Source organism: Myotis nattereri (genome assembly GCF_964212035.1).
Source record: "Myotis nattereri genome assembly, chromosome: 5".
Lineage (NCBI taxonomy): Eukaryota > Metazoa > Chordata > Mammalia > Chiroptera > Vespertilionidae > Myotis > Myotis nattereri.
Genome location: NC_138080.1, coordinates 104,551,086 through 104,621,574, shown reverse-complemented (window position 1 = coordinate 104,621,574; position 70,489 = coordinate 104,551,086). Strand labels below are relative to the sequence as shown.

General features: G+C 53.8%; 2 protein-coding genes across 2 annotated transcripts in view; both read right to left on the bottom strand.

Moving 5' to 3' along the window:
* Positions 1–15,541: 15,541 nt before the first annotated feature.
* Positions 15,542–47,097, bottom strand: FGF18 (fibroblast growth factor 18). Its single transcript, XM_081093095.1, has 5 exons — positions 46,906–47,097; positions 46,725–46,761; positions 33,151–33,331; positions 22,828–22,934; positions 15,542–16,153 (listed from the first exon to the last, which is right to left on the bottom strand). The coding sequence occupies exons 1-5, from the start codon at positions 46,935–46,937 to the stop codon at positions 15,887–15,889; spliced, it is 624 nt and encodes a 207-aa protein (XP_080949221.1). The 5' UTR covers positions 46,938–47,097; the 3' UTR covers positions 15,542–15,886.
* An 8,459-nt stretch (positions 47,098–55,556) lies between these two features.
* NPM1 (nucleophosmin 1) overlaps positions 55,557–70,489 on the bottom strand; it is a 15,385-nt gene continuing 452 nt past the window's right edge. The window contains exons 2-12 of the mRNA XM_081090980.1: positions 70,004–70,173; positions 68,211–68,290; positions 66,959–67,078; positions 66,574–66,667; positions 66,158–66,264; positions 65,997–66,064; positions 61,624–61,681; positions 61,234–61,317; positions 60,427–60,528; positions 57,870–57,944; positions 55,557–55,914 (exon numbers count right to left, since the gene is read on the bottom strand). Coding sequence (XP_080947106.1) covers positions 55,876–55,914; positions 57,870–57,944; positions 60,427–60,528; positions 61,234–61,317; positions 61,624–61,681; positions 65,997–66,064; positions 66,158–66,264; positions 66,574–66,667; positions 66,959–67,078; positions 68,211–68,290; positions 70,004–70,061 — 885 coding nt within the window. The 5' untranslated portion in view covers positions 70,062–70,173 and the 3' untranslated portion in view covers positions 55,557–55,875. The remainder of the gene's footprint in view (positions 55,915–57,869; positions 57,945–60,426; positions 60,529–61,233; positions 61,318–61,623; positions 61,682–65,996; positions 66,065–66,157; positions 66,265–66,573; positions 66,668–66,958; positions 67,079–68,210; positions 68,291–70,003; positions 70,174–70,489) is intronic.

Genomic DNA, 70,489 nt, shown 5'->3' with positions numbered 1-70,489 from the left:
AGGCCAAGGGAGGGGCTCAGACAGGAAAGGGGACTGAGGCACTCTGGGTGGAGCAACAACAGATAGAGTGGCACCCCAAGGGGGGGGGGGCTGCAGGGTGGGGCTGGGGTTCCCCTCGGGCCTCTGTTCCTAGAGGCAGGTGGAACTGGGGGGAAGCTATAGACCCAGAAACCCAGTTCTTGTGCTGATTCTGCCACTAGGGGAGCAAGTGGCGACCCTCTGAGGTCAGCAGCCTCGTCTGTAAATGAGAAGGAGAACATGAACTCGAATGGCCATGCCCAAGAGTCCGTGTGGGGCAGGCATACACAGCAGGCGCTCAATAAATGGTGACATCCTGGCCATCTGGCCACACCCTGAGCCCCCGTGTTCCCCAGCGGTGTTACCTGCACAGACTGTGAGGGGAACATTTAGTCTGTGTCCCAGCACGTGGCCTGAGTCCCACCCACTTCCCAGTCCTGAAGGCCCCAGGGTGGAGGGGGCGGGGAGAGAGCTCCATCTAGAGCTCCCCAGCCGCGAGGTGCCTTCCTGCCCCCTGCCCCTCCAGGACTTAAAGACCTTCATTTTCACACCATCAGAACTAGAACGAGCCTTACAGCTCATTTGGGCCACATTTAACAGATGGGGAAACTGAGGCCCAGAGAAAGGAAGGGATTTTCCCAAGGCCCCACAGTCCCAGAAACAGGACTAGCAAGTCGGTTTCACCTCCTGTGCTAACTCGTCCATGGGTGGTGACTACCTGAAGGACTATAAGAAGATCTGTGGGGCTTCATTTGGGTTCAGTGGGAAAGAATTCCAGAATTGATTGGCCATGTCTGCCATGGGTGGCGGCTAGAGAGTATGGCCTATGTATTTACATTCACCCGAAAGAATGGGCCTTGCTCACCAGCCTCTACCTTCTCCTCCCTAAGAGCGTCAGCAACATTCTTGCTCACGGGAGATGGTTCCAAAACAAGTCAAAAGGACTCAAGGGAACAAAGTCCTAATGCCAAAAACTGGGAAATTACTTAATAGAAGCTAGATGCAGCCACTATAACTCTTGACCGTCAGCCGACATTAACGACCCTACAATCCGGTAAGTGGCCTGAATTAGACATTTGCTGTTCCTACTTCCCTCTCCCAATGCCCCAGTCCCTCTTGTGAACTGCCGGTTCTCCATTACACAGCCCACTGCATCGGCTCTCACCTGCCCCCAACCCAGCCAAGCCCGGAATTTGAATCAGATGCCTGGAGATGAAGAGACTGGAAATAGCGGGGGCTCATCCCTCCCGCGGTGGCCTGCTGACCAGCTCCTCAGGCTCAGCACAAAGAGGGTGCCCCCTTCCACCCCCTGCATCAAAGATCACTGCCGTGGTCTGTGCCTCCTGCTAGTCAGTAAGTTCCTTAAGGACAGGGACTCTGTCTTATTTACTGATTATTTCCAAAGTCTAGCAAGATCTCTGCAGATACTAGTCACCTGATCATCTCTGTTGTTTTTGAGTGAATGGATGAATACACAAATATAACCAAATGCACAGGTTCTGAATCAGAGGACAAGGTTTGAACATGATCCTTGCGTCTCACTGGCCATGTGACCTTGGGCAGGCCTGTCACCTCTCTGAACCTCTCTTCTCTCATCGGTAAGATGGGTGCAATTCCACACACTTCCCAGGGTTGGTGGCGGGTTTAAATGAGATAAGGGACAGGAGAGCGCGTTATAAGCTGTAAGTGACAGGCAGAGGGCACTTACTCTCTTCACGAGGTAGATGTGAGATGGGAAAGGGTTGGGAATCGGCCCGGAGAATACAAACACAAAGCCCACAAAGATCGTTAGGGTCGTTAGGGTCGGGGGAGGCAGGCGTTGTCTCTGTCCAAAAGCCGTCCGCCATTCATTGTCTACGCCACAGGCGAAGTCGCGGAACACTTACACGTAAGAAGAGTCTGTCAGCTGGAGACACTGGCAGCTTTTTGGCACTAACTTCAGGTAAGGTTCGTTTCCGTTGCTTCAGTTCTGTCACTAAGGATCTAGTTTCTAAGCAGCAAAGACCTAGTGGCCAAACTCTAACTAGTGGCTCAGTTACGGATAACATGGTAAGAGCATAGGACATTTTTGTTGAAAAAAAATATAAACAGAATTGCCCTTACTCCGACATACAGAACAAATAGACTCGCTGCTGGTGCAGGAGTCGGGTCTTTGGTTGCATAAACAGAAACTAACTTGGGCAAAGGGAACTTCTCAGAAGAACTGCTAGGGAGACCGGCGAGTACAGCCTGGCGGTGGACGGGAATCCATGATTGGCAGGGCCCGGCCAGGACGGGCCTTGTAAGCCATCCCAGAGAATCCCAAGGTCAATGCGAAAGCCGGGAGGAATTTCAACAGGAGAGGGACATGTTTCTATGTGCATTTTAGAAAAATCCCTCTGGAAGGATGGACGTGGAGCTGAAGAAGAGCAAGGGCCTGAGAAATGGTACTAAAGGGAAATCGACAGGATGTGGCAAAAAAAAGTCAAGAATTACCCACCGCTGGGGGCACTGGGGGCGGGGGGGGGGGGGGGGGACGCGCAATGGCACCATTCACTGAAATGGGGGAGGTAGAGAGAGGAAGGCTCCACTCCACTGGCCCTCGGGGTGGTGGAGTCGGCGTTATTTGTCCTGCAGCGGCCTACGCCGGGCAGCCTGCCCAGGGAGCCGGCCAGAGAGGGACGGGCTAGAGAAGGATGCCCGGTTTGGTATCGGACGTCAGGGTAATTCCAAACTCTTTTGGGTACAGAGATGGGCCTGCAGAGCCAAGTTCTGGGATGCTCTCTGCCTCTGGCGTCCCGCCACGGGCATCATCTTCAGAGACTATTCAGAGATGTAAACATGATGATTTCATCAAGGTCCGCGTGTCAGGGGACACATGTGCAGCCCATGGCAGCCCATCAAACCGTGGAAATTCTGACCCGGGAGGTTCAGACACAACAATGTGGAGGCCTCCCTCCCCCGCGTCCCCTCTGGCCTGCGCCCAGTGCTCAAACGTTGTTAATTAATGTAATGAATTATAACAAACGTGTATAACGCCTCTGATTTGCTGACAGCTGATACAAACAGAGGCGGTGGCCAAGAATCCCAGTGCGTACATTACACACACACACCACACCACAACTCCACCAAAAATAGCTCGCAACTGGGTTTGTAATTCAGCGACTTTTCCATCTGTACTGGAACATGGCAAGGAATTGTTGCTGCTGCTAAGGGTTGAGGGAAGAGTTGAAAATATGTTGCTCCCTATTTATTTTTTTTATTCCAGAGCCTGCCTTCTCCTCACCACAGTCTCTGCTTATGCTATACATGCCTTGGTGACCTTCAGCCAACCCTGCATTCCATGAAGGAAGGAAGGGACCCTCGTTCACGGAGGACCTACTGTGTGCCAAAGGCTTTACTAGTGTATAGATTAAGTCAGAACTCATTTGGTTGCAGGCAACAGAAAACTCCAATGGAGTCAGCTCAGGGTAAAACAAAAGGAGGTGGAGGTAGAAGCGACCTTGAACTATGTCATATAATCAAACAAAAACTGAATACTCAAACCACCAGAAGGGCAGGAAGCAACTAGAGCCATGACTCAACCCCACCAGAGCTAAGCCAGCGTTCGCTGCCTTTCTCTAATCTGATTTATCCACGGTTGACTCTCATTTCTCACGGGTTCTGTATTTGTGAATTTGCCTGCTTGCTAAAATGGTTTGCCACCCCAAATCAACATCTGTGGCACTCTCACAGCTATCCACGGGCACGCACAGAGTGGTGAAAAGGTTGAGTCACCCAACCCTCACGTTCCCAGCTGATGTCGAGCGAGGCGGCGTTGTGTTACAGCAAAAAGGCAAACGAGTGTCCTTTTTGTAATCTATTTGCTGCCATGCTCTTCTCATTTTCAAGTTTTGTGTTGGTGGTTTTATGTTCAAACGGTCTCCCTCTCCCCCCCGACCCCCGCCGACCCCCACTCCACCCACTCGTGTAGTGCCGAAGTACCTTCTCGTGTTCCTAAGCTCACGGGGGCTGGGATGGGCTTTCATGGAGAACATACGTGTTGGATGACCTTTGTTCAGGCCTGACTTATAGTGCCGCTGGCTGTGCGTTCTCTGTTAACAATCAACCGTGTGTTAAATAAGGCGTCTGGAAACAGGAGCACAGGGAACACAAGATGATGTGTTGATCAGTTGGTGAACATGACCTGACCAGGGGCTCACAGGAACCTAACCCTGTATTTCCCCGAAGAACCGTGGGTTCAGTCGTCACCAGTGAGTGTGTGGCCACTTCACAGAACGTAACTACCATCAAGAAGGAGAATCGGCCGTCTCTCCTGATTCTCCTTCTCTTTGCCTGTCTCCCTCACTTCAGAACCTTGGGAAGGGAAGGAACAAGACGATGGCTCCCAAGCCTCGTGCCTCATAGCGTCTGCCACTGGACAGGGGCCGCTCATGGTTTGAAAAATCCTCAGGGAAAACCTGGGACCGACTGAATATGGTGGGAGTAGGGAAGGTCATGTATGTACACGGCGTTTCCCAGCGAAATCACAAAAAATGCAGAAACAGTCGTTCCTGAAAGAACAGAAACCTGCTCTCATGTGATTGGAAAAAAGACTGGGCACAAACATATCACACACACACACACACACACACACACACACACTGCACAAGTTTTACCAGACTCACATACCACCTATGATATAACCAACTAGTTTTCCTTAAATTAACTCCTTTTTTTCTTTGCTTAAATATACGGAAAAGGAAACTTTATGTTTCTGCCATACAAAGAGATTGACTATCAAAATAAACTCATAACTGCTCAAATAAAAACTAAATCTTAGCTCCTGAATCAAGTGAAATCCTCTCACCTGAGACTGATCTCATGTTTAGAAACCGCGGTTTATGTTTTTGTCCCTGTGCCTGGACTGGGGGCTCTGTTCACAGGGGGACCATATTCTGTGCGTTTCAGCCCCGCGCAGGGCCTGGCACAGATGAATATACTCATCGAACATTTTCTCTCCAGGCTAAGGTTGCGTCTCCCTGACAGGTACATTTGGAGAGGGGACTGGCTAAAGAAGCCCTCAAGAGAATGAAGGGACTGACGGAGGCAGACAGAGAGGGGGGAAGTGGGTGTTGCCTACCCTGGCTGAGCCCCATCTGACCTCACCTCTCAGAACTAGACCGTCCACACACTGACCGTCCTCCCCACCTGTGTACATTTCCTATTTCTCAGCTCCTCTGCCTGGGCTGTATCCCTTCTCTTCGTGACTCATTCATTTCTGCCTCCCTCTGTAACAGTTGGAAAGCTCGTAGCAACACATAACAGAAAAATGAAAATGAAAGAGACTTAAATACAATAAATTGCTGTTACTTCAGACGATGAGAAGTCTCAAATCAGGAAGGCCCCCTTATGGCTTAATTCAGCAGCTGAACAGTGGCATCAAGGACCCAGGTTCCTTCTATCTCTTTGCTCTGCCATCCTCAGTGCAGCAGCTAATTCTCCTCGTGGTTACAAGAGGGCTGCAACAGCTCCTGCCATCACATCCTCACCAAATTCCAGACTCAGAAAAGGGACCATGACTCTCTTGTGTCTATATTTTAAAAGTTAAATAACTACCCTAGAAATATGTCCACCAATCACCAGAGCCCACAGACTTCCGCTTGTAGCTCATTGGCCAGAATAGAGTCACATGCCCCCTCTTAAGCCTATCACTTTGCAGGGGGATGCAATTAGCATGATTGGTTTTGAAGGATCAAAACTCCCTGTCTCAGGATGTGGATGACATAAGGCTTTTCTTAAGTACATGACCCCATAGGGAATCAGGGAACTTGAACCTAATCTGCGTTCTGTAGTGAAAAGTCTGTCACGCTCTCTTAAATAACTACCCTTTCAGGCTACATGGATAAAACCCCTCTTTGGTTCATGGAAGCCTCTTGTCCGATGGTTCAAATGTCTTAGCCTTGCCTCCCCTTCTAGACTCTTCTGCACAAAGACCACTTCACACCATCCGTCTTCTTTGTCTAGACTTATTGAATTACTTTGCACTTATCACACCCAGTATCCTATATAATAAAACCCTAATACACAAATCGACCAAATGACGGAATGACCAATAGCTATGACGTGCACTGACCATCAGGGGGCAGACGCTCAATGCAGGAGCTGCCCCCTGGTGGTCAGTGCACTCCCACAGGGGGAGCACTGCTCAGTGACGGTGGCAGAAGCCTCTCCCACCTCTGCTGCAAGCGGGTGATGGGTCCCAGACTGCGAGAGGGATGTCTGAATGCCCAGGAGGATCGGGCCTAAGCCAGCAGGCAGACATCCCCTGAGGGGTCCTGGACTGCGGGAGGGCGCATGCCAGGCTGAGGACACCCCCGCCCCCCCACCAAAGCACGATTTTCATGCACTGGGCCTCTAATAATTTATAATTTCCTGTTTATAAGTCTGTTTTTGTCACTAGGCTATGAGATCCTTCTGGGATGGGCCAGGATGTACTGGGACCCGAGGGCCTGGCTGCCTAACCAGTGCCCTGTGAGCGCCGGTTACACTGAATTTACTGAATTGAATTGTGAGGGCCAAGGGGAGGGGTAGGAGGAGACAGGAGCAAGGAGGAACATGAGTAGAGGACAAAGCGGTCAATAAAACACAGGCTTTGGTGGCAGACAAAACAGGATGCCTGGAAGAGCCAATTCACTCACTGGGTTGGAGGCCCTATTGTGGGAAGTCGTCATTCGTTAGCTTAAGTAAACCCTTTACCTCAATTACCTGTAATAGAATACAAAGGTATTGACTCAGCCTGGGGGGAAGGCAGAGCGCAAACCCACCACGGCTTCCCCAGCACGCCCTAATTGCCTCGGGGCCTAGGTCAAAGGTGACTGAGGATTAAAACGGACAATGAAAACAAAAGCAAGGCCTCGACTCCTGAATTAACTAATTGCTCCTCTCTCCTGTGGGCTTAACCTGGCTTCTCCCTAATGGACTAGTGCTCTCTTGGCTGGTAGGTCCCTCTGCCCAACAAAGCCGTCCACCCAGCCCTCCCTGGCCAACCTGAACCCTCACTCGCCCAGCCTCTCCCCCTCCCCCCTCCCCCCTCCCCCAGGGCATCTGGCGGTACAGACACCAAGTGTCAGAAAGCACCAGAGCAGCGGTTCTCAACCTGTGGGTCGCGACCCTTTGGGGTCGAACGACCCTTTCACAGGGGTCGCCTAAGACCATCGGAAAACACATATATCATTACATATTGTTTTTGTGATTAATTGCAATGCTTTAATGATGTTCAATTTGTAACAATGACATTGGGGGTCACCACAACAGGAGGAACTGTATTAAAGGGCCACGGCATTAGGAAGGTTGAGAACCGCTGCGCCAGAGGCTGAGGAAAGCAACTGGGAGGAGTTCATTTCTGTTCTCCAAAGTCACGGCAGCATTCAGTGAGCACTTGCTGTGTCCCAGGCCGCATGCTAGGAGCTGCATGTGGATCATCTCTTTTAACCCTCACTCGGCCCTGACATTCTACACCAACATGGACGGGGCTCCGGGACAAAGAGCTGGTCCCAGGTTGGGGGTGGGAACGTCCTGTCACACCAGGAAGCAAAGAAGCCATCAGAACCCTGGGATGCTGACCAGGGCCACCGGAAGGCGTCCTCACTGGCCGAAGATGAAAGGGCTTGACCTTCAAAAAGACTCATTTTTGCTGCCATGGATTGAAAGACATTAAATAAGTTTTTTTAAATTCCCATGATTATACTAAAAAAAAAAAAAAGTATTGGTCTTAGGAGGATGCAGGTTAACTAATTATTCTGAAAATGGGTAAATAAAGAGTCAGGCACTTTTCTGTTCTGTATGAATCCTGTATGCACTGTTTCCGGGGTTAACTGAATAGTTGGTGGGGGGGGTTCCTGGTTTGTAGGAGAGTCTCAGCCAATAAATGCAGAAGGAATGATACAACCAGAAATCAGCAATCAGCCATCCTCCTGAGAGAAGGGATCTAGGCCAAGGTTTTTAAACCTCAGCACAGTTCATGTTTGAGGTCAGGTGCCTCTGTGGCTTGGGGCTGTCCTGTACAGCAAGCATGTCAAACTCGCGGCCCGCAGGCCCCATGTGGCCCACAACGAATATTTTTGCAGCCCAGCCAATATAACGGTATGTAAAAGTCGTTTTAATAAAAATTTCATAGCTTAATTTTTACAATATCCTGTTACACATAATTATTAATAACGAACTACAACGTTCGCTAATGACTGATTACTATAATCGTGTTGCATTCATTTCCCTTACGCACAGGTACACCATTTCTCTCCACTAATACCAGCAGCGAATATTTTAGCAGCCGATGGCCACGTCCTTAGTCTTGGACTGACTTGTTTGATGTGCACAACAGGAACTATTTCGCTTTCGGAGAACAAGAAAAATAGGTTTATTTGTGTTACGCTTATTAATTTGTGCAGTTATTCAGTGTCTGCCTTCGAGTTTGACACGCTTGCTGTACAGTGTAAGTGGTCTGGCAGCATCCGTGGACTAGAAGCCACAGCGGAACCCCAGTTGTGCCAACCAGGAGTATCTCCACCCACCGCCGTGTCCCCAGGGGACAAAATCACCTCGTGGGGAACCGCCCAGGCAGGCCATGATCCTCACTGGCTGCTGAAACCAGGAGGTGAAAGCTGATGAGGACGACTGGAACCACCCCGGACTCCGAAAGCAGCCCCAGCCTCCCTAGCAAAACAGAAACCCAAGTAACATCCGCTCCCCCATTTTTGCCAAACAAGTTGCCGCTCCTCTACTGAAATCAGAAGTCACCCCCTGGCCCCGCTGTTTTTCTGCAGGACATGCGCTCTCCTGGCCAGGTCTTGGCATCTGCTGCTGCTTCTACGTACAGCGCTTCACCCCTTCCCACCTCTGGCTGTTCCTGCTTCCTCCTTCTATCAGGTCTCAGCTTCCATGCCTCTTCCTCCAGGAAGCCCTCTCTGACTCCCCCTTTGTGCAATCCTTGCCCACTGTGCCCCTTAGGACAGGTGATTGTTCACTGTCTGATTCCTCAATCAGACTCACGGGCACAGAGACCGTCAGGTTCATTGCTTTATCCCCAAGGAAGCGGGTATGGAGTGGGCACTCGGCAAATGTTGCAAGTAGGGAGGAAGGGGGCAGAGAGAGGCACGACTTTGTACTATCACTGTGCTGGTGTAGCACTCGGCTGAGCATTGGATGTGACTGTGCGTGTGCATGTGCAGGGCAGGGTGTGTGTGAACATGAATGTCTGTGCACAGTGCACGAGTGCTGTGCCAACATGGGGGCCTGGGAGGCCCACAGCCTTGAGACCACCTCACCTCTCTCCCCTCCCAGCTTCATCTCCCGTCAGTGCACCACCGGCCTCCCGGCTCTGGCTGTGCCATATTTCTGTAAACCCTCCTCTCCACCTTTGCACTTGCTGTTCCTTCTGCCTGCTCTGCCCTTCCCTGCTTTCTCCTTGCAGTTTAAACTCCATTCAGCCTTCCAGGGTCTCCTGGCCCCTCACTCCTCTCCAGCGAGTCCCCTCGCCTTCTGTGCACCCAAAGCTTTTGAGCCTCCGCACTTCTCTCTTGCTGTTCACGGGACTCCACTGTGAGCTTCCCAAGGGCTACCTCTTGGGGTTCCCAAAGGACCAGATGAGGCACCTCCATGCTGGCAGCTGGGGAAGCATGCCAGCAGCCAGAGTCCAGGGGACTGGACGTCTGTGTGGGTGTAGAGCGTACAGATGCATGGATTGGACTAGATTGGGGTCTTCACTCATTTTTTGCTCATGAAACCCCTAACAATTTTTTTGGAAAATTTTACCTTTTCGGTAAAATCCACACCATACGCAATTCAGTTCATCTAAATCCAATAGCTACACGCTGAGAATGAATACGTGAGATAGTGACTCCCAAGTGAAAAATAGGTTTATAGAGCCACTAATCTCTTTGCAGAAGTTAAGTGAGATGGTTCCCCTGCAAGTCTGCATAAATGTGTAAGAAAGTAGAAAACATTCACTTCCCTCTGAGAACGCGATGCTTTCCTCAAAGCTGGCCTGGAGGGAGGAGGTCTGGCGCATTTCCCCTCCTCCACCTCGAAGTCGGGCAAAATCCTCCACAGAGACAAGTGACCAAGAAAGGAGGCAGAGACGCACCCGGCTCGTTCTCGTCGCCACGAATGGTGGCCGCACAGCAGAACGCCCCCGCCCAGGTGGGCACCTCCCAGCATGCCTTTTCCAAATCTTGAATATGGTCATTCGAATAAATTTCCTTATTGGCTTAGGTCAGTTTTCACGTGCATCTGTCCCTTGTCGTCCAAAGAAGCCGGAAGAACACATGAACCGAAGTGGAGGGTCGGGAGGAGTGGCGAGGGAAGATTCCAGAACTCAGCAGACCTCGTTTCAAACCCTGGCTTCACTGGTCAGTACCCGTGTGACTGGGAGCCTGTCACCTTGCCTCGCTGGTCCTGTCCTTGTGGACAACGGGTGGCCCCCAGCTTCCCGGGAGGTGCGGGGCGGCTTTGAGGTGTAAGAGTCACCTGCAGGATTTGGGGAGCCAGACAGATGAACTTGAGCCGGGGACTTCCCTTCTCTGTGCCTCAGTTCCCTCCTTGGTCGGACAGATACACGTAGCTATCTCAGGGGACGATGGCGAGAATTCCATGAGAGAATTGGATAACGTGCCCGCACAAAGCCGGTGCTCAGCAGAGGACAAGGAGCCCCATGGGCCGGGCAAGTGAGACTTCAGTCTGTGACACTTAACATCAGCCGGCACCTCGGACCAGCCCCAGAGGGTGACACGGGCCTGCAGCTGCAGAGTGGTCAGCCGGGGAGGCTGTCACATGGCAGGAGCGGCTCCCTCCACCAGCAGCGGGCTGGGCAGAAACTCTAGCAAGTGCTAATTAGGTCAGGAGCCACCCGAGGGAGGGGAGGAATGCCTGGCTAATTACCGGCCTGCTCTGCAGGGGGCCGCACACCGGCCTACCTGCCGCCTGCCCTCCTCGCCAGAGCGGGGAGCCTCCGCCAGGAAGCCAGGCGGTCCTGGGACCGGACTGCCAGGGTGAGCCGGCCGCCATCTGGTCCCCAACTCCCCGCCTAATGTTTGTAACAGACCTGCTACCTAATTGCATGGTTGGGGAGCAGCCTTCACATCTTTCACACCTAATTCACTATTGTTTCTCTGGAAGCCCAGTCCTGCGGCTGGCTGGCTGGCTGCGGAGGGAGGGTTCTGCCCGTTTATGGGGCTTTCAAGCCGAAAGCCCCGGGCATCCCAGGCCAGCCTTGTTAGGCTCCAGCTGGGCACGCAGCCCGAGGGCACCTCCCTCGCTTCCTGCACAAAGCCTGGCTTTCGGTGCCGTCCCCACAGCTCACCTGCTTGGCAGGAGTACCCCAGACACCGCCTCTCCTCGTTGTCATGTCCTCCCCTCCCACCCAAACCCAAATCTCTCCCTGATGCAGGGGCCGGTCTCCCCATTCTTGCCTGCGGGACCCCTTGAAACGCTAGGGCAAGAGCCCCTCTTTCCTCATTTCTGGCACTCGTTCCCATGGCGTCGCTGTGGGGTCGGGGGCAGAGGATGAGAGTCTGGACACAGGGACCTCAGCCCTCTCCTCCCTGCCCTCCGCTCCTTTGGGTCGGAGACGCAGATTTGGGAAGGATGCTAGGAGGGACCTGGCTGGTCACTGAAGTGGCTCCCTGGCCCTGAGCTCTCTGGAGGAGCCCGACTCGCCTCCTTTTCCACATCCCCTCCTGGTCATATTGCTGTCATCACAAGTCATCGGTCATCTAACGGGCTCTGGCATTAACTCACAGGGCGCCCTGAGCAAGTCACTTCTCTCCTCTGCGTCTTGTTGCTACCTCCCTTGAGGGACGAGGGTGAAGGGAGAAGGAGGGAGAAGACTGAGTGGGTAAAAGCCCGCGTGCGTCCCTTCCAGCTCTGCTGCGCAGGAATAATCCCCAGCTATTTGCTCTGCTGTCTCTCTTGAGCAGCAAAGGCCCCTAAGGCAGACAGTTGGATTGATGAGAAATCCAAGCCGCACAGGGAAGATAGGACGCGTCCGAGGTCACACAGCTGGCGAAGCGGCCAAGCCGAAAACAAATTCAGGGGCCTTAGTCCCAGATCCCCATGCCCTCGCGACACGGACATCCTGGGGAGGACCCCAGGATGGGGAAAGGGCTGTCATTAGGCCCCTGGAAACGGGGACGCCCTGCCTCCTCCCTCTGGTGGCTTGGGAGACGATGGCCACCGAGGCAGGTCCAGGGGACTGAGGGGAAAGAGGCTGAGAGCTCCAAGCATCCCAGCTGAGGGGGAGCCACAGCTCTAGGGACAGACAGACGGGTCCACACCCAGCTCCTCTGTTCCTAGCTGCGTGGCCTCAGGCAAGTGGCTCCCCTGCTCTGAGCTACCTTAGAAAGTGGGGCCCAAAATGCCCGCCCCAACGGCTGGGTGGGAGGATTTGATAAGATTGTGCTTGGCACAAGCTCCCAAAGTGGTGGGTGATGACTGGGGTTACCTCCTCAGCTGGACCGTGGAAACGCTCACTGGCTCCTCCCCCAAGCAAGTGCCCGAAGAAGACATCACCCGTGGCTGGGGAATCCCGCCAGCCCACTGTGCGTATCGCTCACAAGCTGCTCATAGCTCGGGAAATGGCCAGAAAGCTTCGTCTACAGTGAACAGAAGCTGGTCCCACGTCTTCCGAAGCCAGGGAGTGTCCAGAGGGGCAGGAAAAGGAACTACAACGGGCCCCTGTCCCCTGGCGCCTGGTGGGGCAAGGGCAAGGTGTTGGGTGTGGGAGGTGCCGGCAGCCTGTGGGCAGAGAATGGAGGCCGGACGAGGCCAGAAGATGCAAGGGGAAGGGGCAGGCGGTGGGTCCTGGTGAGAGCCCAGGTCTGACCTCACACCAGGTGGCCCCAGGCTGGACGCTGCCCGCCCTTCTCCACACCGTAGCCAGAGCAGTCCCTTTAAGGGGTATCACATGGAGCATCTGATCTCACTCCGATGAAGAGCTCTGGGCATGCCCCGAGACCCTCGAAAGCTCTGTCCCCGCCCCTGTTCACTATGCAGCAGCCCCTCTGGCCCCTCCTTATTCCATGACAGACCACCAGGCTTAGCACTCTCTGTTCCCTCTGCCTGGAATGCTTTTCCCCTCAGTGTTTGCATGGTCCCCCCTCCAGAGGCTTTGCCTGACCACCCTATCTAACATTGGAGCCCCATTATCCTCTATCCCCTCATCCTATTTTATTTTCCTTAGGATTGACTGCCATTTGCCATTAGATTTTATAACTATTTGGTTTATTATTGCTCTTTCCCGAGAAAATGTATGACCACAACGTCAGGGGCTCTGCTCAAGTCACTGCTGTACCTGCAACCCCTGGAATAGCATGTGGCACAGAGTAAACTCAACACATTTATTGGACGAATGAATGGACGATTGATGGAATTCTGGATCCGCGATTTTCCAACTTAAATTATCTTGGGCAGGTCATGTCACTTCACCAAAACTTCCAAACAGAGCACGCACCCATCTCATAGGGTTACTGTTTAAATGGAATTAGTAGAATGTGAATGGAACTATCACATACTAGGTGCTCAGTAAACAACCACCACAATCACTGTTGTCATCACCAAGGGTCCCAGGCTCAGTCTCCTGCTTACGGAGGCCGTGGCACCGCAATGATCTCTCTGAGCCCGTGTTCATTGGCCAGACATGGAGGCCAGGAGTCCCTGCGTCCCACACAGGGAGGTCTGGTGGGCATCCAGGCTTGCACGTGAGGCACCCAGCAGGGGGCTGACACCCAGGAGGCACTGACCAAGTGGTACCTCCTAGAGTCCTGAGAGTCTAGGATTTGGATACCGGCCCCATCACGTTCTCATTCTGTCGTCTTGGGAAAGCGACTTAACGTTTCTGAGTTCAGTCCCGTCTATGAAACCGGGATAATGAGAGAACCTTCCTCACAGGCTGTCCTGAGGTCACGAGGAGGTTGTGCACCTGAAGCCCTAAGGAGATGGGCCGGGACAGGCAGAAGCGCGAGCCACGACACGTGGGACGGGCCCGGGGACGAAGAGAGACACTCGGTGCAGAGTCAGGACAGAGCCAGCGGGTGAGCTCCGCCTGTGCTGCGAGGTGGGCGAGGGCTGCAGAGGGAACACAGCTCAGAGGCAGGCAGGCCCCCCACAGCCAGGAACCCCCTGCAGAGAAGGTACTCGTACCCCCTGTCCTGCCCCCTCCTCTCTGCACAGGGCTTCATGGGAGACCTCTCCTGGCCGGGAGGCAGGTGACCCCAGCAGGACCCACCTCAGCCAATCTCCTGCCCAGTCTGCTCACCGGCCTCTCCCTAAGCTCCTGGAGAGCCTGGGAAGACCTGAACAGGCCCTGGGAGTCGACGAGGCCAGACAGACTCCTTGTGCTCCAGCCCGTGAGGGTCCGAGGGAAACACCAGGCCCCCACCGACCTGCCCTCTGACTCCTCCACCACCAGGCGGAGGAGAGCGGGGCCACCCTGCCTTGTTCAGCCGGAGTGGACCCCACAAATGACTCGCTGAGTAATCCCTGCCCTGCAAGCTCCATGAGGCATGATTTTTATTTTTTGTCTGTTTGGGTCTTTGATGAATTCCCAGGACCTAAAAGAGTGCCTGGCACTTACTGAGGACTTAGGAGATACATACTGAGTAAATGAATCCATAGATCAATGAATGAAGCGATGAATTATGATAAGTAAAAGTTCCCTGAGGGCTGGGATTTTTTTCTTGTGTTCTTTGATAAATCCCCAGGGCCTCAAATACAGCCTTGGCACATCAGAGATGCCGAGTAAATGGTGTGAGAGTGTCTGTAGGCGACCGTACAACTGAGTCAATCATCGAACCAATGGCTCATCAGCATGTAATCTCGCTGAAGGCCAGGATTGCCATCGGCTATGTTTAAGGCTGCATTCTCAGTGCCAGGAGCATAGCAGGTGTTGAATAAATCAGTGAATGAATGAATGAGTGAATGAATGAATTGAATGAATGAATGAGCAAGGCCCCAGCTCTCCGTGCAAAGACCACAGACCCAGAAGAACAAAACACAAGAGGGCTGCCCTGCCCTGCCCTGCCCCCCGCCACCAGTCAATGCCTCGTGGTTTGTTTTTTTTAAATAATTTGTCGATTGTTTTTAATGGTTGAGGCAGTAATACTTGGTTCATGAAACTGCAATATACAGAGAGGTGAAATAAATAGCTTATATATATATAATATATATAATATAGCTGGTTTTAAAATATTCCCTTATCATTGGTGTGCTAGGTCACGTGGGTCACGGAAGGTCCATAGCAGCATCCTGCAGGCTGCGAGCAAGGCAGGGTCACCGTGATTGGACGAGGCCGTCTGTCGTCGGAGGTCGAGGCGCCGAGAATTCCGAGGGGCACGCCTTCCCTGCGCGGTGTCTCGGGACAGCTTGCAGCGGACAATAAATAAATGACTGCAAACCAGAGAGCGATTTTTGTTGGAGTTTGGGGCAAGGACAGGAGATTGGAAAAGAGGGGGAGTTCTTTGTGGGGGGCGGGGGGGGGTGACTACTTTTTTTTTTTGCTTTTTTTTCTTTTGCTTTCAGAACCTTTGGGAAAAAGGACTTTGGTTTCTCAGAGTGTCGTTTTCCTCATTCAAGTCCTCCTCCGGGACGCGTTTAGAGCTGTCTGTTCTGAGAGAGACAAGCACCTGTGCGCTGACAACAGTCCCTTTGCGTGACGTGAGTCTTTGTCATCCGTGGGGGGGGGGGGGGGTGCGGGGGGGGGGTTCAAGTCAACAATCCTTATCGTCCCCCCTTCCTCCCCCACCACCACAAGAGTTTTGGTTCAGTTTTTGTCTTCTTTGAAACACAATGTACAAAAATAGAGCTTCTTCCTTCTTTTTCATGTAAAAATATTCCTCTGGTGCAGTCCTCTGTGCCTCTAGCCGGGGTGCGTGGGGCGGATGCGCCGGGACCGCTTGGTCACCGTGGTGTACTTGAAGGGCTTCTGCAGCTCCGCCTGCCCCTTGGGGTAGCGCTTCATGAAGTGCACGTCCTGCTGGTTCTCCCGGGTCTTGGGGCCCTTCCGCGGCCGCCCCTTCTTGGTGAAGCCCACGTACCAGCCGGAGTACTTGGCCGACATCAGGGCTGTGTAGTTGTTCTCCAGGACCTTCTCGATGAACACGCACTCCTTACTGGTGCCGTCGGGCTGCGGGGGGGAGAGAGGAGGAGGGGAGGTGAGAACGGCAGGGCGGGTGCGCGGGGCAGCACAGGAGCGAGGGCCTCCCCCAAGCTTTGGCCTCGGCCATGCCACGCCCTGGATCTGTGAAGCGAACGTGTTGTATTGGCCCCGGTTACAATCATGTAACAGGCTCCCGTGATCATCCGGAAGTCCATCCCGCCCCCACTCTCTACCCTGCAGCCAGGAGCCCCCACCTCCACTCGACTAGAACAAGAAACCCAGACGTAGCCGATCAAAGCATGATTTCCTGGGACTAGTGCAGGGCCGGCCATGGGGTCAGGGCCATCCAATCCGTGTTCCTTGAGACCCCTGCACGAGCCATGGCTAAAAACATAGGCTGCCGTAAACTCGGGGAACACGTAAGGCTGAAGCGAAGGCCACCGTTTGGTCACCACGAGGGGAAATCCTATGGGACAGCAAAGCCAGCATGGAAGAAGCCAAGTCCAGAGGAAGAGAATGGGAGCAACCAAGCCCTGGCCACATCCTTTAGCTTCTGCACCAGGCTGCCCCTGACGCTCCAGTTACCACGGCAACGTGGGCCAGTGTATCCCGTGTCCTCCGAACCACTGAGACTGTGTTCTGGCACCTGCAAGAGGGGGGAGTCCCGGCAGGTGTGCACGAAACCTGACATGAAGTCAGCTACGCGACTGCCGCTCGACGCCACTGTTACCGTTAAAGATCGGTTACATTTAATGTGGCGTGTGCTGCATTTCCATGTTTGGTGTAAACAGCCTCGCAGAATTAGAGCTTTAGCGTGGCCAGACCCCGCAGCCTGTCGCCTGGCTTCAGAGACTCCCGGCTCCCGAGCGGACGCGTGGCCTCCCTGGGAGACCGTCCGGGGCGAGCAGCACGAGATTCGGACTCAGCAGCCGAGTCAATCTGAGGCTTCCTTGTGCGACCTCAGGTTCGTTCATTCCGCTCCAAACCTCGATTCCTGGCCTCACCAAACAGGGACGGGGACCCCTGTGTCATAGAAATGTGAGGAACTGTGCTCATCTGAGCCTGGCGCACAGGAGGGGCCTGCTAAAGTATGGCTGGAGACCAGGTGGTTCGCTGGTCTGGCTGCCCTCCTGGGGCCTGGTCTGGACAGAAGGTGGTGGGTGGCAGGCTCCGAGTCTCCACCCGAGGCAGCCGAGGTGCTCGCAGTGGGAGAGTGGGGAACACAGAGCTGGAAGCCTGAATTAGCAGCCTGGAGTTTCCAGCGAACATCTCCAAATGCGGGCCGGGCCCACTCCTCGTTACGGACGGGTGCCGGGCCAAGTTGGAAGCCGCGCGGCTGGCTGTGTGCGGAGACAGAGGTGGGAGCTCCAGCCTTTTGTTTGAAGTGGAAAACAGGCTGGGGCTTCCAGGAACGTTCACCTTTGAGCGGAGGGCAAGCTTGGGCTCTGCAAAGTGCTGAACTTTGCAGAAAGGGACAGGCAGGGCAAGAAAACATTCTCTGGAGGACGCGATCTTTCGAGGAGGCTGCCGAGCAGGCCGGGGCGGGGCGGGGAGACACACGCAGGACCCAGGAGACAGAAGGGCGGGTTGAGCGGTGAGGGAAGCCAGAGCATATGTGCAAGGGGGTGGGGGGAGATGGGAGTGGTCTCTGGGCTCTGAGTCCCCATGAATAATTCTGGAAGCTGCCTGTCCAACCTGCGTCCAGGTCCCTTGGCCGGTCTCGATGGAACAATCAGAGCAAATGAACAAAAGCCACGCCATGCTGCTTCCCCACCCTAGAAAGCCTGCCTGGAGCATGGCTTTCGTTCTTCAAGGCTCAGTGCAGTAGCTGCCTCCTCGAGGAAGCCTTCCCTGACTGCCACCTCCCTCCCTGGGTATTTCTGCCTCTTCCTTCAAGATTCCACTCACGCATCAAGCTGTATTGGATTCAAATACTCCATCTTCTAGACCAGCCTTGGCACCCATTTCTCCTCCCACCCCCCACCCAACAGAGTGATTCCATATCTGCCTGCCCATCAGCCCAAAAGCGTCAGGAGGGCGGGACTGCTTCTTGGCTATTCTCATGGCTCAGCACAGGCCGTAACCCCAGACGGGGCTGCCCAGAGCTCTCGTGGTTGAATGGATGTGAGTTCTGCTGGGGTAGACATGGTGGGAGCAACACAGGGAAAGGGTTTCCCTCCGAAAGAAAATAGACTCGGCCTCCTGGCTCCCTTGCTAATGTCCCCCAGATAGTCATGAGCTAGGAGAGGCCCATCATGGGGATGTAGGGACAGAGCCAGCAGAGGAATAGAGCTCTGTGCCTGGCCCACTCCATCTCCCTACGCATTCATTCAGCATTTATTCATTGTCAACCATAGGCCAGACAGTTCCACACCCAACACTTCATTTAATCCTCTTAACCCACCGAGTTAGACTCTGCCTGGTGGAAGGAAACAGAGTTCAAAGAGGCAAAAGGGCTTATCCAAGGTCGTGGGGCTTGTAAATGGCAGAGCCGGGATTTGAACCTGCATTTGCCACTGCAGCTCGCTTCTCCTCCCTCCAGTTCCAGACACACCCACAAGGAGAGAAGGCATGGCAGCGTGGGCACTGCCATCAAAACACCTCCCCTCCCCAGGCCCACACAGCCACATCAGCATGAAGCAAGCTCTAGGATGTGCAGAGCCCGGCACAGTGCCTGGCACATGTACTCACACACGCCTGGGTTTGCTTAGAGCAGTGGTTCTCAACCTTCTGGCCCTTTAAATACAGTTCCTCATATTGTGACCCAACCATAAAATTATTTTCGTTGCTACTTCATAACTGTCATGTTGCTACTGTTATGAATCATCATGTAAATAAATATCTGATATGCAGGATGGTCTTAGGCGACCCTTGTGAAAGGGTCGTTCGACCGCCAAAGGGGTCGCGACCCACAGGTTGAGCACCGCTGGCTTAGAGGGTTGGGGAGCTGGGCTTGGGGCTGAAATTCTCAACACCCCAGAGTTTGGGAGCCCCTGGGAGTGGCCATGGGCCTGTGGTGGGCACATGCTCCCCACCAGGAACTCAGACACAGAGGATAAGACGCCCACGCAGCTGCGGGGGCCCCGCCCCTGATGACCTCTGTGGCCCCCTGTTGCCTGCTGAGGTTCAGAGGCCCCTGTGGCTGGGCTCACCCCAGCAATGCTGACTCCACTGGCTCAGACAAGGCCCATCAGCAGGATTTCGGGGATCTGGAATTTGATCGTCTCCCCCACTGCCACCTCCAGCCTCCTTCTGCCCAAACTGGAGTCCCGTCCCTTCCATTTGATGTGAATCCTGATGACGTCATTTGGCCCCTAGACCCAGTCTTATTTGAAACTAGAACAAGCCTCTGGATGTTTTCGGTTGCACAGGCAGAATTTTCCTTTCGTCGCTTAAGGCAGTCTGAATTGGGTTTCGGTCACAACCAAAGCAGTCTTCACAGATGTGGTGGTGGGCAGGGGCCATCCTCCCGCCCCCGCCTCCCCCAGTCTGGGGGCCCATGCTGCCCCAAAGAGGGATCACACAGGAGGGGAGAGAGGAGGAAAAAACACCTTTTTTTTTCTCTCATCTGTCTCCAGAGATGGGGGGGAAAGCCTAGTACATAATGCACCACACTCAACAACTATTTATGGAATGAAAGGAAGCAGACCTCCTGGGCCAGATGGATGTGGGGTCCAGGGGAGGAGAGGAGGGGAGGAGGGGAGGGGCTGCCTGAGCAGGCAGGGGCTGGGGCAGGGCTTGGGCACATGACTGGTACAAGGCAGCAGAGAGAGCAGCGACAGCCAAGGGCCTGGAGTACCCGAAAGGCTGGGTTAGGGGCCCAATGATGTGCCCAGCTGTGGCCAGGCTGGCACCCAGGGTCAGGACGGCCCAAGAAAGCTGCCCTATTGAGCCACTGCAAAGGAGCCGGAGCCCAAGCTGAGGTCCAGGTGCCCACAGGCGAAGGAGTGACCGAGTGATCTGGTTTCCGAGTTTCCGAGGAACTAACATTTAACAAGTCAATGCCTCGAAGTGCCAGCATGATCATCCCATTTCACAGGTGAGGACACTAGGCTCAGCCAGGTCTGGGCACGTGGACTCCCTGGCCAGATGTGGGTAACTCTGGCTACAGGGTAAGAGTCAGTCCTCCGAAAGCAATAACCATACTTCCATTTCTCTGGTGCCCGTGCGGACTTTGGGGCAGGTAAATGGAACCCAGAGGGGAGGATCCAGAATGGGCCCTCGGAGGAGTGTAGGTCTGAAGACGCTCCCAGGTGAGCAGATAAGCAACAGAGGGCTGGGGGGGTGGGGGGGGGGCTGTGGGCTCCCAGGTGGGCGGGTGACAGAGGGGTCAGTGAAGCTAGAGGCTGCTGGGGATGAGCCAGGACGCAGGGCAGAGGGAAAGGCAGCCCCAGAAGAGGGCACCCTGTGTACAGAGCCTCAGGGGGTGGAGGCTGGCAGAGCCCTGCCCGTTGCATGTGTCTGAGGTCCGGGAGCCTCCCCAGGGAGTGTGGCCCTTCTCCAGTGGGTGGTGAGGACACAGGGACAGGTTCTGAACTGGGCTGGGCTGGAGGGCAGGGGAGACCGACCCCTGGTGCTTTAGAAAGCGGAGGGTGGGCAGTGGGGACAGGCCTGGCACTGCAGCCTGAGCTGGGACCTCAGGGAGAGCGGGGTTAAGGTCTGAGGCCAGGCGGAGGCCTGGCTAGGGAAGGAGGGAAGTGCAGGGCCTAAGGCCTGGCTGGCCAGGGAGTCAGACAGCAGAACAGCAAACCTCAGCCCTGGGCCCAGGGTTCCCCTGCAGGAGCCAGAGAGAGTGAGGGGCGCCGGGCTGGGCCGAGGCCAACAGGGGGACCTGCCCCTGGCAAAGTCGGGACAGGTGGATTTGGGGGCGCCCTTGGAGCCCCCCAGGCCAGCCCAGAAGACAGAAGCCTGGAAGGAGATGATGGGGAGCCCAGCGAGGGGCGGTCCTCCTGGACCTTGCTGAGCTCCCTCGCCTCCAGCTGAACCGTCCCCAACATTAATGACGGGAGAGGGAGAGGGGGCAGGAAATCGGAGCCGGCTCCTGTGGAAGCGGTGACTCAGCGGCCAGCCGGTGGGCGGGCGGGCGAGGGCGGCCCAAGGGGACGGGGCTGCTCTTTTGACCCCACGAGGGCCCTCCTGGGGTCAAGATGCCGGGAACCGCGCAGACGGGAGGGAGGGGCGCGCGGGCACTGGGCATGGCAGGCCCTGCACACCCCTCCTTCCGAGAGGGAAGGAAAGAAGGCCGAGCCAGAAAGAAGGCCGAGCCGAGCCTCCGGATGACGGCGAGCAGGTTGGGCCTGGGAGGCGGCCTGGGCTGGCGGGCGGGAGAACAAAGCGCCCCAGAGGGGCCGCCGCCCCTGCCCCAAGCCCCTGCCCCGGACCCCTCGCTCCGGCCACCGGCCTCCGGACATGGAAAGTGAATCACTGATTGAAGCCATAGGCGTCCCTGAGCCGTGGTTACTGTTACTCTGCCTGCCCTTTGGGCAGCTGTAGTGGGTGTGGGCGGCGCGGCTGGAATCTCTGCCTCCGAACTGGGCTCCGCATCCCGCCCAGCTCTAGGGAGGGCCCTGGGGCCCCTGTCGCATCTGCGAAGCAGGGGTGGCAGGGATCTTGGGCAGCGCGCCTGCTCGGTGCCTGGCAGGAAGCAGGTGCTCAGTGAAGGGCGCTGCCGGCACTGCTACTATTAACAACGAGCACGATGCCTGGGCTCGGTCCCTGGCCTGTGACTGTCCCCGGCCGCCTGGGTATGGTGGGCAGCAAGAGGGATGAGTGGGGAGACTCGGGAAATAAAAAGCATGGCTTAGGGCTGGGCTGGGCTAGGAGGAGTCAATGGGGGAGGGACGGGAGGGGGAGCCATATGGAATATTTTCAACAATAAAGGTTTTTTAAATAAATAAGTAAATAAATAAGTGCATGGCTTATACAAGGCTTGGGTAAGCCCCAACTAGGTGCAATAAATGTAAATAATCAGCCAGGGCCCCGCCCTCAAGCAGGGGACGCCATCCTCCTTGGCATCTGGGTCCACTCTCCACCGCACCCCCACTCCACCTGCAGCAGAAGACCCCCCATTATCCCAGCTGGACACGGGGGAAGGAGGGTCCCTGCAGGGGTGATCCCACACGCAGGTCCTGCCCCTCACTCCTCCCCTGAACGCCCACAGGCCGCGGGCGTGTGAGCGTCACACACCAGCTCAGCCAGAGGAAAGGGGGGACCCTGAGAAGCGGCCTCGGTGGCGGCTCAGAGGCCTGGCACGTGGGTCCACCGGCCGCACCCCCACCCCTGCCCTAATTTGTTACATGCGGCTCTCTTGCCCGTTCCAAAGTAATAAAATCTCCCTGAAATGCTAGAACCGTGAGGCCCGGCGCTGACGCGGCGGCTGGGTTCCGGAGCCTGGCGATTGTTAAAACGTCGCTGCAGCCCAGCCCTGGGCCGGCCGCGGCTTCCCTGGGCCCAGACAGCAGGTACCTGCAGGCAGGGACTCACCCCCTCTCCAGCCAGAGCTCCCCAGCCCCCAGGAGAGATCAGGCCCTGCGTTCCCCCCAAAGTCGCAGCCTCGGATACTGCCAGAGTGGGGCAGGAAAGGGGGGAGGGGGAAAGGAGGGATGGTAAGGGGAGTTTCACCCACGCTCACCGGGGCCTGTCTCCATCTGGGGCACCAGGGAGGACCCGCCCCAATGCCCGGAATTCCGGCCATCACTCACCTTCCCCACCAGCTTGCCTTTCCGGTTCATGCACAGGTAGAACTCCGTCTCCTTGCCCTTGATCCGGACTTGACTGCCGAAGGTATCTGTCTCCACTAGGAGCTGGGCTTGGAAAGGCAGAAGCAGAAAAGGGACACACTTTTTTACCAGGGCAAAGGCTTGGCCTAAAGACTCGGCGGCAGGATCCCTGACCCCATCCTGGACCCCCACATCCCTGAAACCAGGCCTGGGAGAGGCTTCTGCCGTGTCCCACTAGAGCACCCTCCAGGCAGGGAGAGGGAGCCGTTCCCACCCGCTCCCCACCCCCAGCCTCTCTTGACTCCACTTGGGACCCAGATGGCTCCAGCGAGTGGGGATTCTGCCCCTTGTGGCTAAATACCAGGGTGTCTTCTCCCCTCTTTACCCAGCTCCCCCAGCCCCTTGGCTCCATGCCCCAAAGCAGAGCAGAGAGCCATACAAATAACCCCACACATCAGCAGTAGCAGTCTCTGCGATCAGGGCACAGACAAATGCATGTGAGTTCTCACAGCACACACACGCTCATGCACATGCACGCACTGCACACACACTGCACACGCACTGCACACACGCACACACCCTGCCCTGGGGGACAGCAGAGGTTCCTTCCTCCAGGGAAAACATGTGAGTGTCCCTCCTGCCTCCGCACCTTTGCCACGTGAAGTGGGGAAGACCCAGGGAGCGGAGGCCGTCTACAGAATCCCACTTTCCTCAATCAAGGTCATCACCCAACTCCCAGGAGCCCAGACGTCCCAATCAGGACCAATGCCCCCTGGTCCTGCGTAGGAGACCGCACCCTACACCACCCATGCTCCTCAGGGTGGGGGTCTCCAGAGCTGATCCCCCAACGCCTTGAAGGTCAAAGGCAAACTGCCCCTTGGTAGGCCTGCTGTGTCTAGACCCCTCCCACCCTCTGCCAGTCCGTTTTCTCCCCGTAGCGTCCTGTGACGTCGGGAGGCCAAGCACACTCTCCGAGCACTCTCTCCTCTCCCGAATCCCCTGCCGGCCCCTCCTTGCCTTCTCTGCCTGTGACCCTCCCATCCTCACCCTCCCATCTCTGACCCTTTGCTTCCCAGCACCTGCCCCTCCCTCAGCCACAAAATTTTAATTTCAGTGACAGGGGACTTGCTTCTCCATAACAAAAATCATAGCCCTCAGTACAGTATCCTTGGAGCCACAAAGAGCGGACCTCAGTGGCCCTAAAATACACGAGGTATGATTTTAATTAAAAAAAAATTAAAAATATATACCCTGGTGCCCTGCTGTGAAAATTAAAACCATCTGGAAAGCAGGATTTCCAATAATTAATCTAGCCCTCCTTTGACACCACTACTAATTAAAATATGATACCCCACCTTTCCACGGAAAAAAAGAAGAATTTACATAAAATTTAAAGATCTAACAAGAATTTAGTAATTCTAGAAACAAGGGGGAGGGCACATTCTTCTCTCCACCTTCCCCCATCCCTAGTAAACATCCAGTCAAGAACATTCCCCAACACAGAGATAGGGGTTACAGGCCCTCGCTGCTCCCCAATTCAAACGCCCAATAACTCCCTGGAAGCTCGGTCCCTGGGACCCAGGCCCAAACATGCCAGCAGCCCTGGGCCGGGCTCTCTGCCTCCCTCACAGCTCCTGGGATCGCAGACCCTCCTGGGGATGGGCTGTGGGATCAGGAGGGTCTGCGATCCCAGGAGCTTCGGAAGGAGGCAGCGTGTGTCAGGGAAGGTGAGGGCTTTGGAGAGCACAGACCTGAGTCTAAATCGCTGGCCCAATTGCATGACCTTGGGCCTCAGTTTCCCCGCCTGTAAAATGGGGGCAATCATCCCTGATCTTCAGTAGTTACTATGAGGACTACCCAGAACGATGCTGCAAAGGCCTGGCGCCTGTCCTCAGGGGCGGGGCGGGGGAAACTCGGTCCCTGTTGTTCAAGTGTCCTAATAACCGCAAAACAAAACCGTTTTCCCAGAAGAAAAACATACGCACATTGTGAAAAGCCAGGTGTGCGTGCGAAAGGGCAGAGGTGGGCCACACCTGCCCCCCGCCTGAACTTCCTCAGCGGCCTCGGGGGTCGCCGGCACCCCACACATCAGACAAGGCCTCGGGCTGGGACTTATGGGGTCTGATTCCCTTTCCGGTGTTGCCGTCCTGGGCCGCGTCACCTCCACCCCCTCCCTGTGAGCCTCCGTTTCCTCTCCTGTGCAAGGCGGGGGCTCAAACCCTATCCCGACTCTCGGAGACTGGGGGCAGGCTCTAGGGCAGGGGCAGGGACGGGACACTGGGAAGGAGATGAGGCCACAGAGCTGGGGCGCAGGCAACCCTAAGTGGCTCCCCGGGGGGGGACAGCTCCCACTGCTGCCCGATCTGAAGTCACACATCCCCACCCGCCTGAGTATTCTGTCCCCATTTTACAGCGGAGGGAACTGAGGAGGGCCGACTGCAGGTCTCCTGCCTCCTGCTGGGGCCTGGGCTCCAGGGGAGGACCCAGCTCAGGGAGACTAGCTCCGAACGCAGCCCTCCCCCACTCATCAGCCCCAGCCCAGCCCACCGCAGGCACCCTGGCCTTTGCAGGAGCATCGAGGGGCCTGGGGCTGGGGCTGGACTGCACCTCCCTGCCCCCCACCCCCGAAAGCCTAGCCGCCCCCACCCCAGTGTGGGAAGGGTCTGTGCCGGCCGGCCGCCGGGCCAGGGGAGCCAGAAGTCTGTTCTCCCCCAACCGCAGCAAGCCCTGGACTGGCCTAGACTCCACTGGGCGCGCATGACATAATGAGGAGGGAGCCGGGCCAGAATTATGTAAAGTCTTTAGGGAGTAATAGCAGCAGCAGTTCTCAGAAGGAGAGGGAGAGGGGGGAAGAGAGAGACCCCACCCACCCAGGCCAGGTTTTCCCCAGAGCCTGCCTGGTCTTCCGCGTCAACGCCCCTCCCTCCATGGCCCAGGCCCCAGGCCCCAAGGCCCAAGTGCAGCTGGACGGGACCCCTCCTCGCACTCAGTTCTGCTCTCAGGCCTGTGCCAGGCCAGGCGGGAGGAGGCGATGACATTCTCTCACCCCCCTCCTCCTCGTCAGACCTCCTCAGCACCCTGGCAGCCCCTCCAGTCTTCACAATTCAACAGCCTCCTCCCTCTGCCACTCCTGCCCTCACCAGTCTCCCCCTCCACGCCTCCGCCAGGGGGATCCTTGCTGAAAGGCCCCCGGGGAGTCTCCGAGCCACTGAAAATCCAGCCCCTTTACCGGGACCCACAAGGGTGCGTGATACCGCGCCTGCTGGCCATCCCACCTCCTGCCCCTCCCCACAGCCCTCCAGCCAGCCAGCCCCCTTGCTGCTCCTCTCGAACACATCCCGCACACCGGAGCCTCAGGACCTTTGCACTGGCTGTTCCCTCTCACTGGAGAATGCTTTGCCCAGAGCTTCCCCTAGTGACTTATCGCAAGTGTCACCTCCTCAGAGAAGCCTCCTGGCCATGCTGTCCAATGTCTTACTAGCCTCCCCCAGCCAGCACCCCACCCCCTGCTCCACTGTCCTCAGAGCTCTGCTCCAATTGTCTTATTTGCTACCGTTTTTATTGTCTGTCTCTCTTCACCAGAGGTGCGCTCCATGCGGGCAGGACCTGACCTGTCTTATTCACCGCTGTGATCTCCATCCAGCACTAGCCCATCCCGGGCTCCCAGTAAATGACCAATCAGTCAAGTTCACTAAATGCATCAATTCGCTTGAGAGGGAGGTATGAGTAACATGAAGAACATGAGATTCAGGGAGGTGAAGAGACTTGCCCCGAGGCACAGCTGGTCAGAGCAGGGCAGAGGTTCGGCCCGAGGCTCTGATTCCACAGCCACTGCCCGTAGCCCCTCTGCTCCCCACCAGTGGGGTCTCTCCCGCCACTCCCTGGTCTCTGGGCTCCCACCCACCCATCCCCAGCCTCGGGGCGACCATCACATATTCTGACTTGCTGTGTGACAAAGGGAAACACCCTGTCCCTCTCTGGGCCAGGACTAGGTGACCTGCAAGGCCCTGTTCCATTCTGCCTCCCTAGGAAGTGTCAGTAACTTACATTCATTTAGAGCTTATGATGTGCTGGGCGCTATTCTAACAACCTACCATGCATTGTCTCACTTAATCCTCACAACCATCCCATGAGGTTAGAACTATTATTATCATCCCCATTTTACAGGTCCGATAACTGAGTCCCCAGTTCACACAGTGACGGAGTTCAAACCCAGGCAGGACTCAAACCCAGGCTGACCAACCCAGAAGTCGTGGTCTCAGCCCATCTACCCACCCCTCACTGCTCCCCGACACCAGTCCCTTTCCTGGGGAATGAGTGCATGCACACCAAAGGTGGGCAGGGAAGGTCTTCGCCGTGACCTCACTTTCTGAGGGCAGAGGTGTAGGGGCAGAGAAGCCCACACAGCCAAAGGTCAGGGCCCACCCCTCCCAGCTCCACTTCCAAATGCCCTTGAGGGAGGAGGGGTCCCCCGAGGGTCACCTTCAAGCTGATACTAGAAGGTGGGGAGCCCTCAGAAGCACCCAAGGCTCAAACCACAGCGAAAGGGGCAGAAATGCCAGATCTGGTCAGGGGAGTGAGTACGGGATAGGGGATCCCGTGACCCAGGCCCCTGAAAGGAAACAGAGCCCGTCTCAGCAGGCTCCGCACAGAGCGGGAGCCCAGCACCTGCCTATGGCTGGGCCCAGGAGCTCCCAGGCCGGCAGCATCCAGAGAGGAAAGCAGAAAAGGGAAAGAGTGGGAGAAAAAGGAACTGGCCAGAAAGCCCTTCTATAAACACATGCTGTCTCCCCCCCCGCCCCCACCCCCGATGCCACCCCCGTTTCTCCGAAGTGGATGGCGTGACAATGGTAATTTTTTAAACAGCAGCTAATACTTACTTAAGCATTTACCCTCTGCTGGGCACTGTGCTTGGAGTCTGACTGTGGGATGTCTCACTAGCTCCTCACAACCCTAAGAGGAAGGCCCTGTTATGTCCCTTTTACAAATGAAAAAACTGAGGCACCGAGCAGTTGAGCTCCTTGCCAGAGCCACACAGTAGGGCCAGGATTCGAACACAGGCAGAGTATTAACTCCAGAGCTAGTCTGAGACAGACAGAGTCCGAGGTAGGCAGAGGGGGCAGACCAGCGGCAGGCCTGTGACGGCCCAGAACAGAGAAGGGACATTGATTGGTGGGGTGATTGATTGGCTGATCCCACTGTGATTCCCTAGTGGGAACCTTTGGTCTGAGACTTTGGTTTGAAGGGAGAAGCAGAGGGACACGTACAGAGAGACACGGGAAAGCAGGACCAGCGAGGGGGAGCCGGAACGGGTTTCTTCCCACCTCCACCTGCCAAGCCTCCGTGTAAACCCCAAGACCCGTGAGCACCCCGGGGGAGCCGGGAGCCAGGAGAGGCACGTGGGCTGGCACAGGGCAGCTGGCAGCAGGCTGGCCGCTACCTTCCAATGCTGACGGAGCTGCTGGCCGCTCTCCAGGTGTCGCCCTGCAGCGAGGAGCTGTCCTTGCCACAAAGGCACTGGGAGGGCCTAGGAATCAGGCTCCCTTCCTCCGCGCTGCAGGGGGCCGGGTCGGGAGGAAGGGAGAGCGCCGGGGGCAGGGGAGAAGGGGTCCTTTCTGGAGATGTTTCAGCATCACACGCGATGGCCGTTCTCCAGAGGCGCCCATGGCTCTCCTTCTCCCCAAGTCCCCGAGGGGGCTGGCAGGCCACGTGGGCTCGCCGGGGAGGAAGAGGGGAAGAATCAATAGGATTGATCCGGGCTATATTTCATCCTCGCTGTGGCTCTAATTGGCCGTTTCAGCTGTGGAGTCAGCGAGGTGTGGGTGGCCACTCCTCTGGGGACAGAATTCGTGGGACATGAGCTCAGACTGAGAATCAGTGCCCCTCCCAGCTGGGAGAGCCCCGAGGGGAAGCCGGCTATGCTGCACAGTAAGAAGCGCACTGGCCAGCAGGACCTACTGTGTGCGGCAGGACCTACTGTGTGCGGAGCACTTGCCCTGGGGGAGCCTTGCCCTCAGCACTCCCGGAAGCACACGTGAGCCATCCGTGCACTGGCTCGGGCATTGACTGGGCACCTGTTTACGGCTGGCTCTGTGCCTGGGGACACAGCAGTGGACAAAACAGACTAAAACCCTGCCCTGCGTGAGCGTGCATTGGAACAGGAGGCGGAGAGGGATAACCAAACAGATAGCAGGACGGCAGGCAGCGGGAGGGCTCGCACGAGAAATGTTCCCGAGCGGGCCGGGGCAGGCGCTCTCTGCGAGGGGACAGCGGAACAGAAGCCATGAGGTGTCTGGAGAGGAGCGCTCTCGGGCCCAGGGGGCAGCCAGCACAAAGGCTCCCAGCCGGGACGCGCCCAGCACGTCCAAGAGCCCCAAGAGCCGCAGGATGGAGCGGAGAGAGCGTGGACGGCGTGGAGAGCCTGGGGTGGGAGCGGCCGCCATGAGCCAGGCGGCCCTGACCTGGATGCATTCGAAGTGAGAGGAGAGCCTTTGGGAGCAGCGACCGCCTTGCATTTGGCTGCGTGTGGAGTGTGAGCACTGGGCGTCCGGCTCAGAGAGCGGGGTCTCGGCTGCTTCAGCCACACCAGCCAGCCCACGGGACCCTGCTCCTGGGACCCTGCTCCTGGGACCCTGCTCCTGGGACCCTGCTCCTGGGACTCTGCTCCTGGGACTCTGCTCCTGGGACCCTGCTCCTGGGACCCTGCTCCTGGGACCCTGCTCCTGGGACTCTGCTCCTGGGACCCTGCTCCTGGGACCTGCTCCTGGCTCAAACAGCCCTCCCGCAGGTGCCAGAATGAGGTGATGGGGACTGGAGCATCCCCTGTCACTCCCATCACCAGCTCAGCAGAAGCCCCGGCCCTCCCCACGTATCTTCCTGCGGAGCCACACAAGCCAGCCCCATTTTACGGGTCAGAAAACTGAGTCCCCAGGTCACACAGTGACGGAGTTCAAACCCAGGCAGGACTCAAACCCAGGCTGACCAACCCAGAAGTCGTGGTCTCAGCCCGTCTACCCACCCCTCGCTGCTCCCCGACACCGGTCCCTTTCCTGGGGAACGAGTGCGTGCACACCAAAGGTGGGCAGCAAAGGTCTTCACTGTGACCTCACTTTCTGAGGGCAGAGAAGCCCACAGAGCCAAAGGTCAGGGCCCACCCCTCCCAGCTCCACTTCCAAATGCCCTTGAGGGAGGAGGGGTCCCCCGAGGGTCACCTTCAAGCTGATACTGGAAAGTGGGGAGCCCTCAGGAGCACCCAAGGCTCAAACCACAGCGAGAGCGGCAGAAATGCCAGATCTGGTCAGGGGAGTGAGTACGGCATGGGGAGCCCCACGACCCAGGCCCCTGAAAGGCAAGTCCACGGAGCCGGAGACCACGGGGAGACCCTCTTGCAGAAGGGCATTTTGCGGGTGCCCCACCGACTCCCCTCAGATGTCACCAGACTGCTCACTGCCCTGAAGCAAGCCGAGAGTGCCTGGGCAGGGCACCCCAGGGTGCGCCTGCACCCCGTGCCGCCCACGGAGCCTAGCATGGGATCTGAGGTCCGGAGTGTGCGTGGGGATGCCAGGTTCCAGGCATGAATAGGATCCTGTTCGTGCTTGATATTCACTGAAACTCCCAGTCTGGGCTCTAACCGGGGATGAATGCGGGGCCCTGAGATGGAGCGAGCAGTTTCCTGGACCATCCGGGGTTCCCTGACCGGGGACTACTGGCTGCCCCTCCCCCACAGGTAGGGCAGGCCCCCGACACAGCTCCGTCCTCCTGGCGTGGCTTGGCCACATAAATCACCCTCTCAATAATATTGGTATTGATTATCTAGATTGGAAGCCTCAATTGGCTCCATTGTCTCGCTTCCTTTCCTGGGGTTCACAGATGGGGTCCCATCCCCCCATCTGTGTCTCTAATGCGACATTTAAATGGAGTGGCCTCAGTGCCAGCAAGGCCCCGTGCTGCCCTGGGTGCTGGGGGGGTGGGAGGGGAGCGAAGCGCATATTCCTGGAGAGGGGCTTATTAACGCCCGAGCTCATGGAGCCGGAGAAGCAGCCAAGATGGGCTGGGCCCGGACCCTCCACGTGCAGGACCAGAACCGCCTGAGCCTGGTGAGAAAAGCAGGGCCCGGGCCCCCAGACCCACTGAGCCAACATCACATTGAGCGAGAGCCCTTGGCGACTCCCCCTGCGGTCACTGCTCTCGCCACCCTGGTGTGTCCAGGAGGGAAGCTGAGGCCCAGAGAGGCCAAGGGCTCGCCTGAGGGCACACAGCAGGTGAGACTCCCCGAGACTCTAGTTGGGGCAGAGGAAACATGGAGGCCAGGGGCTTCTGGAGTGAAGGGCCCGCTATTTGCACAGGCGCCTCTCCCTCCCGAGTTCCTGCCTCCTGTCTCAGGACGTGGACAGATGGTTCAGACCAAAATCTGTCCCCCTGTGCTCTCCCAGCCTGGAGGGGCCAGCCAGAGCTGGGGGGACTCCCCAGGAGGGCACCTCCCTCCCGCCCGGGCCAGCCAGCTGCCCCTTCCCTGGCAGCAACTGGACAGCAGCTCCCAGGGAAAAGCGCCACCTGGGTCTGCCCAGCACAGCCAGACGTCCAGGAGGGGGGCACGGCGGGAGGAAGGCCCCGCAGAGGCGGCAGCAGAGGGCCTGGGAGCGGTGGGGACCAGGGGCGAGAGCTGGGGTCCAGGGAAGGAGGCAGAAAGGCAGAGATGGTGGGGAGGGGGCAGGCAGAGAGGACCAGACACAGAGGGGGAGGGAGGAAGACCAGGAGGGAGGGAGAAGGACCCAGAAGGAGAGAGACCTGGATGAGAGAGAAGCAGCCAGACCGAGACAGGAAGGAGGGAAAGAGGGAGGAAGGGGAAGGGAGCAGGAAAGAGTGATGGGCAGGGAGCGGGAGGGAGGCAGCTGGCCTGGAGAAGCAGAGCCAGGGTGGCCCAGCCCTGCCCGCCCGGCCTGGCCCAGCCCCCAGGGGCGGTGCAGCTGCCACACTAGGGCCCGACCACGGGGTCAGTCCTGCCCTGGGGCTGAGGGAAAATAAATGGTGTCCAAGATAAAAGGTCCGAGAAAGTATTTGTCTTGTTGTCACGTCTTGACTGCAATGGGCAGGGGCCGACGGGGCATCATCCCAGAAAAAAGCCGGGCTGGCAGGCCCCCAGCACACACGAGACCCGGCCCCGGCCCCAGCCCCAGCCCCCACCTTCCCGGCCTAACAGCTCCCAGAACCTGGCCTGAGAAGGCAGGCATGGTGGGGCATGGTCGGTATTTGCTTGGCATCTATCCCCAAAACCCCTCCAAGCGCTGGGAAGTTGGATCCTGTCCGTGACACTCACAGCGGAGGGTCTCTGTGGGCTGGGGGCTTGGCCAGAGAAGGGAGTCAGGTGTCTCACTCCTCCCAACCCCTCCGCAAAGGCAGGCGATGGTTCCCAAACACCGAATTCCAGGGTCAAGGCCAAGTTAAGAGGACGGTGGCCCAAGGTACTGTCCCCGTGCCTCGCAGGTACACAAGCTCAAGCTCACACACTCACTCACACACACTCACATTCATACACTCACACACTCACACACCCACACACAGACACACACTCACACACACACTCACTCACACGCTCACTCACACTCACACACACTCACTCACACTCACACACACACTCACATTCACACTCACACAAGACACACACACTCACAGACACACACATTCACACACTCACACACAGACACACACACACACTCACACTCACATTCACACACTCACACACTCACACACAGACACACACACACTCACACACACAGACACACACTCACACTCACATTCACACACTCACACTCACACACACACTCACACTCACACACTCACACACTCACACTCACATTCACACACTCACACACACACTCACACACTCACACACACTCACACTCACACACTCACACACTCACACACAGACACACACACACACACACCAGGCTGCTTCTCACCACCACCAGCCTCCAAAAGCATTTCCCAGAGGCTCGCTCCCCTCTGAGCCTCAGAGCCCAGGGCTGGTGAGCACTGCCGTGGGGCACAGCCGCCGGCTCTAGGCCATCCACTGTGGGCCACTGATGGGCCTTTACCCGCAAAGGCACTTCTTATTCCCCCCTTCCGTTAGTCCTCCCAACAAGGCTCTCAGGGACGCACCCCGCACCCCCATGTCACAGACGAGGACACAGGCCCAGCAAGGGGCCAGATCACACAGCCAAGGCCGGGCAGAGCTGGGATTTGAGCCTGAGGTCTCTGGGGTGGGGAAGCGTGTGCACGCTGGGGCAGGAGGGGGTTGGCACCTACCATACTTGTCCCCGTCCTCGCCACGGGCGCTGATCCTGCGGCCCAGGACCTGGATGTGCTTCCCGCTGGTCCGGCTGTAGAGCTGGTACAGCCGCAGCTGCTTACGGCTCACATCGTCCCGAGCCCGCGTCTGGTTCTCCACGTGGATCCGGAAGTCCACGTTCTCCTCGGCCGCCAGCACCTGGACAGGGCAAGGAGCGACGGTGAGACCCTTGAAAGTCCGGGGTCCCCTGCAGGCCAGGGCCTCCTCTACGCCAGCTCTGGGCCAGGCCTCGGCGCACACGCACAGCTGCCCGATGCCACCCCCATCTCCCACATGAGGCAGCGAGGTGAGGCAAGCTGCCCCAGGTGGCCATGGCAGGAAGCGGCGAAGATAAGAATCAGGCCCAGGTCTGTTTGAAACAAAGCTCACTATCTTCCCACCACAGCCTCACACACAACGAACGGAGGTTTCTCTTTCGACCTTGGGCACACAATTTGCTTGGTCTCAGATTCCAGAACCCCTGCTCCGGCCACATCCCAGGGGGCTGTGAGGATATGGAGATGGGAGAGGGGTGGGGAGCATATGACTGCTGTTCGGGTCCTTGGCGGGGAGGAGGGAGGCCCGACAAGTCTCATCTCATCCCGGAAAGAATGGGCCAGATCACGTCACTTCTTCCCGGAGCCTGATGCTGGGGGAGCCCCTCCCAGGCCCGGAGGGTCCTCATGCTCGCCCAGGCCACCAAGCATTTCCCCACATCCCGTCTTCGGCTGGAGAAGCCTTCTCTCTGCATCGCCATCACAACGCCCTGTATCCCTGGAGCTTTAGTTCACATCCGACCACATCCTCCGCGAAGCCGCCTGTGGCGACGCCAACACTTACTCTCCAGCCTCCCTTCGCCAGCACAGCCTCTCACCCGCACACCCTTGCCCCCTGGTTGTCTATCCTCCGGCAAACCCAGTCGCCTCGCCTCCCTCGTGTGATCCTCCCCCTCCAGGGCCTCCCATCACATTTAGATGAGGTCCCCACCCCGACTGCTTTCATCTCCTATCACCCCCTCCTCACCAGTTCCACGGGCTGCCACTTCACACCGCAGAGCATGTCAAACAGAGTGCACACCTGCCCCAGGGCCTTTGCACTGGCCCCTCCCACCGCTTGCATGCTCTCCCCAGATCTTCACATTCTGGCCTCCCTGCTTCCTTTGGGTCTCTGCTCAAATGTCACATCCTGCCCGCTTTTCTGAGGCCAGGCCCCACTCCGTCACTATCCGTCTCTCAACCACGCTTTGTTTATCAACCTGCCATAACATCTCTTTGTCTGGCTTTCGTCTGTCCTCCCCGCGCAGACTGGCAGCACCGGGAAAGCTGAAATGCTCCCTTTGTCGTTGGCTGCTCTATCCCCAGCATGTATAGCACAGTAGAAACTCAAACATTTGTTGAATGAATGAAAAAAGAAATGAACAAATTAACATTGAAAAGATCTAGAGTCCTGTCATTCCATTTAACATTAAATTGGGTTTTTCTACGGCCTGCTAATGGCGCGCCTGCCCTAACTCATCTTAACCAGAAAGCTGAACAATTCTTAAAGGTCCAGGTTTATTCCCATGTAGGCACATAGGACCTCAGCCCGCTCAGCCCACAGCCGAGCTCCTGGGACCTGGGCTGCGGCGACATCAGCCCTCAGCTGTGAGCGGCCGGGGGTCAGGGACCATGTTTCCCTCATGGCTACACCCCACGCCCAGCCCGGGGCCTCTGTCCCCCAGCTGACCTGCACATCATCCTCCACCCAGCCGGGACCCCCAGGCACATCCGCGGGACCACATCATTTAACCCTCACTACCACCCTCCGACTGGAAGGGTTAACCCACACTACAGATGAGGAAACTGAGGCTCCAAAGCTGAATTGACAAGGTCACAGAGCAGGCAATGGCAGCCCAGGCCTCGTGGCTCCAAAGCCCAGCTTTCAGCCCCGTCTTGCTGCCCCCCGCACCCGCACCCCCGCACCCCCCCCCCGCACCCCCTCTCCCCGCCCGACCAGGGCCATCAGGCGCAGGACCGAGGTTCAAAACCCAGGGCGTGCCGCTCCCTAGCTAAGGGACCCCAGGCACGTTACTAACCTCACTGGGCCTGTATCCTCGCCTCTAAAACCAGGGTGCTGGCTTCAAACGCACGAAGTCCTAGCACAGAGCCGGGTGCAGAGTAAGTCCCGGTAGGAAGCTACTGGGAGAAGGTCAGGCAGCTCTCGAACGGCTCCCCGGGAAGCCCGCCAACAGAAGCCTCTTGCGGCGCAAGCAGATCACAGGCCCTGTCCCTAAGGAGGCACTTCTGAGGCACAGATACAATTTGCGAAGGTACTGCTGCCTTTGGTCGCCTGGACAACCCTGTGACGTGAGGATGCTTAACGCAGCCATTTAACAGATGGAGAAACTGAGGCTCAGAAAGGGTAAGTCGATTGCTCTGACTCACAGTCTGGTGACGTGGAGCCTGGCCGCTGGCCCACCGAGCCTGCACACCCTTCACTCCTCCACCCTCACCGCCAGCTCCCCCCGCCTCCCTCTTCTCCCCGCTCCCCACCACCATCCACAGCCAGGACCCCATCGTGTCACATCCTGATGCTCAGGGAGGGACGCCCCACCCACCCCCCCCCCGTGGGCATGTGTCCTAAGACCTCCCACCCGTGGCCCTCCACCTTCCCGAGGTGGCCTGGCCCTGTCCCCTCCCCCAGGGGCAGGCGTCCGGCCTCCCTCCCTGTCCTCCAAGCCTCCTCCTGCTCACAGGAGACCTTATCGACCAGAGGTCAAACCAATCTCCTCACCCCGGGCCCCGAGGGGAGCTGCCCTGCCCAGAGCCAGCCCCCCATTACCGATTTTCTCCCTGGCGCGCTGGACGGAGACGGGCGGTGACCCGGGGTCAGCAGGCGCTATCTGGTGGCCCTGCCCCCGGATGTGGGAGGGATAATCCATCTTGCCCAGCTTCCACCGTTCAAGCCACACTCTGTGGCCCCATCCATCCCTAGGGGGGCAGCGGGGGTGGCCTCTGACACGGAAACACTCCATCCTCCCGAAAAGGCAGGAGGCCCCTGGGCTTCTGGGAAGACCTCGGAGGGCTCCAGGCCTTTTCGGCGGGGAGGGGAGGGCTGTGTCCTCTGCCCAGGGCACCCTGCCCCCTATGCACACCTGACCCCTGCCCTCAGGTGCCTCGGCCAGAAGCCTTTCCTGCCCGCCCACCCCAGGTCGGGTTGGGGCCTCCGGACGGACTGTAATGGCTTATTGTCCCCAGCGCCCAGCTGGTCTGGGTCATCCTGGATCTCTGGCTCTGCCCCCAGGAGGCACCCCGCGAATACATGCTCAACAACTGTGGCTGGGACAAGGGAAACCTGGCGGCCAAATCAGCCCACCTCTCACCACCCAGAGGGCCCAACACAGGGACCCCAGGGGGATGAAAGCCATCAGCTGCTAGCTTTCCTCGGCTAAGAAGCCTCTAGACATGGTACCTTATCTGAGCCGCTCAGCCACCCATGGAGGGGGGCCCCCGTGAGAGCCCACTGCACAGATGGGACCTCGGCGGCAGCTCTCCCAGGTCTGCCCGCGGGGCTCACACAAGCAGCCGACTCAGGAACCATCTCCCCGCCTTTCCTGCGAGCTGGGAGGCAGGTCACTGGCCCCGCTGCCTAAGAGGCGGCCTGTCTCCCGGGCCTTCCTAGAACAGTCAGCGCTGCTCTCTGCCGGGGACACCCCTCCAGGTGGGGGGTTAACTACTGACTCCCTGACCCAGGGCTGCCCAGGAGCAACAAGAACCCCACAGGTCCAACTCTCCCCCCCTCCCCCCCCCTGAGCTCTGCGCCCAGGCTCCGCAGGGACAGGGTGCGAGTGAGACTGGGCTACCCCCTCCGCCACAGCCTCACCCTCGGCAGCCCAGCTCCCTAACGCACAGGGCAGGCTGTTTCCCTGCTCCCAGCTCCGCCCCGCCCGCCCGAACCACCCACAGGCGCGTCCCCAGGTGGGAACGATCTTTGTCATCGAGCCCCTGCCGACCAAGCCTCCTCTCTGAGGCTCCTGGGGGGCGAGGGGGACCTTCTGTGGCATAGAAAGAGGCTGGGGTGAGCCCCCAGCCCAGTGCAGCTCCCAGCCATCAGCCCAGGTCCCCACTCCCACCAGGGCAACAGCCGCCACAGCTCCCCGGGAGAGTTCGGCCTCACCCACCCACCCGCGGCTCTGAAGGCACGTCTGGGGGCTTCCTGTCTCTTCCCCGGCCACAGACCCACCTCCCACGGACATATGCCCCATCACCTTCCTGCGCACACAACACAAGCACGCCACACACGCCAACGACCCCAGCCAGCACCGACCCCAGGCGGTGTCCTGCTAGCTTTCTTTGGCACCTGTAGCATATTATGTACCTAACTTAGAGCCTGGCCCACCCCACTCACCCCCTGCTTTGATTTCTGTGGCCTTCCGTTTTCTCACTAGCAGCATGGGAACTGTTCACAGTATTTATCTCAGAAAAAAAAAAGTATACTAATAGCAATAGCCACAACCTTTTTCCTTCTTTGGTTTGGTTTTCTAAACAGCCTACTTCCTGAGCATGTCCTCTGTGTTAAGAGCCACGTTAATGATCCTACATCATCCCCAGAGCGGCCCTGGGACCTGGTATGATTATTATCCCCATTTTACAGATGAGGAAACTGAGGCCTCGTCCAAAGCCAGAACTGGTGAGAACAGGAATCCAGATTCAAATCCAGCTCCCCCTCTGTCTATTCTAGAAACCAGCTCTCACCGCCTCCCCCTCGCCGGCTTCCATCTCCTTCTCCCCTCACCCACCCCTCTCTCCTAAGCAGACAGCAGTTGGTTCTGGCCACAAGCCATTGCTGGGGCAGGGACTGGCTGAAGGCCTTGGGCTCACTCCCCGACCCAAGAGAGCAGGGTGGGGTCAGACTGCCCCTCCTGCCCAGGTCCCCATCCTTGAGGCCGCATACAAGCCAGCCGTGCCCCTGTCTCCAGGCAGCCTGCCCAGAAAAGGGAGGGTCTCCCCGGTCCCAGGAGGGGCAGCCCACAGACTTCCGGCCACATTCCACCACCGCCAGCCTCCCTCAGTGGCAGCCGCATGTGCCAGCCGTGCCCAAGCCTTCTCCAAATTCTAGATTCGAACCTGAGACCTGCACCCCGTACTCCAGGAGTGGTCCCTGATAGAGTCAGCCCCACTCTCCACCCCAAAATGCAGCTCCCCAAACTCTTCCTCGAGAGCGAGCGGCCTGGAGCAGGCGCCGGAGCGGCTGCCAGCCCCAGGGCTCCGTGGATTATTATTATCGTGGAGAGCGAGACTGACGCTGGCTCTCACTCAGTGGGCGCTTGCTCAGTGCCAGGCCCAAGCTAAGCATTTTCCAGGCACCGTCTCCTTCCTCCTTGCATGACCTGGGCAGGTCTGATGATTGCCATTCCCAGGACAAAGGGAGACCGACAGGCCAAGGGACTTGCCCGAGCCATACGGAGAGTGACAGAGCCAAGATCTGAGCCCATCACTGGCTCTAGAGCCCCCAAATTTCTCCCAGCTGGCACCCCCAGACAGAAAGAAGAGGAGGAAGGCCAGGCCCACCCCTGAATCTGCGCTTGGCTCAGCTCGATGCCCACACCCACTGCTCAGCCCCAGGCTTCTCCCCCCTCTCCTGTTACACTCCCCACACCCAACCCAGCCCTTCCCCACCCCCAGCCTGGCCATTAAGCTCCCAGGGCTATCAATGTATTGATTGGCAGGGCTGAGCCATCAGCATGGGGGTGGGGGGTGCTGCCACCCAAGGCAGCTGACCGGAGCTCCCTCTCCCATACATCAGCCTTCTCGGTACAGATCATCAATATGGGTGCTGCTGGCGGACAGCTCTAGAGCCAGCCTGGGGGAGGGGCAGGCTGGGGGTGGGTCTAGAGACCCACAGACCCCTGCTCTCTTGCCCTTTTCTCCCCCTCACCCACCCCCCTGCCTGCCCCGTTTCAACTCCCTCTCCCTTAAAGCTCTTGGGTGAGGAGATAGTCATGCACACCTACAGGGTAATAAATAAACAGGCCCTTTGTTTCGGCATTCAATGCCCACCACGGCCTTTTACATCACCCCCATTCCTGGACTTGAGGCTCCAGATACCCCAGGCGGCTGGGAGTCCCCTGAGTACATTAGGACGCTCCCTGCTCTGTGTACAGATGTTCTGTTGCCTGCAAAGCTGGTACGCACACACATAGGTGCGCGCGCGCGCGTGCACACACACACATACACACACACACACACACACACACACACACACGCTCCCCTCACCTGGCTCGCTCCTATTTCAAGATGCAAATGGGGCACCATCCCCAGCCGGGTCCTCTTGCCCCAACGTCTGGTTTCCGGGCCCTTCATCAGAGGACACACAGCACCCTGTCCCCTGCACAGATCCCTCAGGTCACTCTCAAGTCCCCACGGGCAGGGCAGACCCTGAACCCCCTGTGCCACATACCTGGCACCCTCGGGTGTGCAGAGGGGTGCTCAGTCCAGGTGCCCAGCCCCCAGAGAAACTGCTCCCCTCCCCGCCAGCCAGCACTGACCACATTCCTCCTGCAGCCAGGCCTGTGCCAGGTGCCACAGGGGTGGGGGATGGGGCAGGCCCCCCTGCCTTCCAGGAACCCGGGGATGGCGGACCAGCAGGCCTCAAGCTCACATTCACTTAACACTTACAATGAGCGGGTGCCCTGCCAAGTCATCCCCAGGGGACCACAACCCACCCTCACAGCAACCCCAAGAGGGAGGCTCTCTCCGGATGCGCATATGAAAGATGAGCCACACAGAGCTCAGGCAACCTGCTCAATTCGGGGCTCCCGAGGGCCGAGCAGGTGTGAAGGAAGGCAGGGGCGGGCCTGGGCCAGAGCTTGAGCTTCTCTGCATCCCTGAGAGCCCCAACAGAGAACACACTGGTCATAGCGCCAAGGGGTCCCAAGGAGGAGGTGGGGTGGGAGGGAGAGGGTGGGGATGGTGCTGAATAAAGCTGCCTGAAGTGCCGGCCGCCCCTCCCCAGGGGGCACTTTGAAGACAAAGCTGAAGCCTTGGATGTCTGCTTTATGCCCCTCAAAACCCAGTCCAGGGCCAGCCGTGCAGCGGGCGTCCCTCGAGTGTGTGCTGAGTGCCTACTGCTCTCAGCTGGTCCAAGACCAGCTTCAGTGACTCCTCCCAGCAGGGACCACAGTGTCGTCTGCGGCCCATTTCCCATGATGAGGAGGCAGAGACTCAGAGAGGTCAAGGATCTTGCCCCAGGCCACACAGCCTGCAAGTGGTGCAGTGAGGATGCCATGCAGACCTAGGTCCAAAGCCTCAGACTGGAGGCCTGATGGTGTCCTTCTGGCTTTCTCCGGCACCTGTAGCATATTACGTACCTAACTTAGAATCGATTGGGCCATCACCATTACTCAGTTACTTACTGCGTGTCGGCTCTGTGCTAACTACCCCCGTGCATTATCCATCTAGCCCTCGCAGTAGTCCTTAAAGGGGTTACCCATTTTACAGATGGGAAAGCCGCGGTGCAGAGGGTTGAAGGTGAGGAGATTTGCCGCATAGACACGATTCAAATGTAGGTCTCTCCTGGCCAAAGCCCGTGCATGCGAGCACCACAGAAGCCGCCTAACTCACCTCGCTAGTACCCGGGACGGTAAACTGAGGCACAGAGAGGGATGTCACCCAATGAGCCAGAATCCCTGGGACCCTGAGAGTTTGTGTGTTCTGTGACGCACAGGAGATGTGTCCTGGGCCCCATCCTCGGACCAGCAGCATTTTAAATGGGCCTGAGGCCTTATGCCATTTCCACGTCACAGCAAATGAAATCCGAACACCTCCCGGGCCCTCCCAGGAAGCCTGACGACAGCCAGAGGGGCTGCTTACTCACTGACGGCCCATCCCCAATGGCCACACGCAGGCCCAAAGTGCGGACAGTGGGCCTCAATTACACATTACTTTCGGAGGCCCGGGAGCTCTCCCCCAGCCGGGCCCACACTGGCAGGGCCCCAGCGCTGCCCGTCCCGGAGTGCTCGGCCACGGGCCTTTCGAGTGGGGACACCCACCCAACAAAAAATACAGAGCATACGGAGCCAGCCCCTGCCCTCGGGAAGGAAACAGCCAACACCTCCCCTCTCCCTGTGACCAGCAGGTGGCCGTGCTCTGGCCAAGGGGGCTTACTACACTGACAGGAGACTGGTGGCGAGGGAGGCCTCCCAGGGGCTCAGGGCCAGGTCTGGAAATGCAGATGAGAGGTCAAAGGGCTGGGCTCCCACTGCCCCTGCTCTACACCCTCAAGGAGGAGGGGCCGTCTTGCTGGTGGTTTTCTTCCCATCTTACTTGTGCAGTAGCTGAGACCCAGAGAGGTTAAGTAACTTGCCCAAGGTCACACAGCAAAGACACGGCCGAGCAACAATTTGAGCCAGGCTGGCAGACTTCAGCCCTCACACTGTTACTTAAGAAGTCCAAGTTCTGCTTCTAGGAATATATCCTAAGAAACCTGAAACACCAATCAGAAAGGATATATGCACCCCAATTTCATAGCAGCACAGTTTACCATAGCTAAGATCTGGAAACAGCCCAAGTGCCCATCAGTAGATGAGTGGATAAAAAAGCTGTGGTGCATTTACATGGTGGAATACTATGCAGCTGTAAAAAACGAAGGATCTCTTACCCTTTGAGACAGCATGGAGGGACCTGGAGAGTATCACGCTAAGTGAAATAAGTCAGTCAGAGAAAGACAAGTGTCCCATGATCGCACTCATAGGTGGAATCTAAGTAACAAAATAAACTGAGGAACGGAGTGGGTCCAGAGACTGGCAGCAGGGGACAGAGTGCGGAATCTGGGAGGGAAGGGGGGTGGGGGGGTGGGTGGAAGGTAAGCCACCAAAGACCTTGTATGCACATATGCATGGCCCATGGACACAGACAACGGGGTGCTGAAGGCCTGGGGGTGGGGGGCAGGAGCGGGCTGGAGGGGGTCAATGGAGGGAAAAGGGGGACAGATGTAAAACTTTCAACAATGAAGATTGAAAAGAAGTCCAGGTCCTAGAGCCGCACAACTCAGAGGTGAAGCCACCTGCGCCTCCTCTTGCTATTGGACCAATGGCAGCTGACTTCAGGCTCTGAGCCTCACTGTCTTCGCCTGCGGAATCCCCGAGTCCCAGCGGCTGGGAGGCCGCCCCAGAAGCTGTGAGAAAGCGCCTGCCTGTCCCAGTGGCGGCTCGGTGTCCCTGTCAGGCCCACAGCCTGCACTCTGATTCCCACACTCACAGCATTCCTGCTGGAGGACAAGGTCAGAGTCAAAAGGTCCTGCCAAGGGCAGGAAGTCCCCTCCCTGCCCCGCCCGCTCCCTTTGGGCCCCCCCCCCCCCCCCCCCGTGCCCAGGGCAGGGTGGGGGCAGTGCTGCGGCCAGGACACAAAGCCCGGAGCCTGCTGACACTGGCCATGCCGACCACCAGAAATTTTTAAAATCCACCTTCTTATCTCAGGGCAGGTGACACCCCCCTCCCCCGGGCTGCAGGAATGCTGGCAGGGTACCCCTCCCCCTCCAGGCTGGGAAAGAAGCTGGGAGGGGAGTGCCAAATCCCCCCCCCGTCCCCACCCCCCAAAACACCCCTCACTGGCTCTGAGACCCTTCAGACCAGAACATTCCAGGGAGTTCAGAGCTTGCAGGCTGAGCCGGGTGGCCTCTACCGCAGACCCCTCCCTGGGCAAGCCCATCCCCCACCACAGGGGCCACAGGGACCTCTTCCTGGGGACCCCCAGCATGCCTCCTGGGACTCCGTTTCCCCACCAGTAGTCTCTCTGAATAATTTCCTTATTCTTCCTGAAAACACCTGCCTGGGGTGGTGGAAAGAAATACACGCTCCTGAATCCAGACCCTGGGCTTGAACAAATCCCTTCCCTGCTCTGTGCCTCAGTTTCTCCGTCTGTGGAGGAGGAGTGTTACCATCACTTCCTTCAGGAGGAAGAATAAAACAGGCGCATGATGCAAGAACCGCTTTCAAAGCCCTACAAGCGGGGCTCTGTCGGGAGGGGCAGGTGGTTTCTCCCACCTGAGCTGGACACACCTGCCCCCTCCCCACACACACACACACACACACACACACACACACATCACAGCCCGTGGGGGGGGGGGGCGGAGGGGACGAGGCGGGGGCGGGGGGCGGTAAAGGAGCTCCTGTTTCCCCAACACTGCGCCCCTCTAGACAGAAACCCCAAAGGGCAGCAGGAAGCAGGCTCCCAGCAAGTGTTTGTTGAATGAATATCTGACTGAATGGATGGAAAAGATGATGTCACCACTTTAAGGGACGGGAAGAGATTAACCCAAGAACATACATGCACATGGGCACAGCCCATGGACACAGACAATGGTGTGGGGGGGCCTGGGGCAGGGGCTGGGCGGAGGGGGGGCAAAGGAGGGGGAAATGGGGGCATCTGTAATACTGTCAACAATAAATAATAAAGAAATTAAATTAGAAGTTCTATCAGACAGGGCAGCTTCCCATCCTGTTCACTTGCAGGGTAAACCCCCCTGGGGAGGCCGGGCGCGGGTCCGAGTGTCAGGCTTGGCGAGGGGCATGGAGAGAAACTTGGAAACTGGAACACGGCGCTGAGAGAGGAAGCAGCGCTGCAGGAGGGACCGGCCCGGAGGCCCCCCTTCCGCCCCTCAGCCTGGCTGTCTCGGGAAGGCCGGGACCTAGCCGAGCCTGGCGGCGGGAACAATGCCGGGCAGGTGCCGGCAGAGCTGCGTGAAAGGCACAGCCCGGTGTCATTGTCAGCGCTCAGCCAAGTGCAGAAAAGCAATTTACTGGTCACGCCGCTTGCTCCCCTTGGAAATTTTTAAAATTCTTCCGATTTGAGCTATCCGCGGCGTCCCAGGTCGTGTGGAGAAGGGATTTTATTAAATCTCAGCTTCCCACTTCCTGGGGTAGCCGGCGGGAAGGCGGGGCTCGCCCCGCGGGGGTGGGGAGGACCAAGCCTGGCACTGACTATGCTTGGGGGGAAATGTGGCTGGGGGGCAGGCAGGGGCCCATTGTGGGCCGGGGGCTGATGGATGGGAAGAGGGGAGGAGCCCCAAAACTTCACTACTCCAGTCCCCCAAAACATGGAGGTGGGGGGAGGGCATGGGTGTGCTCCTGGGTGGATTCGGCTTTGCAAGACTTCTTGCACACCTACCAGGGCCGCCCCGTTCACTAATGAGGAAGTGAGGAAGCCAGGCACAGGGGGTGGGCAGATAGGGGAAGACGGGGTTGCACAGCCCCTCCACTGTGCAGGGGGCCGGCCCTGCTCACGGGGGACCTCCCGCTACCTCCCTCAAAGCTCACCCAGCCCAGGAAGCAGCGGCTGCAGGAGTCTGCCCCACATCCCCGCCCGAGGGAGCAGACTTCAGACGCCCACAACTAACTCCTGGGTCCCACCTCTATCTCTATGGCCACTCCACCTTTGTCCCTAGAGCATGAGGGGGGACGTGAGCCTGCCGATCTTGCTGTGACACCCTGTGGCGCTGTTTCTTCATCTGTTAGGGGTCCTAGTGCCTTTGAAATCTGTGGGGAGCTGGGAACCCCAGCCCAGACACAAGCACATTTGGACACCGTTTGGGTGCAATGTTTGGGGGGCCCTCCCCCGCCCCCCATCCTGAGACCCTCTTAGGGTGAAGGGGTTAAAAACATCAGTCCCACGGCAGTTTGAATGGGGGAAAGCTGCAAAGCAAAGGGGAGGTAGGAGAGGGGGCTCCCTCACCTGCTTGGAGTCCTCACCCAGATGGACGTAACCCAGACAGACCACCCAGCTCTTTCCCGGGAGGCTGGCTCCAGCTCTGGCCAAGGAGGTGGAGGTGGGATGCAGGGGCCAGTTCCCTCCCTCACACTCCCCCCGAGAACACAAAGACCACCCAGCAACCCCTCCTGGGCCCCACTTCAAGGACGCAGAGGCAGCGAGCATCAGGAAGCTCCGGCAGCAAAGTCCGCGCCATCTCTCCGCAGGCCTGGCCCTCGGGGAGAGAGCTCTTGCCCCGGTCACACACGCAGATCCGCCAGCGTGACCCTAGGGCCTGCCCTCTGCGTAGGGACTCAGCTGCAACCCAGGCAGGCCATGCCTGGCACTGGCCTCTCTCTCTGACACCAGCCATTCCCCCACCCCCACCCCCGCCCCCGCCACCACACAGGGTCACATCTGCTTTGGCAAACAGCCAGTCTTAAGTTACTGACTCCAGTTGTATTGATTCAAGGAGTCACTGGGGACCCCCTAGCCTGGCCAACAGGAGGAAAGAACCCATCAGTCTGTCCATCCATCCATCCATCTATCCGTCCATCCTTCCTTCCAGTCCCCAGCCCCAACAAGCTGTCCCCAGCTCAATGTCTGACGGATGGTAACAATCCTCTCCCAGAAGTGGGAGGGCGATAAGCAGACCCACCACCAGCACACAGCACTCCTCACGCTGGGAAACTGAGAACCACCGGTTCCCGGCTCAAGGCCCCCTCGGCCCCTCCGGAACCCAGGAGCCTAAAGCCTGAGCATCCTCCCTAACCTTGTGAGGACACCTGCCTGCAACCCAGAGGTGGACGGGGAAGATAACCCCTTTTGGCCCCAGTCCAGCTCCTCGGAGGGCCCCTCCCCTGCGGCTCTAGGTGGGTGGGGGGCGAGGGCAGCTGGCACTTCCTATCCCTTTCCCTTTGCACCCCCCGCCCCCCAACCACCGTGCTGAGGTAGCCCTGGTCTGGTTCTAATCGGGGCTGAAGTCGGCTCCCTCTTTCCCTCTTCTCTCCACCGCCCGCCCCCCTCCTTCATTTCCACGGCTTTGGAAGCCGGAGTGTTCCAACTGTCTGCGTGCCAAGACCTTCCCGAGTCTGAAAGCTGCTGAAGTAACAGATCAGATTTTAGCAAGTGCTTTCCAGGCTGCGCGCCAAGCCCTCTTCTGATTCACTGAGAGCGAGCGAGCGAGCGGGGAGCGAGGCGGGGAGCCCGCCGAGGGCTGCACCACCTTGGGCGAGGGTGTGCGGAGCGGGGCCGGCTCAGGAGGGGCCTCGCGGAGACAGCCCCGCGGCCCGGGCGCCCTGCTCTGCTCCCTCTTAGACCCATCGCCCCTGGTCCCGCGTTTCGGTGTTCGTCAGTCTGTCTGTCTGTCTCTCTCAATGCTGCAAATGCCTTAGAAACCACAGAGTAATTTACAACTGAAGCTAATTCTCCCCGGACTCGAAATCCACTCGGCTGAAAGGAGCCTTTTTGTTTGGAAGAGCGATCGGGGATGTGAAGGGACGGATGGCAGAGAAAATCCCGAGGTCCCAACTCCTCGCCGGCGGCGGGCAGGGGGCTCGGAGCGGCGCGCTGCTGCGGCTGAGCCCGCCGGCTCCAGCAGCTCCTCCCAGCAGAGGCCGACGGGGGCCGCGCGCCAGCGCGCCCCGAAGCGGAGACCCCTGCCCTTGGCCAGTCCCCCGCCGGCGCAGGGCGCGCGCGGAGCCGCCCTTCCGCGCCCTGGGAACAGGTGCACTGGGCTCGGCGCCCGGGAGGGGTGGGGCGCAGGGAGGGGGCGCGGCGTGTACCGCGAAGCAGGGGCGGGAGGAGGTCAGAGTCAGGGGCCCACGTACCTGTACCTGGAAGCACAGCAGCAGGAAGTGTAAACACCTGCGGGAGAGAGAAGGAGAGGTGTTCAGAGGGGGGCGCGCGGACAGACAGAGACGCGGTCCGAAAGTCAGACGGGCGTGCAGACGGAGCCCGGGCACCCAGACAAACGACCCTGGATGGGGAGCCCCGGGCGCGAGCACTTACAGGCAAGTGCAGGCGGAGGGCGCTGAATACATCGCTGGGCGGGGAGGAGGCGGCGGCTCCTAGCCCAGCCTGCACATGTCCGCTCCGCGCGGCCGGGACCGGGCGCCTCCGCCGGCGCCGCCGCCGCCGCCGCCGCTGCTGCTGCTCCCTCCTCGCCGGCTGCTGCTGCTGCAGACTCTGCTGCTCCGGGGCGCTCCGCGGCGCGCCCTGCGGCATCAGCGCCCCGCGCGGCTCCTCCCGAGCGCTGCGCCCTCCGGGCTGGCGCGGGGGCTGCGGGGCGGCCGCCGCTATGCAGGAGGCGCCCAGCCGGTGCGGGGAAGCTTGCTCGCTGCCGGCCGGCCGGCCGTCCGGGCGTCCACGGGAAACTGGCTGTCCGGTTCACTCCGGGGACAGCATGCGTGGCGGGGCTGGAAGCTGGGGTGCGCTCTCTGGCCGGGGCGCGGGGCTGCGCGGGGCCAGGGGTCAGCGCTCCAGGGCTGGAGCGCGCGGCTGCTGCACGAACGCGTCACGGCCGCTCCGTCTGGGCGCCCGCCGGCTCATGTCTCCTCCTCCGCGTCTCTCCGGCCGTGCGCATCGCCGCCTCCCACCACTGGCGGCGGCCGGGGCGTTTTCTACGCGCGGGCGGCGAGGGGGCGGGGGGCCGGGGGCGGGCCCGGGCCCGAGCCGGCACAATGAGGATGCGGGGCCCGGGGGCTCCCCCCTCGGGGCGCGGCCGGACGGGCGCTCAGCTCGCCTGGGTGCGCCGCGCCCACATCAAAGGCGGCCCTGCCTGCTAGCCTGCCTGCCGCGGCCTCTCCACTGCCTCCTCCTTCTCCTGGCGGCTCCGGTTGGAGGGAGGCTCTCAGACTCTCGGCGACGGGACCGGCAGCTCCAAAGGGGCAGAGCCCGCGAGACTGGAGCTGGTAAGCGTTAGAAGCCGTCGGAGCTCTGCGCCAGCGAGCAATGACCCGCGCCGCGGCGCAAAAGGTGCCCGAATTGGGCAGGCAGTGGTCCCCAAGAACGCAGTTAGCTGCGGAACGTCCTCACTCGCCCACATTCCCTCCTCATTCTCACACCCACTAGCGCTTGAGTAGGGGAGCAAGGAGGGGGCGGGCCAGGCCCAGCCCCTGGGGCGGCTCCTTTTAAGAGGGGTCACTTTCACCCGCCCTGTGAGCCCACGCAGGATGGTGGCGTGTCCCAGCTGCCCTCTCAGACACCTGGCCACACTAAGTGATCCCCTTCCACTCTCCTTCCCTGCATTAGATACAAACAAGTGCAGAAAGCCTTGTGAGGTGGAGGGGGAGGGGTCTCCAGGGTGTCTCTTCCCCTCGGGGCTCGCGGCTGGGTACTCGGGATCCCAGCCGGGCTCTCCCGTAGACGAGCCAGCTTTGGAAACGCATGGCTGCCACCTAGAGGCTCAGAGGCTTCACTGCAACCCCAGCCCGGGCTGACTACGACCGGGAGGAGCCAGCAGGACTCTGGTCAGCGACCACTCCAGGCCCAACTCTGGTCTCCTGGCTTGAGACTTGCTGCCTTCGCATGCTAAGCAGTTTGACTCCTTTAACCAGGACCCCTCTGAGGACATCTCTTCTCACCGCCTCTGCCCCTTTTGAGGCGCTACTCATCCTCCCCACCAACCTCAAAATGGTGTTCACATGCAACTGCTGGACTCTGGAGCCCAGACGGCAAGCTCAAAAAAACAAAACCCAGGAATCCAAATTACTGGGTTTAAAACCTCCTTGTGCCATTGGCTGGGGTTGATGTTCCCATTTCACTGGCGTGTAAACTGAAGTAGGTGCCATTGAACACTGCTATTCCCTAGTCATGGAATATGAAATGGCAACAATTGTCCAAAATACCAGGCCTCTCGGCCAGCCATGTGAGGCTCCCGTTCAAAGCTGAGGCTGTTTTAAACAGATAGCCTGTTTCAGCATTGGACACAAGTGCAGAAAACCTTTTCAAAACTAGCTGCCAGCCCTGACTGGTTTGGCTCAGTGGATCGAGCGTCGGCTTGCGGACTGAAGGGTCCCAGGTTCGATTCTGGTCAAGGGCATGTACCTTGGTTGTGGGCACATCCCCACTGGGGGGTGTGCAGGAGGCAGCTGATCGATGTTTCTAACTCTCTATCCCTCTCCCTTCCTCTCTGCAAAAAATCAATAAAATATATGTAAAAAAAAAAAAAAGAAAGAAAGAAAAGAAACCTAGCTGCCAAGTGATCGGGAAAATTCTTGTGTGAAGTGCTGGGCTGAAGATACTTAGACATTCTCATTGCCAGAACTGGACTTGCAGTTACTGGCAAGTCCCAAGTCCTAGAGAAAACGAACCTACCCCAAGATAGGTGCAATGGCCAGATGCCACAGTCATGGACAGAAATGCCCTGCCGGGCCCAACCCATCACCACCATCCTGGCGCTTCTGTTTATATGAAGAACTCTGAGACACCAGTCAAGAGGTAGTTTTGGCCAATTGCGGTGTTTGAAGTATCTCCTGGCTAAGAATCTTCCAAGTTTTCTATCCTGTTCCCTATTACTTTGGGATGGAATAGGTCTATATGTTCTAAAATGCTTGCAATTTTGTTCAATGCTCAAAGCGTATTTGTCCATCTCACAAATAAGACTGTCACTCAAATACAACTGACCAAAGAGTTGTCGAGAGAACAGTTCTGAGTAAGGATACAAACTCAAGTCAGCGGTCCTAGATTTGAGTATTGCTTCTGACATTCTTATAAACTACAGCAAGTGTGTGCTTCCTACCAACAAACCCTGGCTAAGAACAGTCACCACTCAGTTGTGTTACTGAATGAGGTGAGGCACACATGAAGGCTCCAGGAGCTTTTAGCTTTTATTAATTTGCTCATTATGATTTCCAGGTTATTTGCACATTGTTTTCATTTCATGCAGTTGGCAGGTGGGAGCATGCTCAATTTACAGTTGAAGGTGTTCAACCTGACTCCAAATCCAGTCATTTCATATAGTTCTCACATAACATGCATGAATCTTAAATGTTCTTTCCATCTGACTATGGCGTGTTCATATAGCACTTAGTATGTGCCACTGTTTGTCATTTCTCAATTTAATTAGCACTTATTGAGATCCGGTGTCGTGGGTCCTGCGTGACGAAGGCCAATACGCAGAGCTGACCGTGCAAAGGAATATTCCAGGCAAAAGACGCCGAGTGCCTGCAAGCAGGAAAAGGCTGGGTGGCAGGCAGGGTTGGCCAGGGGGAGAGTGGGAGGAGATGAGGGTGAGAACAGGAGATGCTTGGTCATCCTTTGCAAAGGCCTTTTTCCTAAAAGGTACTATTTACATAAAAAAGTTAAATGCATGTTTCAAGTGTACTTGGAGTTTAACAAATGGAGTTTAGTTATGCAAACACCTTTCCAGGTAACCTCCCCACACCCATCACTCGACCCAAGTTACCATTAATCTATTGGCTCTCGATTCTAGTTTCACATAATGGAACCATATATATGTGCTTGTGTCCAGCTCCTTTTGCTCAGCCTGTTTTTGAGACTCATCCTTGTCTGTTGTTGCTTTTATCTAGGTGTTCCTTTTTATGGTCAAGTAGTACTCAACAGTGTGGCTATACCAGTTTGTTTGACAATTTATCAAAGGCTTTGAAACTGAAGGTTAAACTCATTTTTAGAAACTGCAGGTGAACTAGCAGCACTTAACAGTGGCAGCAGTGAGCAGGCTGCCAGTCCAGGCCAAAGTTCGGTAGTTGGGATTAGGTGGCCATGCTAGTCCTGCTGGAACCATCAGACCTGCATTTCATTCCCCAGCTCTAGGCTAGTGAACTCTCAATTTTCTGAGATTCACATCTCACATCTGCAAAACCCCTGGTTGCCTTAAGGAAAATTGAGAAGGTATGTTGACTGCTAGCCCAATGAATGTCAGCCCCTCAGGGCAGGTACCTGCTTTGCTTACTGACTAGTCCTAAACACTTGAATAGTCAGTATATATCCAAACTAGAGGCCCAGTGCACAACATTCGTGCACTGGGGGTGGGGGTGGGGGTGTCCCTCAGCCCAGCCTGCGCCCTCTTGGTCCAGGAACTCTCAGGGGATGTCCGACTGCCAGCTTAGGCCTGCTCCCCCCAAGGGGTCCTTAGCAGTGCCCCAGAGACAGGTGACTCCCGCCACTGCCGCTGCACTCACTGTGCCAGCCAACGTGAGCCTGGCTTCTGGCTGAGCGACTCTCCCCATGTGGGAGCGCACTGACCACCAGGGGGCAGCTCCTGCTTTGAGCATCTGCCCCCTGGTGGTCAGTGTGCATCATAGCTACCAGTCGTTCTGTCATTCGGCCAATTTGCATATTAGGGTTTTATTATATTGGACTAGAGGCCCGGTGCACAAAAATTTGTGCACTTGGGGGGGGGGGAGCCCTCAGCCCAGCCTGTGCCCTCTCGCAGTCTGGGACCCCTCGGGAGATAACGACCTGCTGGCTTAGTCCTGCTCCTGGGTGGCAGAGGGCAGGCCCAATCCGTAGGTGCAGCCCCTGGTCAGGCTCAGAGCAGGGCTGATTGGGGAGTTGGGGCGCCACCCCTGTCATGCAGAACAGGGCGGATCGGGAGGTTGCGATGCCACCCTCAGTCACGCTCAGGGTAGGGCTGATTGGGGGGTTGGGGCACCGCCCCGTCACACTCAAGGCAGGGTCGATGGGCAGGTTGCGGCGCCACCCCGTCACGCACAGAGCAGGGCCAATCGGGGGTGGGGCGCTGCCCCGTCACACACAGAGCAGGGCCGATCAGGGGGTTGGGGCACCGCAGCCTGTCACACACAGAGCCGCAGGGCAATCGGGGTTGGGGAGCTCCCCCCTATCAGGCACAGAGCAGGGCTGATCAGGGGGTTGGGGCGCCTTCCCCTGTCACGAACGGAGCAGGGCGGATAGGGAGGTTGTGGCCCCGCACCCTGTCACACACAGAGCCGCAGGGCGATCAGGGGGTTTGGGCGCTGCCCCCTGTCACGCTGATCCTGGTGCTGGGAGGCATATTACCCTTTTACTATATAGAATAGAGGCCTGGTGCACGGGTGGGGGCTGGCTGGTTTGCCCTGAAGGGTGTCCTGGATCAGGGTGGGGGGTCCCCACTGGGGTGCCTGGCCAGTCTGGGTGAGGGGGCTGAGGGCTGTTTTCAGGCTGGCAGGTGACTGAAGCTCCCAACCGCTCCTTTTTTTCTTTTTTATTCTGGGCCAGCTTTAGCTCTGAAGCTCCAGCTTAGTCCTCCGCTGCTGAAAGCAGGTTTCTGGCCTTTGTTTACCTTCTGTATTTGAAACAATGTTGCGATCCTGTTGGCTGAAGCCCAGCAGACTAAAGCAGGTTTCTGGGGTTTTGTTTAGCGTCAATATTTGTTACAATGTTTCTTAAACTGCAAGCTCAGAGACCAGCAGCGGCAGGTGGGGAACGTTGGAGTCCTCTGTCACTGAAGCAAGCAAGCCTCATGTTAGTTTCAAGCTGCCTGGCTGACAGCCGCCATCTTGGCTGGCAGTTAATTTGCATAGCACCCTGATTAGCCAATGGGAAGGGTAGTGGTCGTACGCTAATTACTATGTTTCTCTTTTATTAAATAGGATGTTTAGATCCTTCCTATCTCATTTTCAAGTGAAAGTTACACTTAACAGCATCTCAACCTGTTTCAGCCTCTATCCAATGATAAAACTCTTAAGTGTCAGGTAATCTGCAGAATACAAACTTTTTAAACAAAGATGGGAGAACCTTCAGCCCAAGACCATAAGACACATGCAGCCTTCCAGTCTTCAAAAGGATCAAGCAGTTTAATAAGGAAAGTACACCCTTAGCAGAGGAGGCTCTAAAATTTTCTCAAAACCACCTCTTGAAGCTTTCACAGCACTAAAACAGGACCTCTACCGCCAAGTTTAAGTCAGAGCAACTGGCTCCTTGGTGAGAAATGGGTGGAAGATAGCCTTAACTTTCAGAAATAACTTTAACTCTATTATCTCAACAGCCCACACCACTCACTTTGATTAGTAAGCTAAGTATTTGTGACCCTCAAAATTTTGCCCTTGAATAAAAGCCCCACACCCTTGACAATGTTTACCTCCCTTCATTGAGCTAGATGTCAAAACCACATACTCCCTTCTGCAAGTTTTGTGACATACCACTATAAACCTCCATCCATCACGACCCATCATTTTGCACCATCCAGTTCAAACAGCCCAATCTGCTCTCCCCAAACGGCCTTATTAACCTATGTTGTTCTCTGGTGAGGCTGAAGGTAACAGCTCTAGATCTCACCCATGACCTAACCTTACACAATTAAGACATCAAATGAAGAGAAGCTTCCTGCAGCCATCCTCCAAGTGCCCTTACAATCCCCCCCTTGCTTTTCCCAAAGGGTTTGATCTGCTCATCCAGTCAGCTAAACATCAACAAGCAGTGCTCTCACCCACTGTGGTCTCTGAATACCAGTTTTCTCAAGAGCCAAAGCTCCTTGGAGAAATGGATCAATCCAGGTCTGAAAAAATGAAGATGCTTGACATCAAAGACTACTGGAGTCTGTGATGGTAGGAGCAAGCTTGAAGGGGATGCCATTGCACAAAGATAAAATACACTGGACTGAAACACAAATACCTAAAAAGTCTGGATTCAGGATACTTAAACTCACTAGTTACTCTGAGGTTGCTAGGACATGAATCCATCGTCCTGAAAATTGGCAAAATAAAACCTCAAAAATATTTTTCAAAGTTAGGTACAAATGGAGGCAATAAAAGTGGGGATTTTAAAGAAAATGCTTGCAGAATAATGAATGGTATTTTGCTTAGGCTAAATCGTTTAACGTTCATGTTCAGCAGACTGGCTTATGGGAAATACAGTTGATTCAAGCAGCAAGTACTTTAAAAATGCAAACTGCAGACCCACCTAAAGCCAAGTAGTATCCTAGTGAAGGCACTCTAAACCCCAAATTTGATAATAAACCAGCTTCTCTTACAGCGTCCTCCACTATTGATCAAGATTTTTTACTAGGAAACACAGGAAATCGTTTTTTCCCTTATTGGTCTTAGAAAACTTAAAAAATGCTGATTAAAAACAAAACTTTGTTCTCCATAATAGGTACCTTAATATTTGCTTTTAGCAATTAAACCTACATTGACCCAAGTATGGCCACATTACCAGTCTGCACTGTGCTAAGAAAAGTCCATTTTTTAAAAAGGTTATTTTCTAAGTTACAGAGCCTAGGAGTTCCATTTTCAGATCACTGTCAGTATATACTGAGTTGGCTGACGTATAACTAGCACTATTAGTGACAGTGGGGGAAGAGGAATCTTTAATTTCTGTATTTCCAAATAACTAAGCCCTACCTGAACATTTTTCAATGGTGGATCTGATTAGCTCTTTAAAATAAGCATGAACCACCAGTAAGGCCAATTGCTTTCCCTCAGAATGGTGAAGTCCTTTTGGGTTTTAAACCCGTTTAAAAGTGCTAATCAGTGGGGGAGGTGGGGGGTTAGTGGGGGGGATGAGGACACATTTGTAATACCTTAATAAAAAATAAAAAAATAATCAGCCAAACCAAAGGTAAGGTTTAACCTCTACACAAAGCACTAAAACACTAAAAATTTCAGACCTACTTTTGGTTGACATTTATACTACTACACTTCTACTTCTGAACATGTTAAGTAACTGATACTAACAACTACCTACCATACTCCAGTATCACACACAGCAACCTTTGTTAATTAATATGCAGGCTGGTTGTAGTGTTTTACTTGGGGTTGTCTTATCAATTTAAAGTATATAAACGTCTTTTTTTAAATACAGGAACTTTCCAGTGAGGCAGTTTTACCTTCTCCTACTGAGCCTCCGTTAATAAAAGTAGAGGGAAGTTGTAAGGACAGACTGCCCTGGAAAGAACTGATCAATGAAGAAAACTACAACCTGAAGTAAATGAACTGACACCTGGAACTGGGACCCAACAGCTAAGTACTGCACCAATCTTTCCCCCACCCTCTAAACCAGTGGTTCTCAACCTTCCTAATGCCATGACCCTTTAAAACAGTTCATGTTGTGGTGACCCCCAACCATTAAGTTATTTTCGTTGCTACTTCATAACTGTAATTTTGCTACTGTTATGAATCAATGTAAATATCTGATATGCAGGATGTATTTTCATTGTTACAAACTGAACATAAAGCATAGTGATTAATCACAAAAACAGTATGTAATTATGTGTTTTCCGATGGTCTTAGGCGACCCCTGTGAAAGGGTTGTTGGACCCCCAAAGGGGTCGCGACCCACAGGTTGAGAACCGCTGCTCTAAACCAAGGCTACCCTGGAAAATCATCCAGATTAAAAGGCTGCAGACCACATCAAAATGCAGTCTGAAGGGTCCCAGGTTCGAGTTCAGTCAATGGTCACATTCCCAGGTTGTGGGCTCAATCTGGGGGAGGGGGGTGCAGCTGAGAAAGTAGTCCATTTTCTGTTCTGGTTAAATAGGGGGTCTGATGGACCATTTGGAGACACATTAGCATGGTTACAATTAACTATAATCAGGAGACAAGAAGGTATAAGCACTAAAAACATGAACAGTAGATTGGTTAGCTGTGAGAAGCATAACTACTTAGAGGGACTATTTCTCATGAGATTTTAGGATATTATTTGACACTTAACTGTGTACATTTATTTCTGACAAAGTATAAAGAGAATAATAGAGACAGTGCTACTTTATTAAAATACTGAGTTTTATTTCACATGTATATTTTTGTCTCCCCACCATTCCCATTTGTCTGACCACTACTACTACTATGTCCTATCATAACATTCCATACATACTTAAAACCAAGCAAAGGGTGGAGTTCCATCTTTAAAAACTAAACAGGCATTTTGGACAACACATTCTTGGCAATGGAGCCTGGACAACATTTATCAGACACGGTAGGGAAAGTTCTCACTCTGCATTATAAAAAGGACAGCCAGATATCAACTGTTACAGAAATGAAATAAGACGGAAAATTTTAACAAACTGTTTAAACTATTTTCTTAAAGAGACTTCCTCCACTGCCAGAGATCTTGAATAGCCTGGAAAAAAAAAAGAAATGTGGTTAAAGAACCACAGCACTTCAGACAACCAATAAATTAAACCCCGTCTCTTTGTACAGCTCAACATACCTAGTTTTCACTCTACCACCAAAAAGGTTCACTCTAGATAATTAAGATTTTTAAAAAACTTATACAAGGAAAGTATCATTGTCAATTTCTACTTATAGATGATTTCTATAGGGCGGGGCAAAAGTAGGCTTATAGTTGTAAATATGCAAAACACAGCATTCTTATATTATAATTTACTGTAATTACATTTGTCCCACCCTGTACTTGTTCTCATGCTGGTAATTCAGCAACATCCATGTAAAAATAAAATTGTTCAAGTGATACAAAAATCTATTTCATGAGTCATGGTAAGTACAGTATAATCTATTTCAAGATGGCATTTTTCTATTCATAAACAATATTCTTTATAAAGAACAGTCTTGATTTTTTTACACCTCTTAATTTAAGAGTTTCTGCAGAAATTTGCTATTTCTCAAAGTCCATCTGGAAGGGATTTTACTAGCCAAATCCTCACAAGCAACACTTATATAAGGAAAACTGCATGCAAAAGCAATGGGAAATTTTCTATAGTGCCTACTTGCATCTGTAGCTATGCCATAAAAACGTGAGACATTTAGTTTTGATCATCTCTGTAGTAGTAACCTGACCTAATACATTCTTTACTATTGTAGAAATTTCATCCTGGTGCTTTTCAGAAAACAGTGAAGAAAATACTTGGAGTCAGAAAATACTGTTAGCAGTGAGTTCATCGTTTCAGCTGCAAGAATGATGTTACGCTGTGTGGACGGTCCTTGCACCTTTATCACTTTTTGTCTTCACCTGAATTTCTCTTAATCAAAAATTCCAGTCTGCCACTTTCCTTGGTACGGGGTGAAGAAATCCTCTCTTACAGTTACCTGCTGGTACATGCTGGTTCCTGACTTTCCACCATTTCAACATTAACAACCGCATACAGCAGTTTTCAAAAAGTTTATTAATAAGTGTCAACTATTCAGAAAACTTGCAGAATTTTGAAACTTGCAGAATTTTGAAGTTCAAATACACACACACACACACACACACACACAGCCAGAAGAATAAAAATGGTTGAACTTGATCTCATAGCCACCAAGTCAATCAAAGCTGAACTCACAATCAACCATAAAGTGTTGAACTATTGAAAGGGTTTCAAATCTGAGGAAAATAGTGTTGCAATTTATGTAATTTAAATACCAGATATTGTGGTAGAAAAATAGCTGACAAATTCTTTATTAAAAAAGCTGAAAAGACTTAGGGAGCCCTGACAGAAACAAACCTTAGGCTATGTCTGGTATATACACAATACCTAGTAACCCTATGTAACTACTTTTCTTTTCCTTTACAACTTATGAGTCACTAACTGTGAACAAGACAAAAATTAATACATCATTTTCCATTGATAAAATACCTTTACTTGTAAGAACAGAAAGTCTATGTTGACTCAAGCTAAAATATCGAGCATTAAGTACAATTTGGTTTCTTGCTTCCAGATTTTACACTTTAGGTTCATTACAGCAAAATGTGATTCCCATAAGATCTATGGAGAAATAGGTTCCCTCTGCCAACTCACAGAAAAGCGAAAGGCCAGACTGCCCAAGCAGCCAAGTGGAGCAGCAAGGAAAACCACAGCTCAGGTCCTTAGCCGACATAGTACCAACAGTAAAATTGAGCTCACTAACAAAGAGGTAATTTACCAACTATATAAAAGTTGGGGAAAAGATACTAAAAGTTATCTTCTCAGTTCTGCCAACTAAATTCTTAAGTATTTCCATGTATTCAATCTGAAGTATTGTCTGTGGTTAGGAATCTTTTAAAAGCAGCCAAGATTTAAAGAGACTAAAAGAATCATAATGAATCACAATAAAAAAAAATTTGGATTAGGTCATGTCTTGAGAAAACTCAGTTACCTCCACGTCAGTCATCCGGAAGCAATTCTTCACATAATTAATGAACTTGGCTTCCACTTTGGGAAGAGAACCACCCTATTGAGACAAAAGCATTATTAAGGGTAAGTATATAAGCACTATTGGTAAGTTAGTATGAAATTCCTCATATTTGCATGCTATTATTACATGGATCATCAGTTCATTCCTTGTCCCTCCAATTCTTTAAAAACATTGACTACATCTGGGTCTTTCGTATCACTCCCATACTGACCGGCTTTGCCAGTTTTAAATTCTCCCCCAACTTTTCAAGTAAATACAAAGTACAAGCCATGCTTGAGATTCTTCAGGCACTCAAATGTCAACTTGACTGCCTGCTATATAATCTAACAATTCAGTTTTATCACCACCCTCATCCACCCAGAACCAAATACGAAACAAAGCAAATACACACCCCTTTTCAGTACCATATACACGTCACCAAAACTGTTAATAGATCACTTTAATACGTATTAAGAACCTAGGCCCAGCACAATACTAACCTAAGTCAATTCAGGGAGCATATGAATGAGGGGAAAATTAACGTGACATTTCATTCATCTCAAACTAAAGTTTAGCATTTCCTTCAATTATGGGCACAAGGAAGAAACTATAAGTGTTAGCACCAAATTATTTTCTAAGAATTACAATTATGAAATGTTTATCACTACTTTGGAATTATTTAATGTGCAACTAAGTATATCACCTTTGTTTCCTATTTTGATAATTAAATTATTTTCCCCAGTAACTTGAATCCTTTTATGCATTTTAAAAATCAAAGACTTCAGGAATGCTAAAGGGACCATGGCATGAAGTAGGTTAGGGATCAGGTATGGTATATTATACTTAATTGCCTCTTCACCTAGAAAGTAATTTCCATTTTTAAATTATTGTCACATACATTCTTCATTCATTCATTCAAATATTTATTGAGCAGCTAGGGAGATACAAAGGTGTTTAAAACATGGTCAAAGAGGCGAGATAAATGAACAAATCAAGAAAAGTTCACTGAATCACAGCAAAAGAAAGGTGTCTTTCAAGGAGCCTGAGATTGCTTCCAGCCTGGAAGGGGGGCATGGGTGAGTGAAAAACCGGGAAAGGGCATTGAGATTAAGATAGAAGACTTCAGTCTGGATTGTTGATGATACTCAGTATGGACTATATTTGTCTCTCCTTTTCCTCTTTCCCCATCTTTGGGCTTAATTTACCAGTAGTGCCCAGGATTGTTCAATGCGCCTGCAATTAAACCAAGGAGATAGGTCCATATTAAAATGCGGGGGAGGGGTATCTAAAAGGTTATTTTAGCACTGTATGCAAGGGATAAATAAAGCAGCGATACGAGGAAGGCAAAAAGGTTTAAAGTAGTACAAAAGCAAAATCAAGAGGTACATTCAGGCTCTAAAATTTTATTTTTCCAATTGACTTGACTCATCACTGCACAAGGAAAGGAAACCTACTAAAACACGAAGAACCTAGGCACACAGGAAAGCATGGGGAAAGAAGCGACTTTCCTCACCACCCCAATTTACCCTCAATAACTGGGGTCTAAGTAATATTATCTATAAATTAACGCTTTTCTCAAATGTGTTTCAAGATATTTAAGTCAAGCCGAAACCGGTTTGGCTCAATGGATAGAGCGTTGGCCTGAGGACTGAAGGGTCCCAGGTTCGATTCCGGTCAAAGGCATGTACCTTGGTTGCAGGCACATCCCCAGTAGATGTGCAGGAGGCAGCTGATCAATGTTTCTCTCTCATCGATGTTTCTAACTCTCTATCCCTCTCCCTTCCTCTCTGTAAAAAATCAATAAAATATATAAAAAAAATAAAAGAGTAATTGTTAACATAAAATAATAGAACATTTAAAAAAAAAAAAAGATATTTAAGTCAATTATCCCATACTCTTCAAGTCCAGAGTTCACGGAAATTTACTTTAGTGCCCTGATCAAGTAGTAGAATGAGTTAATCCTCTTTTCACATTCTCACTATTTAAGACAAAAAGGAGACTAAATAAAAACCTATTATAGTCACTAAAAAATTCAAGATATATCAACTGGTGACACCTTGGTATAAAAGAGATGATTCAATTTGTTGGAAAATGTTTTTGACTAGTCAATCCTGAGTTTTTGTGTTTTTTTCACTACACCACCAGCAGCCAAAGACTGTCTCTACTTTTCCAGCTGTTTCATAAAAATTAAGACTCATACGCCCTCTGCTGGCTCTACAGCATATTAGAACCAGAAGATCAGGTAAGGGGAAGTCTTGTTTGTTCTTGATCTCATTTTAACATCTAAAATGCATTTTACAACCAACACTCTTGTATTTTTTTATAATGAAAAAATAAAGCACATGCAACTTCAAACATGCAAAAAAATTACCAGAGATTATAAATGAGTGTAAATAATAATCCATTTCTAAAAAACTTTCATATCACAATCAAGGAACAAGTGTGTATTAAGGATAGTGCTATTCCAAACCTCCAAAAAAGATAATTTGAGTGAGTGGTAAATAAACCTATCTAGTTTTATAAATATAATTTTACTCACCTTTTCTATACTTGCTTGCATTTTTGCTTTAATGTCTTCTACAGAACTAGGTCCTTTCGGTGTTTTAGGAGTTTTTTCCTGTTTTTTGAAGGATTCTTGACCCTGGAAAAAGTTTAATTCCAAAAAGTTTTAAGAAAACAGCTCTTAAGACCCAGCCTACCTAAACGTTTTATGAAGTTATTTTTACAATCCGTTCTTGTAAACACTAGTAAACAACAAGACTTGAGTTGTTATTACAAATGAATGCATATCTGAACAATTTTTTCTAAGTCATTCCTTAAAAAAAGGAATAGGGATAGTCGGTGCCCACATTTATATTCAACACCAGGTCAGTTCTACACTTACAGGATTCCATCAAAAAGGAAACCAGAAGACCTCTATGCATGAAGCAAAGACAATGCAGCTTGATGCCTGGGGCCCATCCTAGAGCATGTAAATAACCTCAGCCCAGGTATGGGGGGGGCGCGCTCTTTTAAGCTCCTTACTTGATTCTAACATGCAGCCAGGTTTGAGAAACTACACCATGCAATACATTTACCTTTCAACAAGCAAGATCCCTTACAGGAGATAATTTTATATCAAAGTAAAAGTATTGCTGTTGGCTTTCTTTTCTCCCCCACTAGAAAAACAAGCAGCTACACACACAGGACAGTGACCATCGACAAGCACATTTGGCTCTTTGAAGACACCATTACAGTTGTTCTCCAAAGGCCTATCAACTTCCAGACAGACTACATTCCTCCACAGCAGAACCTTTAACTTTTCTAACTAGTTCAAAGAAGCCTGGATTTGTATGTTTCCACTTACTTTTGATCTTGGTGTTGATGGTTTTGAGTCTTTTCCATTCTGATTTGATTTTTGTGCATTTTTGGCTGGAGTATCTCGTATGGACTGTAATTAAAATCAATCATCATCAAGACACATAAAACTACCCCAAAGCATGTAACAAAAGCAATCGTTTTGATGTTGCAAAAGGGCTATCAAAGAGGAAGAAAGCCACATGAATAAAGAAAACAAGTCCTTCCCCACTATTAGAAAAGTTTTCAGGTCAGCCCTACTCCGAACCAAGTTAAAGTATGAGATCATCGTTTCCTCCTAAAGCCAGCTTTCATTCACTAGAAGTCAATAGCACTAAAAATTTTTCCATCATTTTCTATTAGCTATTTCTGACAACCTCATAGCATTGTATATACTTACTTTCTTTACTGGAGCTTTTTCTTCTGCTTCCTCATCATCAAAATCATCATCATCATCACTACAAATGAAATAAGTAACTATTATTTGTGCACTCAACAAAGAAACCTATCTAGAAATTGGTTGAATCTACATTAAATCAAGACATTAAGAACTTTTAAACTTTGGGGAGTGTCAAGAGACAAATGCAGGATCTTGAAAGACAGACATGCATATTCATGTTCACTACACCATCTACACTAATAAAAGAGAAACATGGTAATTGGCGTACGACCGCTACCCTTTCCATTGGCTAATCACAGCAATATGCAAATTAACTGCCAACTAAGATGGCAGTTAACCACCAACAAAGATGGCGGCTAATTTGCATACTACAGGCAGGATGGGACAGCGCCATCCTGCCTGCCCCTCCGCCATCCAGGTCTGCTTTCTGTGACCTGGATGGCGGGCGACCCAACCCAGGGCTGGCGGGGCGTGACCGCAGCTGTCCCCCACTGGCCAAGACCCCAACCGGCTCTCCGGCCCGCAGACCGGGGCTGGCGGGGCGGCTGCGGCTTCAGCCCGCAGTCACGCCCCCGACCCGCTCCTGCCGGCAGACCCAGACCCGGGCTGGCAGGGCGGCTGCAGCGTCCGCAATCACACCCCTAACCCGAGAGAGCAGACCCAGGCCTCTCAGCTGCACTCTAAGCAACTATGTTACAAAAATAGAAGCTAAACAAAACCCCAGGCTTCAGCCAGCAGGACCGCAACATTGTTTCAAATACAGAAGGGTAAACAAAGGCCAGACCTGCTCTCAGCAGTGGAAGTCTCATAGCTGGAGCCGAGCCTCAGAGCTAAAGCTGGCCCAGAATGAAAAAGGAAAAAAGGAGCAGTTGGGAGCTTCAGTCATCCGCCAGCCTGAAAACGGCCCTCAGCCCCTCACCCAGGCTGGCCAGGCACCCCACTGGGGACCCCCACCCTGACCCAGGACACCCTTCAGGGCAAACCAGCCGGCCCCCACACATGCACCAGGCCTCTATCCTATATAGTAAAAGGGTAATATGCCTCCTGGCACTGGGATCAGCGTGATAGGGGGCAGCGCCCAAACCCCCTGCGGCTCTGTGACAGGGGGCGGGGCCACAACCTCCCTATCCGCCCTGCTCTGTTCGTGACAGGGGAAGGTGCCCCAACCCCTTGATCAGCCCTGCTCCGTGCCTGATAGGGGGGAGCTCCCCAACCCCCTGATCGCCCTGCGGCTGTGTGCGGCACCCCAACCCCCCCTCCCCATGGGCCTTGCTCTGTGACGGGGTAGAGCCATAACCTCCCCATCGGCCCTGCCCTGAGTGTGACAGTGGCGGCGCCCCAACCCCATGATCGGCCCTGCTCTGTGGGTGATAGAGGGCGACGCCCCAACCGCCCCCCACGGGCCCTGCTGTGTGTGACGGGGTAGAGCCATAACCTCCCGATCGGCCCTGCCCTGAGTGTGACAGGGTGCGGCACCCCAAACCCCTGATCCGCCATGCTCTGTGACAGGGGGCGGTGCCCCAACCCCCCAATCGGCCCTACCCTGAGCGTGACTGAGGGTGGCATCGCAACCTCCAGATCCTCCCTGCTCTGTGCATGACAGGGGGCGGCACCCCAACTCCCCAATCTGCCCTGCTCTGAGCCCAACCAGGGGCTGCACCTAGGGATTGGGCCTGCCCTCTGCCACCCGAGAGCAGGCCTAAGCCAGCAGGGCGTTATCTCCCAAGGGGTCCCAGACTGCGAGAGGGCACAGGCCAGGCTTAGGGATCCCCCCTTCCCCCCAGTGCACAAATTTTTGTGCACCGGGCCTCTAGTCTATAATAAAATATGCTAATGAGACCAGACGTCCTTCTGGATGAAGCCCGGGTCCCGGGCCCCTAGTTACTCGTAATTGCCAAGAGCTGGAAGCAACCCATGTCCTTCAATGGTTAAATGGATAAAGAAAATGTCACATGTATACATGACATATTCCATCTTAAAGGAAATCCTGTCACATGCTAAACATGGATGAACCTTGAGGACACCATACTAAGTGAAAGACAGTAACAGAAAAGGCAAATACTACACAATTCAACTTATGAGTCATCTAGAGTAATCAATATCTTTATAGAAACTCAAAGTAGATTGGTGGTTGCCAGGAGCTGGGGAAGAGGTAGAAATGGATAGTTTTTGTTCAATGGGCATAGTTTCAGTATTACTAGATGGAAAGAGTTTGAGACCTGTTAATGTGAATATGGTTAACAGTACTAAACTGTTAAAAAATGGTTAGGATAGTAAATGTTTATTAGTTTTTACAATTAAAAATATAAAAATTAGGGTTGAGGTAGATGAAAAAAATTTAAACAGAAAACATCCCATGTTTATAGATATAATATTAAGGTAGCAACTCTCCAAATCAATTTAGATTTAACACAATCCCTAAAAGAATGCCAGCTGGCTTCTCCATAATCATTCCTTAAATTATTGAAATTCAAGGAACCCAAAGTAGACAAATACGATGTTAAAAAGAACAAAGTTGGAGGTTCGCAGTTAAACTACAAAACAACAGAAATCAACAGTGTTTTACTGGTATAAGGATAGACATACATCAATAGAATGGAATCGGAAGATTCCAGAAATACACAGGGTGGGGCAAAAGCAGTTTCAGTTGTTTGTATGAAAAATACAAGAATAAACTTTTGTGTTCTCACAATTGTAAACCTACTTTTGCCCCATCCCATATTTATGGTAATTACTTTTAAAGAATGCCAAGACCATTCAAAGGAGAAAGAAGTCTAAAATGATGTGGGGACAACTTGATATCCACATGCGTAAGAATGAAGTAGATTCAAAGGTCTAAATGTAAGAGTTAACCCTATAAAACTCAGAAAATTTGGCAATGGTTTCTTAGGTAACTTTACATGGTAGTTACATGAGAAATCATCCTCATTTTAAAGATAGGAAATCTTCCAAAGCCCAAGCAGAATCCAGATATAATCAGGTCCTACTCTAAAGCCTCCCTGGAAAGGACTGTGGCCAAAATCTCTGACTTTGAGCCCATGGAAGGGGCAAGTAGAGCCCTATCTGCAAGACAAGGACCCCAGAAGTTTATGAAAAGTGAAGCCCTCTGCGTGTTTCTTCACTCTGATTCGGAAATTGTTCCCAGAGTCCACTGGTGTTAATAAGCGGGGTCCCTCCCTTTCGCTGAAAAAATAAAAATCTGACTTTGTGCTAGATGTTCACTTGTAAACCTACACAAAGGTAACTTGAAATCACCAGATTAAATAAACTCAAGCCTAATTAAGTACCCAGATTTCCCATTCCTCTTGGTATATTATTTTAATCCTTACTAATGGCAAATATTCTAACAGCAAACACCCATTACATTGGGTTGGTCACAAATTTCCTAAGTATTAAGCTCTCATCCTTTCCTATTTCCTGCCTCTACCGGCAGGCTCGAAGGGCTTTATGAAGATCGTCCTGCTTGGCCAGATGATGTTGCTGAAAACCTCTCTTCCAGAGTTGACCACATTCTTCTCAGACTCTCTCTGATTCTATTTAAATGTTAATATATATGGACCAACCTAGGAGCTCAGGGACAAAGTTAACGGGCAACTAAAAATTCTAATGTATTAAAAGTTACTGATACTATTGCATATAGGAAAACCGTAAGTAGCACTTTTTTTAAATCCTCTCGGTGGATATTTTTTTAATTGACTTTAGACAGAGAGGAAGGGGAAGAGAAACATCATTTAGTTGCCTTCCACATGCATCCCGACCGGGAACGGCCTCAACCCTTTGGTGCATGCGACAACACTCCAACCAAGACATAAATGGCACTTTATTCCCCAGTGTGCACCTATTATTTACCATAGCCTTAGGTTAGTAAACACATCAATTCTTGTTTCCAACCTAATTTTAAATTCTCCATGAAAATCCTATTCTCTTTTAGAATCTTAATTTCTCAATAAGGACCAGAGAACCAGGAGCCAAAGTCTTTGGAGGGTGGGGATCCAGAAGTCACAACTTAAAAAATGAATGTAGCTACAGCTATTCTGAGTCTCTTTCCACCCAACCCATTTACCATAAACTATTCAGCATAAAATACACCAAACTGATAGCTACAGTCATGTGACCACTACAATATTCCTCAGGAAAAAGGTACCTAGTCAAACATCAGGAAAATACTTCTGAAAGTTCTCAATGCACTGCAGCACTTTAAGGTTCATAGTTCCAACAGTGTCCTTTAACTTGGCTCATTTAACCCAGAATGACAACCTCTGACCATTTACCCTTTATTTAAAGCTATTACCCAATTCCACAGGAAGATTTTGGAAAATAATTTTCTTAAAACTCCCCATACAACCTTGTCAAGCTTCTAAGTCCATACTTACTCTTCATCATCATCATCCTCCTCATCATCATCCTCATCATCTTCGTCAGCAGCAAGTTTTACTTTTTTCTTTAAAAATAAGAACAACAAAAGCCCTCATGAGCAAGTGTCCAAACTAAAGGCCAGAATGAGAGACCTGTAATAAATAAATTACATCCCTACCTGTGGGACCTTGCTGCCACCTCCAGGGGCTGATCGCTTTCCAGACATACTTAGGAGTTTCACATCCTCCTCCTCGTCATCTTCTGACTCTGCATCTTCCTCCACAGCTAAAATAAATTAGGAGGCACTACTAAAACTCAACCCAGAAGCAGTAACTCACAAAAAAGGGCATTAATATATAATAATGAGTACTTAAAAACAGATTCTGCTACTTAAAAAAGGCAAAAAGCAAACACATTTTTTACAAAGAGGAACTGTGGGGCCTAACACTCATTACTAGGTTTTAAATGCAAAGTAACAGGTGTTTCCAGTTATAAATTAGTAATATAACTACTAGATTCCCATTTGAACCTACTATAAAGACAGTAGTCCAGCAGGAACAAGGTAACTGCATAAAAAAGATAAAAATAACATACCTACTAAGTGCTGTCCACTAATATGCACAGGCCCTGAACCACACTTCAACCGTAAAACCACAGGTGGTGTTATTTCAAAGCCACCAAGGGAAACCTAAAAGAGATTTGAAATCAATAAATATTGTACAGAAAATAAAAAGTTAAATGTTTTGGTATAAAACCTGCTCATAACTTACAAATGTTTGTGTTAACAGGCATGACAGGCAAATCCATAAACCAAATGAATCAACCAATGAACCCACCTGATACACAAGAGCAATCCCCATGTTCCAGTGTTCGTCATTCAACCCCACAGCAACAAACCAAGCCTATCTCCCTGGGGTAACCTGCCTTACTGCAACAGAATTAGACCTTGCCATGAAATCCAAATTACAAGTGCCCTTACCGTTGGCTGTACCGACATTTTCAAAGTTGCCAGTGTTACTTTAATTGGACTGCCTTCGTAATTCATTGCCTCTGCTTCAACAATGTGCAGTTCATCCTTTGCTCCAGCCCCTAGACTGACCTGTGAACAGAAAAATAGCACTTCAACTTAAGTTTCTATATTATACAATCCGCCCCCCAAGTTATGTTAAAAAAAAGTTACTTATGCCCTAACTCAGTGGTCCGCAAACTGCGGCTCTTTGGCCCCATGAGTGTGGCTCTTTCACAAAATACTGACTTCTGCGCACGGGCCACGAAGTTTCAATCGCACTGTACGTGCGCACCCGCACATGGTATTTTGTGGAAGAGCCACACTCAAGGGGCCAAAGAGCCGCAGTTTGCCGACCACTGCCCTAAGCTGGTTTGGCTCTGTGGATAGAGCATCAGCCTGTGGACTGAAGGGTCCCAGGTTTGATTCCAGTCAGGGGCACATGCCTGGGTTGTGGGCTTGATCCCCAGTAGGGGGCGTGCAGGAGGCAGCCAATCAATGATCCTCTCTCATCATCGATGTTTCTCTTTCCCTCTCCCTTCCACTCTGAAATCAATAAAAATAATTTTTTTAAAAAGTTGCTCTTTTCGCTATTACCACTGATGGAAAACTAATTTGTGCACAAATGTTGCTTTCAAGTTTTATGGGACTTTGACAATCAATTTCTCATATTCAGTAAATTTGAACAAATGCATAAAAATGCATTTGATGACATACAGGGTATCCCCAAAAAATGCACACACTTTCACAGCTGATAAGCTCAATTTTAAAAATGAAATGCATTTTAACAAACACTGTCTTTATAATATTCAAAGCGTGTGTATATATATTTGGGGGGGGGGGACGACACCCTATAGTTGTACATGTCATCACCTATCCACAGTATGATTACCCAACATTTATTGACCACCTACAAGTTGAGCAGCAGGCTATGGACTAGTCTCTGCAGGGGACAAAGAACATTTACCACTACCCTAAAAGACTTTATAGGGCATCTTAAGTTTATAAATATAAAAAGTTGAACAGTAGTGTAACTGGACTTTTACATGATTACCAAAGGAGTAGTAAAAATACCAAGTTTTGTTATCATAGGTATACAGAAAATCAGTATACAATACCCAGTTATAAAAATACTATAATAAAAATTAAGTATTAAGCCGCACAAATAGGAACTAGGGCTGAAATCGAGAAAGGTTTAGTAGTATATTTTGAAAAGTTTAAATACCGTTCGTAAAGATAATTGGTGCTCATTTTCATCATTATCCACCTTAAAGTGGTAATCTTTGTCGGCCTTTAGTTCACAACCTGTAAATGAAGAAAAGGAGCAACTAAAACATGGAGAAAAAACACTGAAACTTCAGTGTGGGTAACCAAGAAGGAAACAACTTGTGGCTTCTCACTATTCTACCAGGCCTCTCTTCCTAGATTTCTTTAACACAAATGCCTACAATCAAATAACACCCATACAGGCCTTAACATATCCCCAGGACATGTCTATTCTTGCCTTAAACATAATTTAATGTACATCATTCAACTGTATGCTCACATATCCTAGGGAATAGTTCCAATACAAAGGGTCAACAAAAATAACTTGATATAAATTAACCAGAAACCCAGCTATTCAAAATGGCTAGAAATAAAAGCATTAATGTATAGTGCATATTACCTATTCTACCAATAAGCAAATTGTTTTAAGTACCATCAGAGTAAAACCTTAATTAATTTAAATGATCCCATTTAATTGCAATCTAATAGTTACTGGTACAGAGATGCTTAAATGTTACTGCTCAATTAACAAACCTCAGCATGGCATAAGAAACCAAGTAAACTTGGGGGCAAATGTGCAGTTACTTGAAGCCTGACACCAAGAAACGGCTTCACCAAGTTTCCTGAAAACCAATTCTGCTCTCTCCTTACTTAGTATGATATGAATTGTGTCCTGGGAAGAGGAGGAATCCCAAAACCTTAGAGGATAGCAACAGTATCGGGTCTTATTTGACCCAACTTGAACCTTAGCACATGTTTCATCTTAAAAAAATAAATAAATAAAAAAAGGTGTTCGCGCGATTCCGCACGTAAGGCACCCTCCCTCCAAAAAACAAAATGTCATTTATAATGCGCCAGCTCCCAGACCGCGGCTTAGGTCCTCGGTACCTGCACGTGCAACCTTCCCCAAGCCTCTGAGCTCTGAGCAACACTGGCGTCATCTGCCTAGCGGGCCATCCCCACCTCCCGCGGGGAAGTCTGGGGGAAAGGCTCCATAAACGAGGCTGCCCCGAACAAAGGCCTCCTCCATCCAGGTGCTACCGGCCACTTCGCCCTCCATTTCCCGCCCGACGGCCCCAAAGGGGCCCCGGGATTCCGGGCTCAGGGGTGACAAGACACCAACGAGCCCCGGATGCAGCGCCCCTACCCCTCCTTCCCCCCAACCACGTGGCAACCACGTGCTCCCAGCGCCTGCGCCTCCCCTCCCCCTGGAGCCCGCCGAGGCCCGGGGCTGTCTGGGCTCCAGAATTCCTGAGGCCCAAACAGCAGGGCCGGGCGCTACCCGGCCTCTCCTCCTGGAACAAGGCCTGCGCCTCACACCACGAGCCCACACCGCTCCTGCCCCAACCCCGCCTCCTGCCCCAACCCGGGGCTCTGCACCAGAGACCCCGGCCGGGAATCAAAAGCCTACGAGCGCACACCCCCCTTGGAAAGAATGATGCCCGGGGCTCTATGCCCGTTGCCCCCAGGCAACGCTGAACCTCAGCCAGCCGGTTCCAAGGAACCCCACACTCCGGGTCTCGGCCCGCTCATCCCCAGGCTTCAAGACGCCCCTCCTTCCCACCCCTGGGTGCTCACCCCTCCTGGTTCTCCATCCCTCCGGCTGCAAGGCCCTGGCGCCTCGCCTCCCGCTCCCTCAGGCCTCCAGCCGGCCTCGCTTTCTCCCACAGCCCGGGCTCAGCCGCATTCCCGCCCCCCCACCTCAAAGCCGCTAGGCCCCGCTCGGCCTCGCTCCAACCCCCCCATCGTTACCGAAAAGGTAGTTCTGGGGCCTCAGAGGGCTCATGTCCATGTCCATAGAATCTTCCATGGGGTGGTAGCGCGCACTTAGGTGAGAGAGAAGGCGGGCGGAGACAAACGGCTTCAGCGATGCAGCACAGACGCGCAGGACAGAATCGCACCAAGGAAAGGACGCGGGCTCTCTGCGTACATATAAAGCACCAGCAGATCTCGCGAGAGTTCCCAGAGTCTCGCCGCCGCGCGCGTGCCCGAGGGCCCCTCTCCCCGCACAGCAGCCCTCCTGCGCACGCGCTCTGCAACTCGACTCCTTCCTTCTCGCCCCCCGCCTCCTCCAGGTACTCGCGGGGCTCCCAACGAGCACGCGCACTCCGAGGCGGGCCCCACCCCTCCGCCGCCGCCGCGGCCGGCGCGCACGCGCGCTCTCCCCCGGCAGCGCGCGCCCCCTCCCCTGCCAGGCTCTCCACGTCCTGCTCGTGCACGCGGGCCTGGCGCCGAAAG

Bases quoted from the DNA above. Each gene is read 5' to 3' on its own strand.
- FGF18 (XM_081093095.1), bottom strand. From the start codon at position 46,937: ATGTATTCAGCGCCCTCCGCCTGCACTTGCCT. The intron at 46,762-46,905 runs GTAAGTGCTCGC...TCTCTCCCGCAG, and splicing joins CCCTCCGCCTGCACTTGCCT to GTGTTTACACTTCCTGCTGC. The intron at 22,935-33,150 runs GTAGGTGCCAAC...TGCCTTTCCAAG, and splicing joins CGAGGACGGGGACAAGTATG to CCCAGCTCCTAGTGGAGACA.